The sequence below is a fragment of the Folsomia candida genome, unplaced genomic scaffold (assembly GCF_002217175.1).
Source record: "Folsomia candida strain VU population unplaced genomic scaffold, ASM221717v1 Fcan01_Sc012, whole genome shotgun sequence".
Taxonomy (NCBI): domain Eukaryota; kingdom Metazoa; phylum Arthropoda; class Collembola; order Entomobryomorpha; family Isotomidae; genus Folsomia; species Folsomia candida.
The window spans coordinates 448,226-520,314 of NW_019091204.1; the positions used below are offsets into that span (position 1 = coordinate 448,226).

General features: G+C 37.5%; 3 protein-coding genes and 1 long non-coding RNA gene across 6 annotated transcripts; 1 reads left to right on the plus strand and 3 right to left on the minus strand.

Moving 5' to 3' along the window:
* Window positions 1–8,125: 8,125 nt before the first annotated feature.
* On the minus strand, window positions 8,126–11,700 carry LOC110855443. The gene is made up of 3 exons (XM_022103854.2): window positions 11,573–11,700; window positions 8,975–9,190; window positions 8,126–8,410 (listed from the first exon to the last, which is right to left on the minus strand). Exons 1-3 carry the CDS (start codon window positions 11,670–11,672, stop codon window positions 8,190–8,192), a joined length of 537 nt encoding a protein of 178 aa, XP_021959546.1. The 5' UTR covers window positions 11,673–11,700; the 3' UTR covers window positions 8,126–8,189.
* An 8,217-nt stretch (window positions 11,701–19,917) lies between these two features.
* LOC110855342 lies at window positions 19,918–23,282 on the minus strand. Of its 2 annotated transcripts, none has more exons than XR_004835961.1 (4): window positions 23,113–23,282; window positions 22,528–22,726; window positions 21,769–21,876; window positions 19,918–20,956 (listed from the first exon to the last, which is right to left on the minus strand). XR_004835961.1 is itself a non-coding variant. In XM_022103773.2 (4 exons), the coding sequence occupies exons 1-4, from the start codon at window positions 23,182–23,184 to the stop codon at window positions 20,678–20,680; spliced, it is 618 nt and encodes a 205-aa protein (XP_021959465.1). In that variant the 5' UTR covers window positions 23,185–23,282; the 3' UTR covers window positions 19,918–20,677. The 2 variants fall into 2 exon arrangements, 1 of the variants encoding a protein (XP_021959465.1); XM_022103773.2 differs by having other exon boundaries at window positions 22,568–22,726.
* Window positions 23,283–24,068: 786 nt separating this feature from the next.
* Window positions 24,069–26,545, minus strand: LOC110855385. Of its 2 annotated transcripts, none has more exons than XM_022103815.2 (5): window positions 26,126–26,545; window positions 25,560–25,869; window positions 24,749–24,811; window positions 24,578–24,668; window positions 24,069–24,497 (listed from the first exon to the last, which is right to left on the minus strand). In XM_022103815.2, exons 1-4 carry the CDS (start codon window positions 26,182–26,184, stop codon window positions 24,594–24,596), a joined length of 507 nt encoding a protein of 168 aa, XP_021959507.1. In that variant the 5' UTR covers window positions 26,185–26,545; the 3' UTR covers window positions 24,069–24,497; window positions 24,578–24,593. The 2 variants fall into 2 exon arrangements, with proteins under 2 accessions (XP_021959507.1, XP_021959506.1); XM_022103814.2 differs by having other exon boundaries at window positions 24,069–24,500; window positions 26,126–26,541.
* A 9,110-nt stretch (window positions 26,546–35,655) lies between these two features.
* On the plus strand, window positions 35,656–36,051 carry LOC118437249. The gene is made up of 3 exons (XR_004835975.1): window positions 35,656–35,769; window positions 35,833–35,908; window positions 35,984–36,051. It is a non-coding gene; the product is annotated as an uncharacterized LOC118437249 (long non-coding RNA).
* The last annotated feature ends 36,038 nt before the right edge of the window (window positions 36,052–72,089 follow it).

Consider the following 72,089-nt stretch of genomic DNA (forward strand, 5'->3'; position numbering starts at 1 on the left):
TTCAGAAGTTTTCCTTGAAAGACAAATTTCCTACACCATTTTAAAGCGAGGAAGTCGGGAAACGAATTTTTTGTGAGTACCAAAATCTGAGCGACGAAGACTCTAAGAAGCTTTGACTAAATTTGAATGGAGAATGTGGTGGCCGTGAAAAAATTAAGACTTACATAAAAGAGTATGGAGAATTCGAAAATGTCTACCTCAAATACGCACCATGAGAAAAAACCTTCATAAGGACCCCTTGAAAGTTAAAAACGACTGAATTTATTTTCGGAAATTGTCGCTCCACGTCCATGCTCGATGCGGCCAAAAGGTCAAAGATAAATACAAACTACTTCCATCATGTTAAGGCCCATAAGTTCTGGGTCAAAGCGTGTGCAAACAAATCATATAGAAGATTGAGAAAAATGGTAAACGCAAGACATCCCAAGCTTTACAACAAAATCTCGCCAATAAAATTGGTCACTGACCACGAGTCCAACGTCCTTAAAAACATGCCAGAAACTCCGGGAATGGAATTTTTCATGTCAAATATATCTCTCAAGTGAAAACCGAAGAGAAATTAAAATGTTGTTAAAAATTTCTCACGAAATTTGTGATTTGGTTGCCGTCAAAATGCATGGTGATCAAATGGCAGTTTGATTTTGAAAACTGAAAACCCTCCAAATGTCCCTTATCTTTGTCCCATTGAAACATTTTGGACTTTATATAAGAAGTAATACTCCCTGCTCTGTGAAACAGTCGATATTTTAAGAAAATTTCGGTTACGGTAGGAAAAAAATAGTCAATGAAGTTGGAAAGTCTTCCGGAAAAGTATCATTGGCGGACGCGACTAAAATGACTAAATACGAAGTGGATAATGGATTAAAGTCTCCTTTGTTCGCGGATATATAACGCCAGATGTATGTAACATATTATATCAAAATTTGAGAATTGTGGAATCATTTTTTGACCATTTTGACGTCAAATTCCCCATCAACACTTCCCAGGGCGACCCCTCTAGGTCTGTCTTACGTCTTTTGTACAAGAAAATTTTCAATCTCACCCCCCTGGCTTTCTGGAAGAGGCTATTTTTAGATAAAAGTTTTCACTTCTTATCCTCAGCATATGTGTGGTTAATTTAGCTAATTAATAGTTAACACACAGCATTGTAATGTTGTGTAGCGTTAACAATAATTATAACAATAGTCTGCTTAGTATCTGCCAAGGTCTTATGAATCCAGAAGTGAAGTTTCTCATAAAAAACAAATTCACTTTCATTTATCTCTCACTTGAGTTCGCTCACTTTCCCCTCCGCATGATTGTAATTACTGTACCGTCTCATCCTCAGTACTTTACGAGCAGCTGTACAGGGTTTGGCACTTTGGTGGATACGAATTTGACCTTGAATAACCACGGAACGGTTTGTCGTAACGGTTCAAAATTTTGAACAGACGAGCATGTTATCCTCAAATAGTTGTGTGCAAAAATTCAACTCTCTACTTTCAAAAATGCCTCCCCCACAGCCCCCAGAAGCTGAGACAGTCATTTCAACTTGTTCCAGAAAAAATCTCGCCCGTGTTTGCAAAAAATGTTATTTAAATTTTCTGTTCAGGAATAAGAGTGCGTTATTGGTGACAATTGACGAAGAACTATTTTCCCTACAAGTTACTAATTGGGTTCGAAGAGCTTAGTACACGACAAATGCCGAAAAAAAATTCAAGAAATTTGGTGGTTTTCAGTGAGGAGAACTTTTTCAAACATTTTATGGTTGTGGGTGCAATGTCCGGTCGTGGTATCCTCCCACTTATCAAAGTCCCCCAAAAAGTGAACGTATCTGCAAAGTATGATGTGGACCGTGTTTTGAAATCACTTTTAGAATAACATTTTCCTAAATTACACGGTGAAAAAATAAATAAGGTGATTTTTCATAATGACTCAGCGACTTCGAAAACGACAACGTTGACTCAAGATAATGCAAACGACCTTGAACCTAGAATGGGGATAAAAATCATTTCGGATAGTGAAATACTTGTAAAATGCCCTGATATAAGTCAAATAGACTTTTTTGGGTTCGAAGACTTGAAAATAAATTTTTTTCTATGGAGACCAAATTTTTGAGACGGAGTTTGGAAAAAGTTAAAATGACTCTCTCAACTTCTGGGGGCTGTGGGGGAGGCATTTTTGAAAGTAGAGAGTTGAATTTTTGCACACAACTATTTGAGGATAACATGCTCGTCTGTTCAAAATTTTGACCCGCTACGACAAACTGTTCCGGGGTTATTCAAGGTCAAATTCGTATCCACCAAAATGCCAAACCCTTCTGTAGTGGGAAAGTGAGAGGGAAAAATCAACCCGTCAATCAACATAAAACTCAAAAGATATGCAAAAATTAAAAAATATATATATCTATGAGAATCCTTTAAGAGAGTTTATTTTCAAAGCGGATGGTCAAGCTAAAGCTCACTTAAATATTCCTTAAATGACATAAGTGTACATAGTTGAAGAAAAGTGTAACACAAATTAAACACTCAATTAATGCAAGAATATTTGTTAAATTGATATTTACGACGAAAATAAATTGACTACTTTAGAGTGAGACTAGTGTTCACAATAGAACTTTCACGTCAAAAAGAAGACAACACATGAAGCGTCTGAATTACATGATAAAATTACATTTATAACATACATTTATTAAATTTTTTCGGACCTCGACGTTACATGAAATTTACACCCTGCTTTGATGTTGACAGTAGATGGAAGTGTAGTAAGTAGACAACTTAACGTACAGGCTTCTTACCGAATCCTAAGCTTGCAGTACGGTAAGAACCCCGAAGAACTCTAGGGAGCGGGTACCGTAACTCTTCATAAGAGTGCAGAGGGGTAGACCTACCGAACCACCATCTCCACTGACTAAAACGATGGCGGCGAAGACGATGGTGATGCCCACGACTCGTTTGGACCGACGCCATGGTCTGAGGGAATGTCGTGGTCAGCGCCAGTGCCATCGCCGTGATCGCGGAAAGTAAAACCTCTATCACCACCACCGCCACCACCAAAATAAAAATAATAAAACGACGATAATGATAATAAATAAATATCTACATACTTACATACCTGATGAATTAGTCTCGAAATTATTATTAGTCTTTCTTTCCCCCAGTCGTCGTCACAAAAAATTATGAAATAAAAATATAAAACATTCACACTCATTCATTCACGAAAATCATATTTAAAAAAAAAAACATTCAGACACACAAACACAAAACAACAACATCACCATCACTAAAACAATATTTAGTGGCCTGCACCACGACCAGTCTCCAATCTGTTGGTGGCGATTGCTGTGTCGATAGCGAGGCTCGCGGGGGACAGGTTGATAATTTCAACCTCCTCCTCTGTCACCTCATTCATAAACCTACAAAATATGGTAGGTAGGTAGTTAGTTAATGAATGAGTACACAAATAGAAATATAGTCTTCAAAAAAACGAACCGAATGTACGGTACAGGTTGTGACGACGACGAACGAATGCTTTCATTTTCACGACCACCAGTCCTCCAACCGTCATGATAATGATGATCATAAATAAATATATACATAATTACATTGTCTGGCACAAATTATAATTTTAAGAAAATCACAATTCACAAATGTGGTGCGAATTGTATACGAAACTGACATTATACAACTAGGACGACGACGACGATGATTATTATTATGTATCTATGTACCTGTATAATAATTTTAAAAATTGTACCCACAGCCGTACCCAAATTGTTAGTGATGAAGACGATGGATGACGAAAAAATATATTCACATGGTGAAATCTTATTTCGTGAACTTATAAATTTCGCGCACGAGGTTACTTGCTTTGTTGAAAAATAAAAAAGAGAAAGATAACCGGTAAAGGCCACGTTTTTTCCTCACATTTTGTGACGCTTGGTTTTATAACGGAAGAATCGTAGAATATCTTGTGAAGCTTGCAAACTTGCGGTGTTATTTATTAACAACCGAGTTTGTTTGTAAAGCGGACTCCTGTCTTAATAAATTGGTGACTGTTAAATAGTTTTAATGAGGAAAAACTCGTGTAAAAAGCTGAATAAAGCTCGAAATACTTTCAAACGTGAAAGAACTGCTAGAAGAAAGTGCACTCAATATATTTTCAATACGTGAAAAAACGAATAGAAAAAGTGCCCAAAAACCTATATATTTTAAATGTGTGAACAAAATTGTATAAAAAGTGAACAATACTCGTTATGGTTGACACTAAACTTGAGCAAAAAGCAAAAAAGTGAATAAACCTCGAATTTTGTGCTACTTTGTCTAACAGTTAAACTCGAATTTTGTGCTAATCGTAGCAAACTGAATAGTTATTAAAGATGGACCTTTAATTTCGGTGGTGTGATTAGTCACTCCAACTATTTTTACAATAAAATCTAAATGCTCCACAAATGATGAATTTATAATGGAGACACTCGAACAACTATAGAGTAATACCGTGGCTTTTCGATTGTTTACTTGATCGTGTACCCTAGATAAAGCATAATGTGAGCTTGGCATGAGAAGGGCATATGGGCGACTTGGAGGGTTGTGCGAACGCGGTAATTGGGGGGTTGATATGCTAGTCGAGCGATTCCCCCCTTTGGAGTTTTCCTGATTCGGACACAGGTTTATGAAGTGATCAGGAAAAATGTATGACCGAGGATTCATAAATGATTGCTTAGTATTTGTGGTTATTTGCCGACTATAATTAATCTGTCGTCTGCTGGCCAGAAAGTTTACAATGGTTGCAAAAAGTAGATTGTGTTGACTGCCATGAATTATTATTTCTCTGCCTGCACTGATCAGCCACATGACCGATTTAATTGCAGAAAGGTGCAGATTATTATCGATTCGCTTGCATATCTAGGTATCTTGAATTGCCTTGAATTTACACCTTGATAAGGTGAAGATAAAATGGGATTGTTATTTTTCATTAGTCTTATTTCAATATTTTCCAACTTCTGATTTACAGTGTTGATTATGGAAGCCTGTGCTTCCTGACAGAGTTGTTTTATCGAATCTACCAAAGGAGATGCAGTGACGGAGTTAACTTCAGCATATTGCGTTAGCATAAATTGCGTCTCAGCAAACCGTCTAATTGCTCTACCGTCTTCGAGGCCAAAAAATAAATTTTCTCCAGGTATGCTATAATCGTTGATGAGGTCGAGCATTGAACACGGGTAATCCTAACGGGATTCGTCCACTCGATGCTTGCTGCTTGCGGGATAATAATTGTTGCTTAGCGACCTCTGTGGAGGCCACATTTTTGAAAGCGTCTTGTTGTGCCTCTGTAAATTCATCCTAAGTAATTAATTTACTACAGTGGGTGTCCCGGACGCGGCGGGCGTTGCTGCCTTGTTGCGTTCTCGAATATAGTTCGAATATTGTTTAAATTCCAGAGATGAGCTGTGTCTACTAAAAAGTTTGGAATTAATTTAATCTTAATCTCATCCGTCCAATTTTTGGACGTTGCAGCTAAATTGAATGATTGGAAATATTTAAAAGGGTCCTCGTTTATCTATTTTCCCCGAAAATTTCGTGGGTTGGATCGTTATTTTACCCGCTTTGGTGGACATCTTGAAGTTGATATTTTTCAGGTATTTTGTAAAACTAACAATAATTAATAGTTGTTGTCTGTCTTTTTGGGGTGATGTGTATGTATGTATATATACTATTTGTAGCCCGTTATCTCTTTCTCCCATTCTTACGGACTTGTTCTGCGATTTTCTGCAGTTTTTATAAGTTAGGGACCGTTTTTTGAGCGACTCCTGCGTAGTCAGTCTTTTGCGACACTTCTTGTGATTTTTTTTGTACAAAACCCTGCGAACACAGCTTATGCTCTGATCAATAAAATTGTGATTGTTAAACCTGAGATCATTAAATGCTCGGGTTTGAGATCTATGACAAGTATGGGCTTTATTGTCAAGGTGGTGCGTCCCTCAGATTATTACCCAATAGTAATTATTAACTGACATCTGGTTGTGTCAAAAGCCATAACCCGCTTGGGAGGTGGGGATTCGGGAATTATTTCTTTCTTTTTTGGGAAATGTTTTTTCCACTGTTTTTTGTTTATGATAAATATAGACCTGAGGCACCCCCTAAAAATATGATTGGTTAGATGTTGGTGTATTATCTAACTTGTCGAAGTAAGTGGCCACTTAATTTTAGATGATCATTTCATCCAATCCATGCCATTCTGGTGAAAAGATGCATTCCCCCGAGTAGCCAGTCTCCTCTCTTTGTGTTTATGCTATTCCAAAACTCGTTGAAATTCGTAGCGGATTATGACAATAAAAATTATGAAAAAAATTATTGCAATCGCGAGACGAGCGTCTAAATTGTGATGCATCTAGCTAATAATAATTCCCATTGTCTTCAAAAGGCTGCTATATTCACCGTTGTCCGTGTGCAAGAGGAAAGTATTTTGAGATGAAAAGCAGAAGGATGGACCATGTAAAGTAGCAATTTCTCTCCAACAGTTGGTCTTGGTGAGTAAAAATAGGTATTTATATGTGTTTGAAGGGTTTGGGGAAGAGTGGTACACAAGCTCCCGTCTTTCTAAGAAACATTACAAGAAGGAATTCAAGGAAGAATTGTGGCGTCAGGTCTCGTTGAAACACGGGAAATGCTTAAGAAATGGAAGAACATTTACGCAACATCATTGTCCCCAAGTTTGAAGCCTGGTTCATGGAAAACGCTTTCGCTATCAAACGCTTTCGCTATTGGATCCGCTCTAACTTTTATTGGTCCCCTAGCTGAACAAATCTTGCCGAAGATCTGACGGTATACTTATCAAAAACCGATACATGACCTTTATCGAGCAATGAACTTCAAGAATACTTGGTATATGCTCTGCTGTCAATCAAGCGAAGCCAGGGCTATGTGCGAGTTGACGATTTGGATTGCTCATTGTTTTTTGTTTAATCAGTACTCAGGAGGGGAGCTTGCGAGGTTGATAATAACAGATCTTGATGCCCTTTGGATATGTGGTAGGGACCCATGAGTGTACTAAAACCCTGAAGTGGTTTGAGTCCATGGCCACATTTACGCCCGGCACACCCACTCAAAAATGCCCAAAAAACGCTTTCACTCCAGTTTTCACTCACTCAAATCCACGCCAAAAATCCAATTTTACTCGGATTTTGAAATTTCTTTCACCAATATACTCCCCGATAGTTGCTTTCTTCAATCCAATATCAAACTCAATTTTGCTGATTATTATTTCGCAGGCATAATTTGCCTTGTTGATTGCTACAACAATGCTCATTCAGAAATTTAAATTTTAAAAATACTAAAAATTTCGAAAAAATTGAGTTTGATATTGGGTTGAAGAAAGAAACTATCTGGGAGTATATTGGTGAAAGAAATTTCAAAATCCGAGTAAAATTGGATTTTTGGCGTGGATTTGAGTGAGTGAAAACTGGAGTGAAAGCGTTTTTTGGGCATTTTTGAGTGGGTGTGCCGGGCGTAAATGTGGCCATGGAGTCAAACCAATTCAGGGTTTTAGTACACTCATGGGTCCCTACCACATATCCAAAGGGCATCAAGATCTGTTATTATCAACCTCGCAAGCTCCCCTCCTCAGTAATATTAAATGACCATGAGTCATGGTCCATGACCGTCTTAATAAAATAATATGCAGGACAAGATGCTTATATACAAATTAATTTGAATAGAAATTAAGTTCCACCTTAAATCCCTACATCCACATATCTATGTAATATTGATTTAACATGAAAATAAATTTTTTGCTTTGTTTCAAGTAAATTTTTATGAAATCAAACAGAATATATCTATGTATGTACTTATCACCTGCCAATCAGGCATACATTAAATTTTATAATAATGCTGGAAATATATTTTTTTTAATCATGTATTTACGGGGGGAGATCGGATAGTTGTTTTTCAAGTTTGACCACAAATATTTTGGCAAACTCTATCCATCGCACAAACTGTCTCAAGAAATACTTGTTCTATTGATCTGGACCACATAAAAATGTAAAAGTTCATCAGGGTTACATTTCACACCATCGCATTGTGAGTAAATACGTACTTTTGTACACAGGTAGTTGGGAACATAAATATGAACCAATTTAAGGTTTCTGATTTTCAGTAATTTATTTTCAATTTGTCTACCAAGTTATATCCATGCACATGACAAATTCAATTTTACGTTTGACAAATATAGTCAGAATCGAACGAGATACCATTCTGCACCCAGAGGTAACTATCGCTGTTATACGCTAGACCCAATGTTGTCGCTTCTGCTGAAGAATAAACAATTTGAATTTCGTCCTCAATTGGAGAATTATTCTCGTCATTCCATTTAAATATTGTGCGATCGCTGAGACTACTCTCTCCACCTTTCAGTATTCCTCCGGTCCAGGCAACTACAAACATAAAAGAACCACCGTTTTAATTTGAGAAGATAATAAAGATAACTCGTGAAATATGTATGGGTGCAACAAAATTATTTACTAATTTAGAAGATGGTTGTAACGATTTGCGTAAACAAAAAATCCCTGCAAATCTCATTGGTGCATGTTTGTCAACGCCTTCAAATTTCTTCATCAAGGTGGTGATGCAATAAAGTTTATGGCAATTTGAATAATTCTATTTTACAGATACATAAATCTGCAAAATAATTCAAAGAATTAAAAATAATGATTTTTACTTATACATAAGTCGAAAATGTGGACATTTCTGTAAATAAGGCAATGTTAAATTCTGAGGTCTTATTACAACCGACAATTCTGACGTCTGAGTTTTATTACAACCAGTAAATACCTCTTTCCGCACCATGACTACAACCAATGGCCGGGGAGGTGTGGGAACAATGTCCCTCAGGGTATTTGATAAAACACAATACCCACGCGAGTGCCGATTTGTCTCAAAATTATCTATTTAGAGTGTACACTCTTACATATGTATTTCTACTCTAATATCCTCCTTACCGTGAACATTAAGTTCTAGTAACCTGGACCTTATAAATTCAAACTCATTATAGGAACAGAAGGTGGCCAGAGATAGTCCAGCCGCCCGACATTCGCTGGATGCAAAGTACCAGTTTCTGGTTTGACTTGTATTTCCATAGAAAAAGAATGTCCCTTCAAACGACCCAATTAGTAGAAGATTCGCTTGTTTGTGTGTCCCAGGTTCAGGTCCAATAACTGCAATATGTATGTGCAAATCAAAAGATGTAAGTATGTACACTACGGGACAAAAAGGAATAGATTGGATGCATGAACTGATTGTTTCTTCGAAATCTCCGAAACTGCGTGGCCGAATCGATTAATTTTTTTTGCACATTATGCAGCATTTAATCCTCTAAAATTTCTGCATTTATCACAGATTTGAAACTAAGATGAATAACAAGAATTACATATTTCCGTCGTATGTATGAAACCGCTTGGACAAAATTGAGTAGATTTTTCAGTTTTTGATTTATTATTTAAAATAAAAAAATCAATTTCAAATATTTCGACATTTAATATCTAGTAGGGCCTCCTTTGGCTTCAAGCACGGCAGTGCATCGTCTGTTCATGGAGTCTACAAGATGTCCAGTGACTTCCGGAGATGTAGCATTCCACGCCTCGATTATCCGCTTTTGGAGTTCCGTTTTGTTGGGAATCGGCGTCTTTCGGATCTCCCTTTCAATGTGATCCCATAAGTGTTCAATTGGGTTGAGATCAGGACTCTGAGGAGGCCAATCCAATACAGTCATCTTGTTTTTTTGAAGAACGCCCACGTCGATTTCGCAGTATGCTTAGGATCGTTATCTTGCTGGAAGATGTATCGTCGTCCTAAGGCAAGTTTTGCTGCCGAACTTTTGACATTCCCATTCAATATATCCTGGTAAATATGCTGGTTCATTGTAGTTTCAACAAACTCCATATTCCCCGGACCTGCAGAGCTGAAACAACCCCACACCATGACGCTGCCGCCCCCGTGCTTTACGGTTGGGTTTAAATTCTTCATTTTCAGGGCTTCATTTGTCTTCCTCCATACTCTAATCCTACCATCAGACCCAAAGACATTAAATTTGCTCTCGTCGGACCACAAAACTTTGTTCCAGAACGATTGATCCTTGTGGATGTGTTCCTTTGCGAAGTCCATCCGCTTCTTGATGTTCCTCTTGGAAATGAAGGGCTTCTTCTTTGCCCGAAAGTTTTTCAATCCATCTTCATTTAATATTCTCCGGATGGTTTTAGGACTTGCCTTCTTGCCAAGATCAATTTCAGCGGAATTTGCAATATCCACCGCGCTGGCTCTAGGATTCACCTTAACGGTTTTGAGAATTGAGCGCTTCTCTCGGGTGTTGAAAATTGATTTTCGTCCTCGTCCAGGTGTATTGCAAATTGTTTTGGTTTTTCTGTAGCGGTCAATGATCCTCCAAACAGTTTTATAATTGAGTTTGAAAAAATCTGATATTTCCTTGGGAGTTTTGGACCCATTTTCATCTCCCTCCCATGCTTGGATAATGAGCGCCCTTTGCTGGATTGTGGTCTCGGTCCTGACCTTCGACATCCTAATTAATTGATGAATATTATGTAAATGACTTATCCAGACATGAAAATGTCGATTTTGAAACAAAAACATCTTACCTGGTCAAGTCCTGCTGGAATGTTTTAAAAATCTACTCAATTCTGTCCGTCTGAAATTTTACTTTTTTTAATTATGCGCATAATCAAAGCGCAGGTTTTAGACCCTTCGTATTTAAGTTGGCTGTTTAAGTAGCCTATTAAATTGTGCATAACATGCAAAAAGAATTAATCGATTCGGTCACGCAGTTTCGGAGATTTCGAAGACACAATCAGTTCATGCATCCAATCTATTCCTTTTTGTCCCGTAGTGTACATAAATACAGTACATTGTAAAAAATCTGGTAGTCAAATACATGTACACATATATACCGTAACTACTCTATTTATAGCCGGGGCTAAAATCCAAAACTGGGTGTCACAGACATAGCTACAATTAGAGACCCGGCTCAAATTTGTCCCGCCTTAATTTGAGACATTATAAAATCGCGAATAATTAATGATGACTTGATTTAAGTTATATTATTTAGCAAGATATTGCATCAGTGAAATATTCGCTTTAATTCTACTTGGTTGAACGAGGTTTTGCAGTTTTTAAAAATTTGTTTTCATGATAATATGCATTCTTTTTAACAAATTAACACATAATTCTGTAAATTTTGACCCTATTTGTTGATCAACCGAATGTTAAGTATTTTCTAGGATCTGGTATGAACGGGGATACATCGAAAAATACAGGCCATACTTAGATACCCGATAATTAGGGACCCAGCTATATTTAGAGACCCGGCTATAATTTTGATATCTTAATAGTTAGAGGATTTACGGTACTTCATACCGGTAGTAATTTTTTACCGAATAGGTAATAATTTGTTTCTGAGTGATTAATTACTCTTATTACCATGTAGACAGAGTCATATTTATATGTACATGTGCACTCTGGATACTAATTATTTCATACCAGGTCCATAGCAGCGTACTTTGTACTCCACTGATTTGAAAATGTCTTACCTGAAGGAACTTCATCTATCTTAATGGCGAACGACGCGGGAAAAAATGAAAGGATTGCGCACACGGCAACCAGTTTACTCAAAAATTGTATACTGGTCATATCGAAGAGTGTTGACGAATATGGAATCGAAATGAAATTTACGTTGAAACTGGACCCGAAATATCACTGCGCCCACTATTTATACTGAACCATTGACGTCAATACGTTCAAGGTGGGAATATGACAGCGAGTGTTATTTTTAAGCTACCCAGAATCCCATTCTCAATTGCAATAATTCGACAAGTGCATTCAGAACAAAGCTTACTTGTCAATCAGGAACAAACTTATGCATCTACATACATACATACATATATTGACACTTTGTAATCATTTACTGTCGAACGAAGCCAATTAATTGAGATTCTGATAATGTCAGGAGACCTAATCTGTTTTATTGGTAATTGCCAACCAGTTCTTGGAATCAATGTAGAACGACAAGGTGGGTATCTCGAGGGTGTATTTCAACGTGTCTGATTCGGATTTTAAAACCACTTGAAGGTCGTTGTTAGAGGAGTGCGAGGATATGAAACCATACCCGACCATAGGTTTCCTCCAGTTATAAACACCCCGCCTTACCCTAGGTTTCCTCGGATATATAGGGTCGAAGACTGGTAAACGACGGGGGAAAAATGAAAACCCGACGGTACGGTACGGTATGGAAATACCCTACCTTACCCTACCCTAGATTTCTCAAGCTTATCAATACCCTACCCTGCATTACACTTGTCTACCCATACAGGGCAGGTACGGGCAGGGTATGGATCCAGCAGGATAAATCCATACCCTCTCACACCTCTAGTCGTTGGTTTCTCAAGGGATGCTACATACATACAACCACGGTCTAGAAAATCTTAATATCGCGTATTACTGAGGCTGTGGTAACATTAGGTATTACCATCAGCGGTAGTAAACTTACTTACATTTCTTTTACCACTTTGCGGATCCAGTATTTCCGAGATGGAAATAAATATGCCAACCTTTGGCCAAATTGCGAATTAATCGTAATAAAATATGCTTACCAAATTCCCAGCAACTACGTAAATATCTCCTAAAAAAATTCAGGTTCCTGTACAACTGTGCAATGAGTTCTAATTCATGTGGGAGTACCTTGGTGTAATGTGGATAATCAAGTTGACCGTCGTAATACATAAATTGATTCACTAATTTAAAATATCCTGGTGACAAAAAAAAATCCGAGATTGAGGAGATGAAGTTACACTTTCCAATCTGCGAAATAAGTTCTTCGCCCCGTGCGCAAAACAAACATTCCGTGCGAAAAAACACCACTCATCGATAATGAAAATTTTCGTTGAATTTTCGCCAACCCGTCAATCAAAATTGGAAGGCTTGTAGGTCACATCGAACACATTTCGATGAAATTGACCAATATCTGTCAATAGAAAAGTATTTAAGTTGAGGAACTAGTCTACGCAAAATTCATTCTTGCTAATTCATTGTTACCTTCACAAAAAATTTGCATACTCAATTAAAATGATGTTTCCCCAACTTGTGAAAATTATATTTATCATGTATCTGCTTGGTATCTGCCAGGGTCTAATGAAGTCAGAAGGTTGATTTCATTATTATTTAGTTTTTTTTAATTCATCGTATTTCATCCGATGTAATTAATCGATTGGCTTTCTGTGTTATGGTCGAACTATGTATTAAAAGAAGCGGCTCGTTCTAAACTTCGTAATAATTAACCACTTCTTTCAATGATCAGACCATAGTGTTTCCAGTTCATTTAAATATTTTAAATTAATTAAGTTTTATTTTTTGCACTAGACCATTACGTACAACGTATCCCTGAAGCAAAGCAATCCGATCTCGTGTACCTGGGGCAATGGGAAAACAAGCTGTACTTTTTAGGCACGGTAAGATCTTTCGGAACTCTTTCTGTTTAATTAAATATTTACGATTTTATATTGTGCTTCGTAGCAAAACAGGACCACTTTTCATGCAGCGAAGGACCTTTGCATTTCTGCAAATATGAGGATGGCAATGCCATTAACGGTGCCTGAAAGGGCTGCATTGTATGATTTAATACCCAGTTCAGCTTGGTATGTGGGTAAGTATACTATATTCTAGAGATAGTACCTTGGGTTGACACATATGGTATGTAAATAAAGTGTACACATGTAGCTATTAAAAAAATTGACATGTTTTCTGAAAACCTGTTCGGTTTTTTATGACCCATATTTTTTTCAAAATTTCAAGACAAACTTAAGCTTTATGTGGCTTCACTTGTGTACATACAGAGTGGTCTAAATGTCAGGTTACAATGGAAAATTTTTCAATGGGAAAAATTCGTAAATCTCCATTAGTTACCGAAATTTTGCCTCTGAAATTAGTATTTTAAGAATTTTGTCATCAGTGTTCCATAAGTTTTGATAAAAATTAATAAAAATCTCAATCCCAAATCCGTAACCAATGGAAATTTACGAATTGTTATCATTAAAAAATTTTCTATTGTCACCTGATATTTAAACCACCCTGTACATAAACCTGTAACATTTAGGTCCTTGGGTTAACGCTGGATTGGTCGGGATTGGGGACCAGGCCCGTCCTAACTATTATTGGTACCCAAACAGAACAAATCTTGCCCAAGATCTGCAAGTATTTCAAGCTCCACAACATGAACTGTGCTTAGCAATGTACTTCAGGAGTACTTGGTATGCGATCCCGTGTATCTATGAAGCGGCCAGAACTTTGTGCGAACTAACGATTTAAATTGTTATTTGTATTATTTTATTTAAATTAGTAGCAACATTAATTAATACCTCTGTTTTGCGCCATTTTAAGAAATTCCTAAAAATACATTAATGTTAATAAGACTAATTGTATGATGGGCAAGTCCGTTTTGAATGCTGTGTATTTCTTTACTAAATATGGGAATTGTTACACAAATTAATTTATCATGTCCACTTTACTGAATATTCCACAAGTAACGATAATTATGTACAATATAAAGCATAATTAATGAAAAGTACCAAAAATAACTTGGGTTACCACAGTTTGGTAGTTTTAAAGAACAAGCTAAATTTTATTAAATACTAATTCTAACACATTCATCGAAATGCGACTAGTACATTTACAATTCTTTCAACAATAAAGGACCATATCCTCGCCTTACTTTCTTTCGTTAACCTCGTTAACCTAAACTGTCCCACGCCCACTGGCAAAATCAACCGTGGCAAACTATCCACCTCTTTTAAATACAACTTCTTCTCCTCCCGACTCATCCCACATAGCAATTCCACACTTTTGCAACATCGCAAAAAGTGTTTACACATCTCATCACATCGTCCAAACGTTCTCAAAATCACGTCCAAAAAGAGCAGAAACGCAATCCCGCTCAATCCATCGAGCACGACCATGCCCATCGAATACTTTTCATGAAACCGAATCGCAACAAAAGTCGTTAAACCCGTAACCATTCCCAACAATGTGATGAGCAGTAGCATTGTTATCTTTATTGCGTGATCCAAACTCTGCGAAATAATTCGAAGTCGGGAATAATACAGGAAATATTTCTTGTGCAAAAATATCCCGTTGTCTATTTGTTTTTGTAGTGACTGTAAAATTGATAAAGTTTTTCCGCCGACGTTAATCGCCGCGGAAAAGAAGATAAATCCAGTTCGAATCACTTCTTAAACGATGAAGTTGTAGATTGGCCACAAAATGAAGGGTATTGAAAGAAGTTGGAATAACTTGAAATACCCGGGTAGCCAAAGGTGGGTGAATAAAGAGAAGAATGTGTCGAATTGTAGGGAGTATTTTAGTAAGAATAGGAACGGTTCAGAGCCAACATTCATGACAGCGACGACCAGGATGGGTGGGGCGAAGTAAAAGATAATGGTAAGCCAGTGGAACAATTGCAATTGGGTTGATGAAGGTTTTCCCGGTTTTTGACAATTTGGTAATTCTGCAATAAATAATACACAAAGTCAAAGCGATAATAGATAATACAGGGTTTGGCACGTACGTGGATACGAATTTGACCTTGAATAACCCCGGAACGGTTTGTCGTATAGGGTCAACATTTTGAACAGACGAGCATGGTATCCTCAGATAGTTGTGTGCAAAATTTCAACTCTCTACTTTCAAAAATGCCTCCCCCACAGCCCTTAGACGTTAAGACAGCCATTTCAACTTTTTCCAACAAAAATCTTACCCGTGTTTGCAAAAAAATTTATTCACATTTACTGTTGAGGAACGAGAGTGCGTTTTTAGTGACATTTGACGAAGAACTATTTTCCCTACAAGTTACTAATTGGGTTCGAAGAGCTTACTACACGACAAATGCCGAAAAAAATTCAAGCAATTTGGTGCTTTTCAGTGAGGAGAACTTTTTTGAACAGTTTATGGTTGTTGGTGCAATGTCGGGTCGTGGTGTCCTCCCACTTATCAAAGTCCCCCGAAAAATGAAGTTATCTGCAAAGTATTATGTGGACGGTGCATTTAAACCGCTTTTAGTACAAAATTTTCCTAAATTGTGCGGTAAAAAAATAAATATGGTGATTTTTCATGATCACGCAACGTCTTCCCAGAAGGCAAAGTTCACCCAAGATAATGCAAAGGACCTTCAAGCTAGATTGGGGATAAAAATCATTTCGAATAGTGAAATACCTGTATAATCCGCCGATGTAAGTCAAATAGCCTTATTTGGGTTCGGATACTTGAAAATACAATTTTTCTGTGGACATAAAATTTTTTCGACCGAGTTTGAAAAGAATAAAAATGAGTGTTTAAAGTTCTGGGGGCTGTAGAAGAGGCATTTTTGAAAGTAGAGAGTTGAAATTTTGCACACAACTATCTGAGGATACCATGCTCGTCTGTTCAAAATTTTGACCCGGTGCGACAAACCGTTCCGGGGTTATTCAAGGTCAAATTCGTATCCATGTAAGTGCCAAACCCTTCTGTATTTTCAATAATTTTTAACCAACGTGAGGTCCGCCCACCCAAACATGTTGTTCATCGCAACTCATTTGGACCGCATTTGCGAAGATCAAAACTTCGCAAATCTTGCCAATCTCAAGTCTACTAAAAATACGAAACTCATTTAGCAAACTTGCGAAGATAAAAAAAATAGTGGTGAAATGAGTCGAAAATATTCTCAAAATCTCGCCAGTCGACTAAAAACGCATATTTTAATTTGGTTTCTTTCTTGTTATTGGCAGTATGAGTTTGCAAAATAATTTTGGGAACTAATCCTAATTGCTGGAAAAATTTGCCAGAAGAAATTCACGATTTTTCAACAAAATTTCGTAAATCTTCGACATTAAATATGTACATATGTACCGTACCATCCTGCAATTTCTGTTCGATCGTAATCATTTCATTCGCCATCTTAATAGTCACATCCATCCCGTCCGCAATCCAAACTTTGTACCCGATCGTGCCGCATAGTGCGCTAAGTAGCCCGACACTCCACGTCCAAACTTTGGGATTCAGCACAATTTCAGTAAAACACTTGCTCTCTATGACAACAATCGTAAGCGCAACTCCGCAGAAAAACCCAGTCGCTAGCAAACACAAGATGGGAACGCGGGAAAATACTTTTTCAAATTTGTATTTAGTTTTTCGAACGAAGACGAAGCCACTTTTCTTATCCGTCACTATTTCGACGCATGGTTTATAACAGAACGGATAATACGTGACGAAGAGAAGTTGGATAAGTGAGATTCGTCCAGTTTTGAGTTTGTCTTTCATTATGATTTTAAAGCTCATGATAACTTTGTTAAATTGGAAACGTTGATTTTCCCGAAAAGTTAATCAGGGTATACTTAATTGATGTGTATTCTGGTAAATATTTACCCGCAGAACTGCATTTCATGTTAACATTTCAAGGATTTTTGTAACTGCAAGTGACGTACTGCTCGGAAATTGTCTTTAACCTTGTAAATATTTCCAGCGTATAATATTGAACACATTTATCCTAAATAGATGCTATCTCGGCACTGCCCACTTAAACTACATATGTATTTCCCCGTTTGCTTGCCCGTGCAAACTCACGTTGCTAAAAATAAGAAATTTGTTTTAAGTTGTTTATATCAATCAGCTACTTATTATATTTCCCTAAATTGAAAGTAGATGCAATTTCAATCCCGTTTATCTCGATGAGAATGAGATAAAGATAGAAATCTAAAATGTTCCAGAGAGACAACTTCCAAATGTTGTGGTTAAGCAGCAATTCGATTTAGGAGAAATGAAATACAGTGTGTACCAAAATATTTTTGCCAAGGAAGCCCAAAATCAGTTAATCTTCCCTATATTTTTTTCTTTGTGTTTTTAGTTGACATAACTAATCTCGGGCAATGAATATTTAGTAGTGCAGTTTTGAGGTTTTAACATTGCAATTACTTAGTTTGCCAAATTTCACGAAATTGCTGTGTCTGTAAAAAAAATTGCACATTTTCATGTCCCATGCATGAAGGTTTTTGAAGTTCCAACTTCATGTAAATAAAAATACTAAGAAAACATTTTCTAATCCTTATCCTAAGAGTGATTTTGGGGTACGGTGATAAAAAAATTGTGACCTTTGACTTGCGTAACATTTCTTCAAACTCGAATCGACCACAACAGGTCTTAATTGTCAATTTGTCAATTACATATCGTATTTTGGATCTGTATCGTTCACTGTCCTGTCCTGAGGTAAACGAGGGTACATATTGATTGCATCAACAATTTTGTGAGATAGTGTATGTATGTATGTGCCTAATTGTTCAGCCATAAGTAGTTGAATTGGCGAAGATTAGTATAATTTTTGTATTGAGTACTTGGTTCTTGCAAGTATGATTGCAGGTTGTGGTTGCAGTGCAAGTTGCAGTTGACCTTTGCAAAAATTTGTTTGTCATAAATTACAGAGGAAAATTGAAACTTTTGTTTGCACCATATCTTAATTTTAGCTCGTATTCAAGTTTTGTAAAACGATATATACATTCGTATATGTTTTTTACTCTTTCTAAATGAAATATTTACTACCCGACGCGTAAAGAATTATATGAGATAAATAGATTTACGCAAGTATTCCGAAATATATATATTAGGCAGTTTGCGTAGTTACGTTTTTGAAATTTCCGTAACTTTTCCGTAACTTTCCCTATCTCGTGAACTTAGTCATAATTTACAGAGACAGTACGTACAATGTATAGAGGACTCCCAAGAATGATTTCAAGATGAGCTTCGTAAATTTTGACTAAATTGAAGGAAAAGCGAACGTTACGGAAAAGTTACGGAAATTTCAAAAACGTAACTATGCAAATCGCCTATTAATCCAGAAACATAAAATTTCTAGATATGCTGGATTTATCGGGATTTGTGCGGAAATTAATTAATCCCTGTAAAATAATTTAATCAGATTTCAAATTTCCGGTTAACCCACTTTCAAACACTAATAATTACGCAGTTCCATAAAAGGGCAACAATTTAAATATACGCTGGAAATATTATCTATTTAATACCACTTGTATTACATTAAGAGAAAAATATGATTAATTCCAGTACATATTTATGTATAGTCTTCGTGCTTAATTAATTCGATCCGAGTTACCATAGCAACACCTTAATGGCACTCGGAGCTTGTTTGTTCTCCCCCTTTTTGAATCCATAAGACGTAAAATCAGGAATGCAGACGATTCAAAGAGTTTGGGCTGGGTATATACTATCGATCGGTGAATTAAACTAGTGGCAGGATATAAATATGTATGTATGTAAGTCCAAAAAAGTAGCCCGATTGATTTTATATTAACCGTATTAGTAACTATATAACTTTAAGCTAATATGATTGACATTTTCTTGCCTGAGTTAAAAATATGGTATACAGGTTCAAGTTGCCCGAGCCGGATTAGAGCAGAAATCATGCTGAGCACATATGTATGTATTAGGTTTCATCCCTTTGTGCAAAATGGCGCACCTAAATACAAATACGTTGATAATTTTACACTCTTAAAAATAATGCTAATTTTTTTAAAAATGAATGCACTCTCAATTCTATATTAGGTAAACTGTATTAAATCCATAGCAGTGTTAATTTGATAAAGATTTTACTTAATTTTGAATTCAAAATGCATTAACATTTCAAAAGGGTTACGTTATTTTTAAGAGTGCAGCCAATCAACCATCTTCTGCTTTAACTTGCTATAAAAACTGTTAAAATATACAAGTTAGATTGAATAAATAAACCATTTTCTTCAGAACTGTCTCAGACAGAATGACAGACATGGCCAGCAAGTTTTAGAATGAGGTTTTCTTCTTGTCCCAACCAATCACCTACTTTCTGGGCAGATATGAATATCATTTTGAGTTATTGAATAAAATTTCTTTTTATTCTCAATCAATCAATCAGTCAATTTATGGAAATATGATATGGCCAGAGGCCATCATCATTAATAATTCGTGCTTATTTATGTAGCTTCAATTAACCTTTAGATATTTATGTATTAGGTTTATGTACGTATACAATACAATGTAACACAATATTATGCATGTAAATACATACATAGGTACCTAAGTTCGTAGTTTGGATATTCAAACATACATAAATTCGTATATAAATATTTTCTCTTACACAATGTCCCGACATTTGTTCACGCACGTGGAACTACTTACATATGAATGTATGTAAATACGGTTAGAAATAAAAAATAACTTTAAGTATTTTTCGTTGAGAGGAACCACAACGAAAAAATCGTTCAAAAATGAACACTCTAAATAATTCCTAGACAAATCATCACCTTAGGAGGTACTATTTATAGAGCTCTATTTTTGGGCGATGATTACTGAGACGTTTTGTCACCAATTAGTGGCTTAATCATTAGTAATGATTCATTACCAAAAAATAGCTAAAAGATAGTACATACCGCGGGTGAGGATGTGTCTCCAAATTATTTGGAGTGTAAGCACACTCAAGTTTAAATAATAACTTTGTTACTTGGTAAATACTACATATTTGCAAACAGTCTAATTTATGTAGCGTTGAGTTTAATACTGGATTTATAAATAACAATCACATCACAAATTCAATCACACATTTTCCGTAGTACAGATTCCTGATCCGCGTTTTTTCACACGAATTGGTTCGCCCCCACCGAATGGGACGCTGGCAGAGGGACGATCGGGCCACTGTCGTTATATTTTCCCCGGCTCGGAAACCCAGATTCGGAATACCTTGGCGGAGCCGGAGTAAGGACTTCATCCAAATCGTGATCTCCTGGATCGTCTCTACATCCGCAGTAGCAGTAGAAATTAGTGCCAGACCGTCGAAGCTGTTCCGTGCTATGATACCCAGCGGATTGCCAGCTAATCAAAAAGTTTAACGGGGCTGCCAAAACGAACCCGAGAATCTGAAAGACAATTAAAACGGAAACGGTGTTTTAAGAAAAAAACGTAAATTTATACATTCTTCAAGATCAAACGTGTAAGCGCCCTAAAAAATTATCTGCACATATGTATGTAAAGTCTTCAAAATAATGTTACCCCTTTGAACAGTAATTGCACCTTGGATTATATATAAAGTAAACTAAACCAGATCAAGAGTAACGTTAACTAGATAAAGACATAAAATTTCTGGATTTAGTATAGCTTTCTTAATAGACTGGAGGTTCATATGTTTCATAAGGGGAACATTATTTTTACGACTGTAATTATTTATGAATTGAAAAATTTAACAAATTTCGCCAACCATTGTGACTCACTATGCGATGACGCCAGCGGTCTCGCTCCGATTTTGATGAAACTTCGATAATTAGGTAGCCTTAGGTAAATAATTGGACACATGTTTCGGGATTTTTCATAATGCTCAGTTTAAACAAAGTTAGGATGGTATAAGTGGCCGAAAATTCGCATTTTTCTCGTGAAGTTTTTCTGTTTTTGTTTTTGAGGGAGAAAAATGAGAATTTTCGGCCACTCATACCATCCTAACTTTGTTTAAACTGAGCATTATGAAAAATCCCGAAACATGTGTCCAATTATTTACCTACGGCTACATAATGATCGAGGTTTCATCAAAATTGGAGCGAGACCGCTGGCGTCATCGCATAGTCAGTATTGATTAGATAAAATATATGTGATAATTTTAAATAATTGAGCCCTCCTTTAGGCTTTAATTGTCTTAGTTAGGGGCATCATTAACTGTGATTACAGCTTATGTACGTACATATGCACAAATTCGAAAATTTTCTCCCCAACGGTAGCTCGGGAATATGATACCAATAAATCCAGAAAAGATGAGAAGAACCGCGACAGCTTTGTGGAATCTGGCATCCTAAAATTATCACAAATTGTCAAATATTAATAAATTATTGATAAATTCCTGTTATGCTGGCAAAAGATTTAGTATCTAAATCATCAAAATCATCGCAGAACACGAATTGGATATAAGATTATCATAATTCTTGCTATGTATACTGGAACCGGAAGCGATGCTGATTATTTTATCTATTTTATCCTGCTTATAAATCAGGATTATCCATTAAATATCGAATAACGGCGTAATATGTAGGTACATATGGTCAGAACGTCAACCAGGAAATATGCACATCATAAACAGAGTTATGTACATATTTGCATATAAATAGATAATATCCGACACCTATGCGTTTTTCAATGAAATTTAGACTAATCTATCTAGTTACTAGCTTAATACACGACGAAACACATTTATATGTATGACCATTCGCTAACAGATTTACAACCCAACGCTATTGACGCAAATGCAACCATGGAAAGAAATTTTGTAATTTTATAAATCCTTAGAAATTAAATGAGTTAAATAAAATAATAAAATGTAAATGAAAAATAAAGTTTGACATGATAATGTCAAAAATTGCATAAAATTTGCAGTATTTTTATATTTGCATATGCACATACATGAATATGTAAATCTTATATATATATGTACTCCGTAATAACTTACACTTTTTTTCGAAGTGTGTAAAAATGTAAATACGACTCACAAATTGTCGCATATCCTCCTGAGTTTTAAGCAGGTCGAACGCACTGGCGATAAACAGCAATCCCGTTACTGAAAATGCCAAGCAGTTCACAATGAAGTAAGAGAGAAATCCGTCCTCCAATGCGAACGCCCCTGTCGTCACGATCACTGCTTCGATAACCTAAAATTAAAAAAATAGTTAATCCAACCCGACGAAGATTTAAAATTCGACAATTTTACGCTCTTAAAAATCCAGTTTCAACATAATACAAAGCAGTATTCATATATTTATGACTCGACCAAAATGGTATTGATAAGTAAGTAAACCATTTAGTAATATGTAGCTCGGTATTAAAGTTTTTCCATATCGATAGGAAATTTTTATTGACAGGTAGAACGAAGCGGTAGTAACTTTAACACTGAAAAATCAATACACATCAGATTTCTAAAAGCGTATTTGTACACAAACTCTAAATTAATTTCAACCGGTAAATTTTACACAAACGCCTTTGTCGTCTGAATTGTTAATCAAATTTATTTAGCATGTAATGCAGTATGTATACTTACGGTAACCAGAAATTTTAGCTGAACCGTGAAATTGGCTAGGTTTAGCAGGTTGAATTTCAGTTTGAGACCCATTTTGTATGCGGTTTATTTATGTATCTACACAAACTTCAACATAAAAAATAAATGAATCAGAAGCCGTCGTACTTGTATGTATGTATGCAGCTTTTGATGCGGCCACCAAGTAACTAAATTGCAATCTCACCTGTTTTGCAAATTTGGCCGCATGAGCTTGCCATATGTATGTACATATGTACATACATATTGCATATTAGTCTTTTTACCTGGAAATTGTAGCACCTTTGTTACGTTAGATTTACCTATGAATCGCTGTACATACCGCTCCACAATAACTTTTTTGACCATGCATAAAGCATGACAACCGTGCGACCTTTCTATATAAATTGTTATGCATTTAAGCTGTCCAGCTTTAATGTTCAGCACAAAAAAAAATTCTTAAGACCAAAATTTCAGCAATTTGGCACGTACCTAATGTACGGTACCTTACTATGAAACGGGTCTACTGCGTATGCCAAATCACGTACATAAATGCTCTGTGCTTCATTTTTTGTTGCGGAATAGGAAATGTATTTCCATGCTTATTAATCTACATGCATACATATGTACACACGCTCTATACACTTGAAATGGTACTGCATTTTGTGGTATCGTTGACGCCTGGAGTATATCCGACCAGTATTGAAAATTATGGTTATTTATTTTGTACAAAAAACATGTGAATTGCGTGCAATATTTATTAATCAGTAGAAAATCACAATTAATCCTATGGAAAAAACATTCAAAAATATATTTATTTATGTGTGTACTGTGTGTATTAATATCTATGTATGTCTGTGTGTAAACATGTACGTAGATATTTACATGCGTATTCACAATGACAGTGTCATAGATGTATGGAGTATGTCATCATTGAAAAAATTATCTAAATATTGCATCAATTTAATAATAAAATACAATTTATTACGAAGTAAAAAAGAAACATTTCTAATTAAGAAAATATGTACATAGATTACATAACTTACTTCTTCTTGGTTTAACAAATTTGTTTTTTTTTTCTCGGTACAAAATTACAAAAATTTATCAGAAGTTAATCCTTAATAGATAAATTACATATCTGCAAATTGTCTCCTCCAAATTAAAACTTGATGAATTTATGTACATATTCAAAAAATGAATTATTGGATTAATAATTCAATGAGGATTATTTTAATCCGGGTATTGCATAATTAATAATTTTCAGGTCTTCGGTACATTCATAATTAATTGTGTAAATATCCAGGTAATTATGTATGTAAGTAGTTTTAAATTTCCTGTGAGATTATGTATGGTCGTCCACTTCAATAATTTCTAACTATGGCCGTTACAGACTTCTGTGAATAAATTATAAAAATAAATTCCTCCATTTAAATGGATAAAAAATGGTGTTACAAATAATGTACCTACTTACCAAAAACAGTAGATTACTATACCAGCGAAATTTCATGTTCGTTGGGTGGCGGTATTTTTGAATTTAGGTGTTCGTCATCTTTCAAAGGATGCTAAGATATAAATGATTGATTACACCCAAGTCTGATTAATGTTTGCATGAGCGTCATCAATTCTGTGCATATTTATTTACCAATGTGTAGTCCATATTCTTCACTTCCGGCCTTATTCGTACCGATCTGGTGGGATTTCTTCCCTGCAAAATTTAAAATTTACAACGTATATATTTCAAAAGTTTGTACAAATTCAAATTTATGCATAGCTAACGAAGCAAAATCTAAATTAATTAATTTCTAATTCAATCTGAAATGATGGATAGATTTGAATGATAAAAAAGTATTTGGTCATTACGAAGAAAAACGGGAAAAATAATCATGACACATCATGCAAATCCTGACTTGTTATTATGTTTGTTAATTGATCAGGATGTAAATATGTAGGTAAACATCTACACCTAAGTTTCCCGAGAAACAAATCATGCAACAAATTTATGACAAGCCAATTTCTGCACAGGAAATGCAGTAACGCCCCTCTCCCAATATTACACTCTTAAAAGTGTTTAATGTTACGCTTTTGAAAAGTCAATGCACTCTGAATTCTAAATTAAGCAAACTAAACTAAACGCAGTGTAAGATTAACTTGATAAAGAGTAAAGTTTGCTCTGAATTTAGTATGGTTTACTTAATTTAGAATTCATAGTGCATTTATTTATCTACTTTACAAAATGACGATATTATTTTTAGCAGCGAAGTACACGCTGAAAAACATAACTATTTGCCACGCTGTTCATTCAAAAACTTGGGACCAAATCCTCACATTTTCTAAAAGGTTTTCTAAAAAGTCAACTAATATGTTAATCTGCCAGATAACCTCACAGACTTTGCTGCCTCTATTTTACACCAAACATGTCCCCTAATTACCCAATTTAAGAAAAAAAAACTCACAATACACCATCTCTTCATCTTTGAACAGCACGATCCACACGGGCCCCTCCCCCATCCTCGGCCACGCCTCTTATTCCCCGCGAAATAGGTCACTACTAGAATCGTTTTCTCCACCAGGGTCAACACCACCCACACAGCGAGAGCTATCGAAACGACGTAGAGTAAAATGGTTAAGGGCACGTTGAGCCCTTCCACGACCCGAGCAACGTCACGGAGTCCACCCGAAATTTCTTGGGCTCCTTCGAGCGCTAATTTTTCCAGATCTGACGAATTTAGGCGATTGTGCAGGGAAAAATTCCCAACCGCATCGCTAATTATGAGAAATGAATTGTAATGTTAATTATTAATTATAGTGGGGATATTCAGTAAGAGTTTGCATTTTTGGAAACGTTAGAAAAAAATGAAGGTCGCTAGTTCGTAAAAAAAATTGGATTAAGAATTCATTTGTTAACCTACATTTCTCGAAGTCTAACATTTAATTAGCAAATTAGCAATAAAAAAAATATGTTTTGTAATGCGAAGTAGTGAATACCCCGAATATTTATTAATTATCAATTCACAATTACCTTATTATTTGCGCTGCAGCGACGCCCACATCGTCCGGGACGATTTGAATGGACGACATATGCTTTGAAATAAGTACTTAATTTTTCGCAATGTTAGATTGATTAATTAATTAGTTTACTAATATATTCAATAATTAATTAATTATGTCAAGCTTCAAGTTTCAGGTAGCGCTTGGTGTGTATTTATAAAATTTTATTTTAATTATGTAAGTATTTGCAGAACTTACTTAATATTATGTAAATAAGCGGCCAATTAATTATTTATGTAGTTGGGAACTTAATATTAAACAATCAATTAATTCTATAGGAAATTAAGTATTTCTTCAAAAAATACAGTAAGTAATTACTTCGCAAAGTTAAGCATAAAATATTATTGCTGATTCAACCAGAGGATGAGAATTGAGCTTAAAACCTGCTGCAAAAGGAGGCATCACACATTACATTTTGTATCGATTTTGCCACTATCAAAAGAGGTTATGGACATATCTACTGATAAGATAAGCCACAATCAAATGGTCACTCTCCTCATTCTTTGTCACTGAATGGAATGAGTAACGAGGTACGCAAGTGTTCAGTTGAATTTGTAAATATGCATGTGTGACGAATTGTATGCAATGAAGCTCTAATGCAAATAATTAAGTGCATTTGTCATGTTTGCTGTATCATTTCCGCTTTATTTTGGCACTTTTACATAAAGTGCCGATATGCATTTGATTATGATTTCAAAAATAATTAGTTAAGACTTCATTTAGCCCGAGTGAGGATAAAGAGTAATATTTTAAAATTTTTCTGAATGACCCACCGACTCTTACAAACTGTTAGAAATCTAGTAAAGTCAGGCAGGTATTATTTTCTCCGTATCCTTAATATGTAAATAGTAGGTCTTGATAAGTCGGTGATGCGGTGTAGTATGTAATAACTCGATATTACCGTATTGGTAGCAGAATTTTACATACCAGTATAATGTTCATCCCAAAACGTAGTAGCATTATGACCGAGAAATCAATGCATGCATGTCGTTACAGGATTTACACCAGGAATGGAATGGATGCAATAAAGAATCTTTTTTTCTGAAAAGGCACTTTTTGGTTTATTGATTTACAACCAAGATTAAATAAATTGACGTAAATACGGGATAAACACATTTTTGCGATTCAAATTTCCGACAAAGGTGGTTGGGTGAATATAAAATGCGAAACAATCCTTGCTTACTACAGAATGCACTAATATAAAAATGCGCTTATTTTATGTAAAATTATTTATTTTACAACTTCTCTGAATTAGTTTTACATAATTGATAAAACCTTTAAGGAAAATATTCCGTCTCGTGCTTGTTATGTACATACTTGTTACATAATCAGAAAACTAATTTTCCCCTTCGAAGAATTATTATGGGCGGCGTTTCTATGAATTTTTTTACAACGTTCAAAAGGCGCAGTGTCTGACAAGCTCGGCTCGCAACTAATTCAACTAATTCTCTGATAATCAGAGGCAATAATATATAAAGGCAATTCAGACCTCCCCTCACCAGCCAGTATTGTATCAAGCTTTGTTACTGCACATATTCCTAATAAATAGAACTTTTGCACTATTCCCTGACACCTTCCACAAAATTATAATGGGTCATGCAGCTCAAAAGCTCCTAATCTTCGGAATGTTCACCCTCGTCACAACTATTTACCACCCCGTCTCCGCCGCCGATTGTTCCCAATTGTACGCCAAACCCTGCCTCGCCAAGCTCCCTTATCCCACCCAAGTCCCTGTCGTTTCCTATGATGGGGACGACTCCATCTACATATTCGGCGGGGCCCGCTGGTACCTCACTGGACCGGCCGTATATTCCAACGAAATCTTAAAATACACCATTTCCACCGATGCCATTCAACTCGTCGCCCTTCTCCCGATTGGTCTATACCTCGGCACCGTGACGGCTGACGGTCTCGGAAACTACTTCTACTTCGGGGGAGCTTACCCGGGGGGAAATTCGCACTATGTCTTCAAGTTTAACTCCTACACCAACCAGGTCACCCAAGTTACCAGGATCCCGTTCTATTTCCATTACAGTGCCTCCTTCGCTTACGACCAATCCACGGCGTTTATCATGTCTGGAAATTTATTCCAAAACGGGGTCGTCAAGTTCAGCATGGACAATTACGGTTGGAGCCAGATGGCCGACCTTCCGACACAATTTAGCCAAGCGGTTACATTTTGGGATAAGAAGACGGAACGAGCCTACCTCTTCGGGAAGGGAAATGCACTCGTGAACCCGCCCTACGATCACGTGGTGTACCAACCTGGGCCAGATTATAGTCAAATTCATCCTCTTGACCTTCCAGATAACTACCTGGACGTTGCCGCCGTATCGAATGACGAATATAATGGCTACATCGTGGGAGGATTTAAGGAGACAGGTAGCCTTTTTTGGTACCGATTGGATACCGGGGATGGTCAGTATTGTCCAGTGTGGGGACTCCCAGGTGGAGGAGATATCCTATTTTCGCGGACGGGAATAGCACTGGTGCCTAATTTGAAGCGGATCTACGTTTTTGGTGGGGCTACTCAAAGCTTGACTAGTCCTTGGTTACAAACGACATACGATGACATTTGGTTTATTGAGGTTTAACTTATTTACACATTTTTGTTGGTGCAAATTTTAATAAATTTAATCACCTTAATTAAGAACGTATTTGATTAATAAATAAATAATATATCTATATTATAATTTCGAAAAGTCCGTCCCGTGAAATTTTCCGTGACATTCCTGCATTCTGATTGGTTGTTGACTTTCCAGCTCCACCAATCAGGGAACAGATGCGAATTATGATTATGATTATGATTATGATTATGATTATGATTACCATTATGATTATTATTATAATTATGATTACCATTATGATTATGATTATGATTATGATTATAATTATGATTATAATTATGATTATGATTATGAATACCATTATGATTACCATTATGATTATGATTATGATTATGATTATAATTATGATTATGATTATGATTACCATTATGATTACCATAATGATTATGATTATAATTATGATTATGATTATGATTATGATTATGATTATGATTATAATTATGATTATGATTATGATTACCATTATGATTATGATTATGATTATAATTATGATTACCATTATGATTATGATTATGATTATAATTATGATTATGATTATGATTACCATTATGATTACCATAATGATTATGATTATGATTATAATTATGATTATGATTATGATTATGATTATGAGTATAATTATGATTATGATTATGATTATGATTTTTTTTAATTCCTTAGCAACGTAAAAAAAATTTCCTTAGCAACTAAACAAATTTTCTTAGCAACGTAGAAAAATTTCCTTAGCAACTAAAAAACTTTCCTTAGCAATGTAAAAAAATTTCCTTAGCAACGTAAAAAAATTTCCTTAACAACGTAAAAAAATTTCCTTAGCAACGTAAAAAATCCTTAGCAACGTAAAATAGTTCCTTAGCAACGTAAAAAAATATCCTTAGCAACGTAAAAAAATGTCTTTGCCAACGTAAAAAAATTTCCTTAGCAACGTAAAATAATTCCTTATCAACGTAAAAAAAATATCCTTGGCAACGTAAAAAAATCCTTCGCAACATAAAAAGAATTTCCGTAGACAAGGTAAAAAAATCCTTAGCAACGTAAAATAATTCCTTAGCAACGTAAAAAATATCCTTAGCAATGTAGAAAAATTCCTTAGCAACGTAAAAAAATTTCCTTAGAAAAGGTAAAAACTGAGTTGGAACGATCACAATGTACTTTTGCTACGTTCATCAGTTCTTAGCAATGTAATCAAAATTCCTAAATAAATTCCACAACAAGCCTAACATTGTAACAACATCTTTGAATTAGATTTTCTGCTCGATTACTCTGAAATTATAATTTCGATGGAGATTAGTACATTGCGACAGTTAGGTTTGTACCTGGCTTAATTAACCTGCCTCAGTAGGTACTTTAGATATGTTCGTGTAAAATTTGAAATGTGGCCCGTCTTTAAGACGGGCTTATAGGCTAGTAAATGAATAATACATAAATGTTAGTTTTACTAGGGGTACGCCATAAAATCATCAAGTTGAAATCGACTTTGAGAAGTTTGTACGATTTAAATACGATTTAAATAATAATACAAATTGACTTCACTCTAAAATTCGTTTACACTCATTTGTTGATATCCAGCATAAATTTATATTTTTGTGTCTATATACTCCGTGCAGGTATTGATTTGGTGACGTCGTGACGAATTCCTATCAGATTTGTATTATGAGAGGTTGTTGTTGGTAAATTTTTCGTTACCACAGCACAGCGATGCGGTAAAGCCGGTTATTACCAGTGCCGGTGAGTCATACATACATATATGCACTCTGTTCATTGTAAATAAAAATACCTAAGTAAAATTTAATCAAGGCCGAGTAAAAAAAAGAGGAAGACACAATCAGAAATGAAAGTTTATGATAAATTTGACTTTTGCTTTTATGTACCTACTACTGCCATAAGTTTTGACCACTAAACAAATTAATTTAGCGGACTCAGTTCAGTGAATTTTAAAAAACGAACGATATCATGAGAAAGCCTATTAAATTCCTTACAAAATATACCGGACACTTTTCAAAATTTCCTCCTTTCGAAGCTACAATAGCCCAAAGTCTAGATATCCACATCTCACTCGCGATACGCACTCAGTCCAAGGAATATTAGTCTCATTTCTAAGCGACAGATTTTTTCTCGGATTCCAAACTTATGTGGTGTTTAGCACATGTATCTAGCTTCAGTTTGGACCACATATCGTATTCCAGAAGGTTGAGGTTCGGCGACAGTGAATTTTATTCTTGATCCGAAATGGAGTAAGAAATTTTGGAATTTTACCCCATTTTTACTATTTTGGCCTTATCAGCAGGTCCTGAGCCCTGCTCGAATACTTGGCAGCTATTTTTTAATAGAGTGTGGTCCAGTGGTTCTTCCATTCGCTCGATAACTTCAAAAAATACTTAGAAATACTAAGAATACTAAAAAATACTAAGAAATTTCACCCCCAGAGGAAGACAATTCACTTTTTTGACCAAATCCAATCTACGCCGAATAAAAAAATCACAGAATCTGGATGGTGGGTCCGATTAATATTTTAAAAAATTTTATGAATAATATGGACTGGTGGGGTGTGGACAAAGTGCTCTTGCTAATTTTATATGGCCTTTATTGTAAAAGTTTACTTATCTTTGAAAAATACTTATTTCCATTTTTCAAGCGCGTACCGCATGATCAGTGCGCGGCTTTCAAGGGTACTATTTTTACTTGGCGTGAAGTTATCAAGTGTTTCTTTTCTCATCTTAAAGACATAAGTCCAAGGTCGAGCTTAGGGGCCAGGGACGTAGTTTTACTTGGACCGTTCATTTGTAGGGAAATTTTTTTAGGATCCGGCGTGAATTCAGCCGAGTTCAGGTTTTGTGCGCCTTCGTGAGTTTTTGTGACCTTTTTGACCGTTCCCTTCAACTCGGTTTTCGGTTATCAACACTGCCAATGTTAGTGGATCATTTTATGGTATGGTCGACCATCTTGCAATTAGTTCCGATTTTTAATGATCTATTGAAAAATGCCGAATTTTAATGTTTGCAAAAATGTTTCTGAAAAATTGCAACACGTCGATTTGTCCGATCTGTCATTTTAGCACCTTGTATCACAAAAAATTTCGGAAGATGGTTTCTGATAGACAATTGCATGGGGAATTCAATAAAAAATAGTACAACTGGCTAACGTAACTGCTACTGATGTTCTTTGCGCGCGGAATGCTTGAGACAGAATATATGGCAGTAGTAGGTATATTCCCCGCAGAGCGTCAGGATGTTCTGCACAACGTTTGGATAAATTATTTATTCAACCGTTATGTAAAATTTATCCAAATTTACATGTGTAAGATTTGCTAAATTTTGCAAATTGTTGGATAAACGTCTCAATTTTAATACGCGCCTTTTGGACATTTCTCAAATTAAATGGCCAAACCTCTATATATGTACAGCATGACAAATTTCAGTACTTGTATTTGTTGGGATATGCACATATTGTTAAGACCCTCATCTAAACTATATAAAGCAGGCGAGTGTATCGCTGCTGGGTCGGTGGCTTAGTTGAGAAGATAGCCTCTCCTTTTCTCTCTCCACTCTGCCGATAGAACAGGAGAGGCTAACTTCACTAATGTTGGAGTAACGGGCTTATCGACGGGCCTATTTTGCACGTCGATTGACGGGCTTCTACACTAGTATGGAATAAACCGTAGTAACGTTAGAAGTAGCTCACCCTGTCATATAACTTTCCACCAAAGGTACGGAATAAGGCGACAAAATAGGTTATAACTCTCATAGATTCTTGCACCAATGGCGCAATATCAACGGAAGAATATAAAAAAATCCGAAATTAGTTTGCACCACTAGTGCAACATTTGCGACCAACGGGGAACATAATTTTGAAAACTTTGAAAAAATTGTATGGTTCTTTCTCCCGACATTCTGCATCATTTGTGCATAGGGCATCCCTTCCACAATTATTTATTATAAAATTTATATATTTTTGCGTTAATGGTGCAGAATAATCGAACAAATAGAACAGAATTCTGACATGATTTTTGGGGGGAAACAGATGGCCCAATTGTTACGCATCATTTTTAACAACCAATTGCTCGGCACTAACGGTGCTACTTATTCCAAAATTATAGTCCTATCTCGATCTATTTGCTGAATTAACTTGCACCATTTGCGCTCGGATTGTTCTATACCAATGGTGGGGCTAAACAAGTCTATAATGGACAAGGGGATTTTTAATCAGCATCAATTAATGCAAAAAACTCGTCAACAGACGGACGGACGGACACGAGGAATTCAATAGCTCTCGTGCTACGCAGGGCGAGCTAATAATGATTTGGGTACAACTTGCCGCAAAGGTGCAGAAAAATGCAACAAAATAGATACATAATTTTTTGCAATTATGCACCAATGGTGCAGAAAAATCCAACAAAGTGGATCAATAATTTTTATGCAATGTTGCACCAATGGTGCAGAAAAATTAAACAAAATAGATCAATAATTATTATGCATCGAGAACAGTCCAAAAATTGTGCATCACTGGTGCAGAATTACCTACCAACGAGCAACGATAATTTTGAAAAATTTATGTCAAAATTGTATGATCATTTCTCCCGGATATTCTGCACTATTGGTGCGTTTTGCGTCCCTGCCTCCAATTACTTCGCATCATTTTGTGTTCCCGATTGTTGATATCAATGGTCCTATTAACTTGTTAAAAAAATTTGATTCGGTTTGTTTAGTACCAATGGTGCGCCTAGCGTATCCAATAATGGTCAAGGGGCTGTTTAATTAGCATCAATTGATGCAAAAAGGTCGTTAACATACAGACGGACGGACGGACAAGAGGAATTCAATAGCTCCCGTGCTACGCAAGGTGAGCTAATAATGAAAACCGGAATCTGTTCAGACAAAAAGAAATTTGAACTGGATAAACTTGTCATCGTTTATAGAGCTGATTTTTGTGAGTTCAACGGTATCAATAATTTGTATCTACTTCGCCTCCTCGCTGGGTGGGAGGAGCTCAAATTTGAAAAAAATCGCTCCGTCTGCGATTTTTAGCTTAAAGACGGGTCAATATTTTTGAAAGCGGTTTTCACCAAAAGTGTCCTAATTTTATTCCCTAGTACCCTTTTCGACCATTTATTGAAATTCCAAAAACAAATTTCACGATTTCAAGCATCCAGACCTTAACACAGGGGTAGATTGGGAGCTAACATAGCAATAGATGGGAAAAAACTCAAAAATATTTTTCTGTCCCTGGAACATCAGGGAGTGGTTATGCACGGGACAAAGTATGTATATTCTGAATCCTCCCGCCGAGACCTTTCCAACGATACCTCACTTATTGGGTTATGTGAGACTTGACCCTTCCCTACCCTTAGTCCCAAATCGCGTAATTCGTTTTCGAAATTTCAAAAAATGGTCGAAGAGGGTTGTAGGGAATAAAATTAGCAAGCTTCTGGTGAAAACCGCTTTCAAAAATATTGAACCCCCTTTGCGCTAAAAATCGCAGATGGGGCGATTTTTTTCAAATTTGAGCTCCTCCCACTCAGCGAGGAGTCGGAGTAGATCCAAATTATTGATACCGTTGAACTCACAAAAATCAGATCTATAAACGATGACAAGCTTATCCAGTTCAAATTTCTTTTTGTCCGAACAGATTCCGGTATTCATTATTGTTACTCTAGTTTAAAGGATTGAGCAACTATGCGTAGTCAGCGAAAAGGTAACACGCCACGCATAGATGGTCAATCTCTCAACCACTTGTAAATAAGCTTATTCAACAATTAAATCCATCAAACTTACTTTAATAATCATGTTTGAGTGAATGCGAAGGCAGTCGTGAGTTGACTGCGTGACGTATTAAGACATTCAATAAATCGTCCCCACTTCAATTTTAAAAATACTTGTGTTGCAAGGTTAGAATTATTTGACGAACCACCTTATAATTACCAACATCATTTCAGTGGTCTCGAGAACCGGATCCTCTATATTGCACGGTATTTTTACTTTTCACCACACTCGCGGTTGTTTTCTGAGTCTCAATTTGCCTCACTTTCTCCCCATCGCCTGTCTCAACTCAACTCTCGGCCCCGGCCGTTATTGTGGGGGAGCGGAAGGGACATATAAGCCTTGTTCGCTTTATTTGCTCGCGTATTTCTGGCATATCTCATCCAGATAGCCCAACTTTTTCCCATCTCCACTATTTTCCCCGTCACTTTTTCCATTTGGTACCTTTATTTCACCCCGTTACCTTTCCCCAGTCCCTCACTTTCTCCCAGGCCGTCATTTTTCCCCATCCTGTCACTTTCTCCCATCGCTCCACTTTTCCCAGCCAGTTACTTTCTCCCATCCCGCCACTTTCTCCCAGCCTGTTACTTTTTCCACATCCTGTTATTTTTTCTCAGCCCGTTACTTTCTCCACACTCGTCACTTTCTCCCATCGCCTTCCTATGAGTTATACATCATCAGCGTAGCCCTGGAGAAAGTTGCCACTTTCTCCCATCCTTCCTTTACCTTCTTTACCCAACCATCAGAGAAAGCTGTACCTTTCTCCCATCCTCAACGCGTTTAATCACTGCAGTCGCCATACCATCCCTGGAGAAATTCACCACAGTAGTTAGTTTCGGTGTGGGGTTTGACCATCCCCCCCGACCGTGGCGCAATGCTTATCAGCATTGGGAGTGGTTGCGTGGTCGAATTTTTCGACCACGGCGTGGTTTCGACCGCTCCCATCTCTCTTAAATGCATCTGTCTCTCTCTCTCTCTCGCGTGTGTACATATGTATGTATGTCTCTCCATACATATGAAATAAGTCTCTCTATCTCCCCCATTAAATTGGGTCGCGCTTCTTACCACCACCATTACCATGCCACATTTTTATCTTAAAAATGCGTCGCCATTTACGCATTTCTCATTACACATCGTGCACGCACATTGATAAATATATCTAAATCAGCAACAATTATTGTTAAAAAGTGAATTTGTGACTCCGAGAAGTTTAACCGGTTCGGCCAGTGAGAGCGGTGAGTGTTTATTTATTACGAGCTGTGATGAGGTGATAATTAAAATATCTGCATAAATTGCAGATCCTGCCGGATTTTTCTGGATTGCATAATTCAATTGGACCCGGATACATACATTTACCTTGATAATACGGATTTGGTAAGTTTATTACGTTTAATTGTGAATGAATTTGCACGCATATGTACATATACTTACTGCATATATATTTTGCAGTTCGGCCGAGATGGGACGGGATAAGCAGAGCAAGCAGGACAAGAAAAACCGAGAAAAACCGAAAAATCAAGCAAAAAAGTTAGTTTGATAATTGTTTATTTTTGTATGAACGGTTTAATTGAATTTCTAATGTCCCAAATTCCTCTGGCGCTTTATGTGCCGAGTATGAGAAGCGATATCTCCGGTTCGGGTATCAGCAAAGGCTGAAAAACGCCGTACAACGATACGGACGCGTAATTTTAGAACGGTGGAAGATAGAGAGAAGCTATCTTCACCGTATATATGGGATATGTATGTACAGATACCCGCTAGGTCAGACGGGCGCCACGGCGCCCAGATAACCCACGTCATTAAATGACGAGTGGGGTGTCAAATCGTAGTAGTTTTTCGCCACCAGGCTAGATAGGTGATCCGTTTTCTTGTCCGTTACCCCTGGGGATCGGGGGATAATTCATATTTAGGGGTTTTAGAATAGATTTCCAGAGTTTCTAAGGGCCTTTGTTTTGTTTCTAGGGGCAAAAAGAAGGAAAGTCGTCGTGCCAGGAAACGGCGAACAAATGAAAAATGGGAGAAGTTTCACATAAAACTTGAGCAGTGTTTCAGTAAAAAGGAGCAAGACCCGCGTCAGCCCATACAACTTACTAGGGAGGCGGCTATAAAAAATCAACGCACGGTCAGCTTAGGAAAGTATATCTTAATAAGGTTTATAAGGAGACGAACGCCAAACGTCGATATAAAGGTTGGCTTTATTCACATGAGAAAAGAGAGGAAAAGGCCAAACTTTATTATGATCAGGGAATGGATCAAATCGTCAACCAGCACAAATGAAGAGTAGCTAACAAAAGACTAGAAAATTTGCATAATGGTTATCAGCCGTCAGCGGCTGAACAAGCTCTACCTCTCCTCCTTCAGGCAGAGGAGGAATTTGCTCATCAGCGTCTGACGGCTGATGCCTACAAAAAAATTAAATTTAGACACAGTAATGCCGAAAAATATGATAAAAAAATAAAATATGAGGAGGCGATGATGATCGCCGAACGTAATGCTCAGAGAGCTAAAAGATTCTTATAAAAATTTATTATTTATCTTTATTTATTCAATACTAAAACTAAGAAATTCAATGTGTATAAAGCATGAAATAAAATATAGTTCATGATAGAAAAATTATTTGCAGAAATATTCTTAATTTACTTGCAATTGGCATAATGAAGGAGGATATGGATACATTCAATCTCCTTGCCATACATAGGGTTAGGGTACATAATGTAGGGAGAAGCGTATTTGCTTTGGATATGAAGCAATCTGCACCAACCTCTGATTTCCTGATTCATCTTACCTTTACTTTCATTGCATAAGAAACCAGGAGACATTTTAAATTTCTTGGGGAAGAACAGGGGACTCAAAGCATTAGAAGGTGGATGACGTGGTGGATGCATTTCTCGTGGATTGATGAGCTCGTCACGAGTGGAAGGAGAGAGTGTCTGGTCTGGTGGAGATGGCATGGTTGGTGTCTCATCATCTCATCATTTTTTGGTGTCGCAGCCGTTGGCTGGGGAGATTGAGATATCGGGATTTGAGATGATGGCTTGTTTGGAGGATGAGACGGGGTCTCACTATGGGTGGCAAGGAAGGCTTAACTGCTCTTGGAGTTGTTTCTGGAGTTTTAGTTGTAGTTGGTGTCGCATGGGGAGATTGAGACATTGGGATTTGGGATGATGTATCGTTCGGAGGATGAGACGGGATGAGACGGGGTCTCACAATGGGTGGCAAGGAAGGCTTGGCTGATGTTGGAGGAGGAGGACGAGTTGTGGTGGGTGTGGTTGTAGACGAGAGAGGAGTTGTAGTGGGAGGCAACCGTGGGGGTGCATACGGGGGCAATGATGAGACTATTTCTGGTCGAGGGACTTCCACGTTCTTCGGAGAAGATGGCTTTATTGTGGGACGTGGTGGCGGAGGTGGGGGCTTAGTTGCTGTCGGCTGAGGAGGTTCAAGTTGAGTTGGTGGAGTGGTGGTTGTGATTGAGACTGCAATTTTAAACGAATTTAAACCTAATGTCTTTTGTGGCATTTACTTAAGGGCGAATGCTTACCACATTCTGCGTAGTTCCTCGAAATCCGGATTTTTCGGATATCCTCCCGAGCCAGGCAGGCCGTCGCATTGTCCCTCGTCTTTGCGTATATGCACCCCTTCGTTGCGATGCACTGCTCACACGTTAGGTATGAGCAGCAGGTTGCCACACCCATAACCGAAAAGAGGAGAAATATTTTCATGCTGGATCTGGTTTACGTGACGAATCTTGGGAAGAGAATGATGGGAAGGATCTGGAGAGACGATCTGTGAGAAAGAGAGTTGGAACAATTAGATTTAATTGCTTTATATACAAATCTTTGTTTATATTTAACTTACTTTAGTCAAAGGTTTCATGATCGCCGACTCTAATGTGAAGCGGATACTGCTGGAGCATCTGGATGTTTATTCCCATAAGTTTGCACTCAGGCACGTAAAAATTAAATCCGTTGTGGGTACATTTGTACCAACGTTTACCCTTAATTATTTGTAATTCGACAACTTGAAGTATTTTGTTATCATTATGTCGAACTACGTACGAACCTATCTCAAATAGAAAAAAATTAAACCGGACACCCATCGTGCTCTCAGTGGAAATGGTAATGATGTGTTTATGCAAGTGTCAAGTTGAGTTTGCATGCAATGAATGGCTATGCGAGGAAGCGAATGAATAATGAACAAAGACATGGCGGGTCAAAGTTATTCAGTCTACTCATTTACTACCATGCAAAAAATATTATTAGGAATCATAATTCATATCAAATTATTGGTCATCTTCGACTGATGTGTCGTCGTCATTCTCGTCCTCCATGTCGTCGTCGTCGACGCGGAGAACCACTTCTTGCTGGAACTGGTCACATGTCTCCAGCATCGAAATTTCCATACGCATCCCCCATAGTTTGGCAGCAAGTAAGGCTGCTGCCATCCGGTTGGTGGAGAAGTACTCGAATTCCCTCTCCATGCGCTGGTGTCCCTCTGTCCTTCAGATTTGACGGAAGACCACCTGGAAGAGCCCGCGATCATTGACACATTGGCGGCAGGACAAGAGCCTGAAATAAAGATACATTATTGCAAATTCCTGCTAAACTCCGAAACTAACTACTACATCTACTAATCACTAAAAAATTACCCGGATTCCGAACGTTGTACAAGGCTAGAAGTCCAGAAACGCTTGGTGCGCTTGAGGTTATGGACCCTTTTGAGTTTCTTTTGTGCATTCAAAACTGTTGTAGGATCTTTGTTGATTTTGCGGATGGCAGCTCGGAGCATAAGTCTCAATTCCAACATTTCGTACGGGGTAATCTGCGCAAAATAAAATAGAATAGTGAGTTAAGAAGACTTATTAATAGAGAAGACCCACTTACTGTTATGATTGGGTAGCTCGGCTGGAAGACAAGATTCTGTCGCATCACCAGCATAAATTCATTGCTCCTGTTGGAGCGAGCAATCTTTAGTTCGAACTCCTTGACCCTCACCACCTCTCCCATAGTCCAAAAGTTTGGGTTTTTTGGATTCCGCACCAAGTGGGTGGGTTGCTCTGGGGGCCCTTGTGGCTGGGCCACGAAAACATCGTCCTCGTCCTCCAGCTCGTCGAAATGCTCTTCCCCCATCAGTTGTACTCCTGGTTGTTCTTCCCCCGCTTGTTGTTGACTTTCTTGCTCACCTCGGTGCATGAAAATTTGGTATTTATCCCTGAGGAGGTTTCTTGGCGCGAGTAACTCACGAGAAGGACCCGGTTGTGGTTCCAGTGGGATGATGGGCGTTGGTGGCCGATCCCCTTCGTCGTCAAAGTGATCCGGGCTCCTGGGCGTCATCGGGCTTTGTGGTGGGGTGATGGGCTCGATTTTGATGTCTTCCATTTTTGCGGAGTATTATTTCGGAAATATTCAGAGGTTCAGAGAGAGTAAAGTTGCCGATGGCTCTCTCCGACCCGGCTTTATATACCACCGATGGTGGTGTCACATGATCAAAAGGGAAATAAAATTGAATGAAGGGAAAGTGTGACAAAGTCCCCTCCAGGAGGAAGTTGCACTGGAGGGAAGAAAATGGGCGGTAAATAAGTGATATGTAGGTCGTAATACTTTGATAAGAGCCAATGCATGAATTAATACGTCTTAATTTCCGGGTTTTCATGAGTCGCATTTTTCAGTAGATCTTGTGTGAGAAGAAAGTGATCAATAAATATTATCTCAGTCAGGTTCACCAACGGACGCTCGCTCTGAATGCTTTGATAAGAAGGTGAATCAAGCATGTTTACTTTATTTCAGTACGAATGAAAGACTAATCAAAGTTTATGTATTGATTATCTTCCGGGTACCCGATTAAGCAGGTCAATTCATTTATAAAATATTTCCCCCGCTTGTGGGAGCATATTATGTGCCAAAATGAATGGTCTTCCGGTCATCCGATTAAGTAGGGCAAAACTACGTTAATAATACGTTATACCCGCGTATGTGCGCATGCGGGCATTTGTGGGAGGAGCCTATGAGTATAAAACCCCGTGTCTCGGAGCTTCCGCACGCGAGAGGATGAACGAGCGATTCGATAAACCGGAGAGTTTTTACAAAAATTTCCTGCGAGTTCAGAAAGCCACAATTTCAACTAAAAAAGTGCTAGAGTGGGTGTATACCGGAAAAGTGCGACCCTGGGAGCTTACATCTAGCCAGGCAAGTGCTTACAGCTCTATAAAACGGGTAATTTCTTCCTCTTCCATAATTTCTTGTTTAGCCCAGCCCGGTTTTGGAAAATCTTTTTTGGCCAGTAAAATTGTCAATTATTTAGATAGAAATAATAAGAAGTATGCAATCTTAGCTAGTAGTGGTATAGCTGCGAGTCATCTTAATGGTAGCACGATTAATGGTTTTTATGAATTAGGAAGATTTACTCCAAGTAATTTACTGCCATTTGTTACAGCCAAAGTATCAAACAATTTGAGAAATAGAGTTAGGGAAATTTCTGTGATTATCCTAGATGAGATCCAGACAATTAGTGCCGAACTGTTTTACTTTGTATATTTGAGGACAAAGTTTTGAGATTGGAGAAGAAGTATTGGGGAATTTGAGACCCATTTGTATAATTGCCTTCGGAGACTACATTCAGTTATCAAATAGGGGAACAATCCTTATTGAGGATCCAGATACCGTAGAGGACGAGTTTACTCGAGACGGATTGATTTTGTACCAGCGATCAAGCGTAGTTTTGTTGAGAGAAAATGTGAGACAAAGTTGTGACCCCATTTTCCAAAAGGTCTTGAATGAGATAAGAGAAAAGCGTGTTTCTGAAGAAGCATTTCAAGTTTTGCAGAGCAGGCACATTTCCAACTTGTCAAGGGAAGAGGTTGAATATTTTAAAAATAATTCGATTTACATTTTTCCAACAAATAAAGCCGTTGACGAATTTCGTTCAAAGAAGTTGAATCAACACACTGGCGATGTGATAAAAATAATTTTATCCTAAAATAACTACCAAACATTCAAGTCTCAAGCTAGATCCTCTTGTTGTATATATAGGTATAAAAATTTTGCTGCGTAGGAATCTGTGGCCAGAAAAGCGCCTAGTTTCAGGTTCTTTGGGAACCTTTGAAGGGTGTTATTATAAAAATGGAGCACCAGTTTTTCTAGTGTGTAAATTCAAATCGTACATCGGTCCAACCATTGATGGTCTTGTACCAATATTTCCTGAAAGAGACTCTTTGTGGGACCCAGTGTTAAAGAAAAAAGTCGGCGTCTCAACTTTCCCGATTAAAATTGCTGAGGCTATCACGTCTCACAAGAGTCTGGGGCTGACAATCGAGGAAGGAGTGACTTTGTTTATTGACCAGCGTGAAATATTTTATAGCTATTTACTTACAGCGCTTAGTAGGGTCAGGTGGTTAGATAAATTAATGTTGACAGGCTCATTTAATTATTCATACTTTATAAATCCGTCATTTTTTCGAGGTCACAGAGAATTGTTGGCAAAATTAGATAGATTTATCTCTCAAAATGAGATAAAGGATGAGGAATTGCAGAAAGTGTCAGGCAGTAGTCAAATGTGATCGTTGTAATCAGTGCGATTTTTGTCATGTTGATGGACATTATGACACAATTTTAGAATTAGCCCGTGATCAAATTAAATTAGCAGCTCAGGAACAGGAGAACGAGGGAACGAAATTTCGTTGGTATCGTTCTCCATTATTTGTCTCATATCTTGACAAGGCTCCACTAACTCATAAAGAGAAGCAGGTAATTTTTAGCTCACAAATTCTTTGCTATTCTGCGTTTGCAACCCACTTTAGGAAATTGATGAGCATACATAGGTGTGACTGCACACTTTGTGGAAAATAGGCTGCATAATGGATCCGATCTTATATCGTCCAAAGATAGAAGTGGATTTGAGTGGTCCCAGGAATTTGCCACCCAAACGGACCTACTGTTGTGTATACCCAAAATGTGGTTTCAAGTCAGGAAAATATACAGATATAAATAAGCATGTTTGTGAGGAGCATGAATGCAGTCTTTGTTGCCAGGGATTTGAGAAACTCTCGTCTCATCAGTGTCAGACTGGTCGAGGGTTGTACTCAACTAGGTTTAGATTGATAAAGGAAACGCATAACAAGCAAGTTCAAGTTTATGAGATTAGCTATGCAGGAGAGGATATTACCAGTGTAGAAAAGGCTTTCGAGGTCGCAAACTTGGAATTGTATAATATAATTTCAACGTCACAGACTGGAATGAATGTCTCCATTTCATTGGACACTGTTATGGAAAGGGTTAAAGACTTGTCTACGTTCGACAGGACATTTTTTGGTGCATATATCACTTTTCAGAGTTCAATGTTTATATCAACAAAGTTACGAGCGGCAATGGATTATCTTAATGCCGGTCTTGCTCTCTATGAAAACGTAGAAAGCGGTGCGGGGTTAAAATATGTAAAAAAGATGATTGTTAAAGCATTTCCTTTAACTCATGGGAAGATGGCAGGGACATATATAAAGCTACCGAAAGAGCTACGTCGAAAGCACGTAGTTTCAATTAAGGCAGGTTGAAACTGCTTTCAATTATCCGTTCTACTTTCCCTTCATGCGGATGAGATAAGGCTGCCAGGCAGAGAAGATGTTAAGTATCACAGTTTATCAAAAAATGAGAAGCGCAGGTTAAAAAGGATCTACGAAAATCCTAGTACATATGACAAATTCATTCGGAGGGGCGAATTGAATTTTTCCGGTTTCAACGACCATGTGTCGGTTGACATGATTCGGTTATTCGAGCAATTGAACAATACAATTGCAATTTCAGCATTTGAGTATAAAAATGGGGATACATTCTGTATTTACCATACAGTTTTCCCTAAAAGAAAGCACAGGATTTATTTGTTATTACTAACTGAAGGAGACGATGCACACTGGGTATATGTCAAAAAACCTGGTTCACTTTTCTCTGATAATGCACACTTGTTCGATCTGTGTCCATATTGTGTAATGAGAAGAAAGACTGGCACGACGAAACATTTGAATTTATGTCTAGAAGGGAATGAACAAAGACAAGTCTTTCCTGAACATACAGAATACAGCTTTTCAAAACTTAAGAGTTATTTGCCACCAATGTTCAAGATATTTTCCATTTAAAAGAACGAGAGAGAAAGCCAACAAGGGATGTTCCTGACTGTATTCTGCAGTTCTCGAATGGGCGAGTCGAAATTTCCACTTACAGCTTAATTGTTCTCGATTACAAAAACACTTTGGTAGACTTTGTTTCTGGTTGTCGATTCAATTCATTTGATAATTTTTTGTCAAATTTTACATCTCAAGTCCAAAAATGCAAACAGTATGTAAAAGAACACTACGTAGGATACCACGATTCTGGTGAACTTCGTGAAAAAGTTGAGAAAGCCACACACTGTCCCATATGCAAGGAAGCGTTTAATGCATTTGATAGAACCATGAAGATTCGAAAGAAAGTCATACATCACCACCACCTAGCGGATGATAATATAACTAACGATGGACCCGAATCCTTTAATTACCAAGTAATTTGTGCCCATTGTAACGTATTAATCGTTAAAACGAGCGTTGTTGCAATATCTGCTGACTTGAACCGAGACGGGCATTTAATTTTATCTGGTGCCCATAATTTTGTTGCGGAAAAATTTAAAGTTACGACTGGAGAGGGAACAAGGATCAGGTACATGAGCTACGATAATTGTTTAATCTTTGACGCAAAGAATTTCATAGACAAGCCCATGCATGAAATTGCCCCTTGGCTGAGTACCAAAAATTATCCCATTATGAGGCATTGTATGTACAAGGCAGCTTGGAAAATTGTAGCAAAGAAATTTCCACTACAAAGTCGTCACATTAACCCCGTAATTAAGTCATTTTTGGGTGGGGTCTTAGAGATTCCAAGCAATTTTACAGATAGGACAAAGTTCCATTTTCCAACATTCGGAGAAGAGTTCCCACAACGTCTTTATGAGAGAACTAGGGCAATTTTTTACGAGACAAGCTGGTTAGTGTATCTCAGCGAGTATGACAGGGCTTATACTACATTTATTACTTCAGCTTTGGCCGATACATTTACATTGCTAGACGGGATATTTTACAGAGAATTTGGGATCAGCATGTACCACTCTGTATCAATTCACTCGTATGCTATGGATGTGGCAATGTCATATACAAATGCTCGATTCGAGTTTATTAAAGACGAGGCACTGCTGCAAATGATAAAGGATGGTATTAAAGGTCCTATTGAGGTCAGCGTCAATAAGTACAGTGAAGCACGAAGTGAGAGGCTTGGTGACTCGGTTACGAACGAAGAGAGAAAGGAAATTGTAGGCCTAGATCTCAATCAGGTTTATCTAGGTGTGTTAGCAGAGCCTTTACCTGTGTCTGATTTCAAATTCGTGGAGGATCCTCAGATAGACAAGCTACCCGAAGGCATAGGCAGGATTTATGAATTAGATATGGGGTTTACGCCTGACCAGTCACATGACGCTTTACCACTCTGTCCTTATAAAAGGAAAATTTCAAAAGAAGAATTATCATCTGAACAACACTCCATGCTTAGCGAACAGAGCGGAAACCCGCTATTAAATTATAGAACTTGCTTGGATTTTTATGATCGCGAGAAGATTGTTCTTCATCACAAGGCCCTTGATTATTACATTGAGAGAGGTATGAAAGTCTCTACACAGGGCTATTCAATTTAAGGAAGAGCCTGTTCTTTCCCCGATTGTGGAACTACTGGCATCATTGAGGAAAAAGTTTAAAGATGACAAGCTCGTATCGCATTTGATAAAGACAATCGCAGTCTCAATTTATGGCTGCTGCCTGAGAAGTAAATCTCAGCATTCATTCACACATCTTTCGACTACTGCTGAGAGAACCAAACAGCTTGCACATAGACACAATTTTCTGGACTTTGAGATTATAAACCCCAATCTTGTCATGTTCCAACTCAAAACATGTAGTTATGTTGTGGACAACCCGTATGCTTGGGCTATGACAGTCCTAGACCTCAGTAAAATTCATCTTTATAAAGGATGGGAATTAGTTCAGTCTCATTTTGACCAGCCCAAACTAATAATGGTCCAAACAGATTCTATATATTTCAGTGCAAATCTCCCCAATAATGACTTGTATCAAAAACTCAGAGAAATGAAGCTAGATTTTTCTAATTTAGATAAAAGTCACCCTCTCTACAATGAGGACAATGCTATGGTTTCTTTATTTTGGAAACTTCAGAGCGAGGGGACCTGTTGCTCTCAGGGTTTGATCAAATCAATTTGTTCTTTACGACCAAAACTTTACTCAATTCTGTACCATTGTACCAATACAGAATGTGAGACTAGTAAAACTTTAATCAAAGGGTTGACAGTTAAACAGAGAAATAACACAACTCACGACGACTACATCCAAAAGTTGCGATTAAATGCAGAAGAGTGGCAAGCATTTCAGAAAGGAGAAGAACGATCATGGCATGCGTTGGACGTGACTAGATATCTCTGTCCTGATCATATTAACACTCATGCTTTTGGCTATGACAATCTAATGCGATGAATCAAATTCCTATAGAAATTCTAGAGCTCATTTTCTCATTTCTTGAGCAAAAACACGTTTTAAAAGCACGTCGTGTATGTAAAGTTTGGAACGACGAAATTTTAAGAGCATTTAGACTTGGAAAAAGGAAGAGGAGTTGAAGCATAACGAGAAAATTAAGCATTCAAAAATTACAAATTGTGCTTGCAAAGACAAATAATACTTTTTTATTCGAAACGTGTTCGGCAGACTCTGACAAGTTATTTTTTTTGCTCTCCAAGCACATTTTTCCTAATTTTGGTCTTATTTTAAAAGTTGTAAATCTCGATTTGTTAGAATATATACGATCCCGCCGCGGGCCTCGAGTGGCATACTGGACCTGGCCATGGCCAAGTAGAGAGATAGTTCTCCTTAGTTTTTCTCTTCGGCGAATGTTTGAACCTAATGGGTTTTGTCCTAATGTAACAGATTTAACATTAGGTGCTGGAGAAATAACTTATATTCCGGATTTTATATATTATGGGGTGGAAATAATCTTTAATGGAAACTGTAGAATACAGAGTTTGGTGATGACAGATTCATTTATACTACGATACATATACATATACGATACATACTACGATGTATACTACGATAAACGTTAAATATAGGTCTGCACTCCATTATCCATATAATTCACATGAATCCCAAGTGATTAGCAGTCATACTGACTCTTTCTGTCGGCACAGTAAAAATATGTAACATGGAGAAATTACTATTGGAGATGATCGAGCACATTTTTTCATTCCTCGAGTACAAAGAAATTTTAAAAGCACGTCGTGTATGTAAAATTTGGAACGACGAAATTTTAAGGTCAATTAGAATTGGAAAGAGGAAGAGGCTGATAAGTTGGAATGATGGAGGGTTCATAGCTTTGGGATCTGTACTTAAAAAAACACAAAATCGTTTTTTATTTGACACTTGTTCGATAGATACAGATTGTGTGATTGAGACATTCTATTATCATCTCTTCCCATATTTTGGTTTTATTTTAAAAACACTCGAACTTGACTTTGTAAACTATTCGCCACAGAAAATATGGCCACCCGAGTGGTGTCGTCCAACTGAGCGCGGAAGCATGGTTTCTGTGATGCTTCATCACATGTTTAAAAAAACGGTTCGTGTCCAAATGTCAGGAATCTGAGACTCTGTGCTGGGCAAATCAAATACATCGGGTGTCGTCACGAATATTACGTGTATCCATTAGTGTGTAATGTGGAAAAGTGTAACATAACCAATTTGATTCTCACTGACTCGTTCTTTAAGTACTATCGGGATATCTCTCAATGGTTGATGCAATCCACATATTTAAACAATGTGTCTCTTGTTCTTGGTGAAATCTATCAAGATGAATTCCATGGAAAGCAAATGGAAATTAAAGCACGTAAACTAATAGAGCTATTTAAAGTTTTCTCTGACCAATGCTAAACCAAGACATGTCCCGAATGTCAACCCGTATCCACAACAATTAAAGTTATGTATAGACTTACTCGTAGTTTTGAAAATCCAATAAAGGATGACACAGGGCTGATTTCGTATCACACTAACTCCTTTTGTAGACATCTCAAAGGAATTTCTCTTTAATAGGATGGATCTGCCAATCGAAATCATGGAGCAGGTCTTTATGAAAATGGGGTTTAATGATATTCTCACCTGCCGTTTAGTCTGTTCTACATGGAATTGCGAAGCAATTCGTTTGATCAGAATCAGGAAGCTTGAAAGGACAAGGCTTATAGATTGGAATCAAAGACCACAATCTTGGCCTATTGCGTAAAGATTGTACATAGGCCTGTCTCAGTGCAACTAATATATTATGATCCAGTTGTAAGCACAAAGTTAATTGAAACTCACGTAGACACCTTTTGTCGCCATGGACAAATTAATTGATTGCAAGCTAAGATTCGGGTCCAGTCTAATAATCTCTGGCCCCAGTGGTAATGGTAAGACCCAGCTTTGTCTCAGATGTCTGCACCCTGATCACCAAGAGGCCGTGTTTGGCCAGAAAATTGTACATATCTTTTTCATATATACGATCTGGCAGCCGGCATATGATACCCTAAAAATACAGAACCCAGAGGTCAAGTTTGTACAAAGTTTTTCTGAGGTTCCACAGGACTTGCGAGACCCTCACGTATGTGTACGGGACGACATGTTTTTAAAGTTCCAAACTGATAAGAAGGCGAAGCAAGAGATTTTGGATGTTTTCTTTCGCCTTAGTCATCACCGAAGTATGATTAGTATAGTTATATTTCAAGCATTACATAACCATGGGGTTCGAAACGCCGTTTTGAACGCACATTATCATGTTATATTTCCCGTTTAAGGAGACATGAACTCTATAAATTACGTCAGTAGGCAAATGTTTCCCGACGCGACACCTCATTTTTTACGAGACGCTCTCATTGATAGCGCAAAAGATAGGCACGGTTACTTATTTATCGACCGCAGTCCGTCTGCTGATCCCGATTTATGTGTGAGAAATTTTGTGTACCCCGAATTAAGAGGGAAGTTTTACATGGCTAAGCAAAATGGATAGATTGGCTAGAAACGAAGGGTTTTTAAAGAAGCTCGTAAAATCCAACAAGAGAGGAGCTCTAAAGTTGTTAAGAGGAGCCACACAAGATCAGTATAAAAGCGTGATCGAAGTCTTATTGAACGCAGAATCATATCTCAATAGTTCCGAGTTACGCAAAAACAAAGGCATATTCTCCAAGATCAAAAATCTCAAATTAGTTACAAAAGCCCAGTTGATTATCCTGTTTCTAAAGTGGTTTGATGTAATTATCGAGCTCATTGGTAGTATGATCTGTAGGCTCTTTGATCAGGGGTTGTGTGAGGTATATGCGAGTGTATAAAATGGCAAGGTTTGTAAGAATAATTCCAAACTCGCTCTGAGAAGAGTTGGAAGAGAAAGGTCTTTTAAGCAATAGTTTTCCAAATAACGTACAAACAGAGAAAGAAGCTTTATTGTCAAAGCTTCCTCATAGTTTGAAAGACTCAGTAGAGAAATTGCTAGCGAGTCATCCAAATATTAAATGGAACGAGGACTTGCAACTAGTGTATAATTCCACACCAGTGACTGGGTCAAACATTGTTGACCTTCTGACTAATTATATTGTAAAAAGTAATAGATTAATAAGTGGCAGTGCAGAACTTGGTAAAGTCTTAGGCCACCTCAAAAGTGTAAATAGTGTACAGAAAAGAGTGAAGAGACGTGCAAAGGGAAGTGAGAATTGGATACGAGCCGAAGACATACAACATGGACGCGGATCCAAAGTACGTAAAACGGCGTTATCTGTCAATAAAAACTCCGGGCGGATTAAGAGGAGCTTTTGGGTTCCTTAAAAATAGCAAGTATAAAGACTCAAAGAAAGTGATTTCTGCCCTTCGAGATTTAAAGACTCTACACAAACCATTTCGCCTGCGTTTTAAACGGAGACCAATAATATGCTCACATACAGACTTAATGTGGGGTGTGGACTTGATTGTATGTGAACAATTTAAACGTCAGAATGGGGGCTATGCATATATAATGTTGGCCGTAGACTGTTTTAACAAAATGGTTTTTGTGCAAAAACTAAAATCAAAAAATAGTGCACACGTAGAAAAAGCTCTTGAGTTAATGTTCAAGCAAAGCAAGCGTAAACCAGAAAAGATTTTTTCTGATAAGGAGGCTGCTTTCATGAGCAAACGACTCAAGGAATTTTTTATAAAGAACAATGTGCAGATCTATAACAGCGTCAGTTGGCTCCACTCATCCATTGGAGAAAGATACTTGGGAACCTATAGAAGAATTTTGGCGAGAATTTTTACACATAATGGAAATAATAAGTGGCTCGGGCTCGAGCAAGATGTAGCGAACCAGATGAACAATAGTTATAACAGTGCGATACGAATGAGACCTGCAGATGTTAATAAAAAGAACGAATCTATTGTGTGGGACCATTTATATTCAAAGTACATTACACAGAAACCTATAAAAGCCAGGTTCAAGGTTGGCGACAGTGTTAGAATTAGCACAAGAACACTGAAGGACGTTTTTAAAAAATCATACGACGTTTCATGGAGTCTAGAAGTGTTTAGAGTAGTAGTTCCTTATTACTCACTAGAAGATTCAAACGGTGAAGATATTGAGGGAAAATACTATAATGAAGATCTGCAGTTAGTGGGCGACGAAAATGGCGGCTGATACATTCACTATAACACTATTTTCTGATGTTCACTGTGACAAGTTCAACAATACTTTCACGAGCTTTACAAATTCACTTCCAATCCCCATTGACATTAGTAGTGGAAGATATGAAGTGGGCTTGGTTGAAATTGGGTTCCAAAGCGAGGTTGTTCCTAAAGTAAAAGAGATCACACCTATTGCACCTCCTCCTCCTACACCATCGAATGACACAATTAGTCCGCAAAATATTCAGATTTGGTGGAAAGAAACCATACAAAATCTTTTCACTTACGCAGACAGAAAAAGTCTAATTGGTCTAATCAGTTATATCAATGAAGCATTAGAAAAAGAAAAGAGGTTTAGTTTGACCATTTTTGAAGAATTGTTGGACCGCGAAATACTCAAATTTAAAGTGGTTTTTCGTTGGGACGGAGATCACTGGTTGGAGATCACTCCAGAATTTGCTCAATTAATTGGATTTACTGATACAAAAATACCAGAAGGAGAGCACATTGGTGCCCCTGTCGATGCCAGTATATATGATAAGCTTGGCAAGCCAGGAGGTGTTGAAATTAATGTCTGCCGGTATCATCCTACAACAGTGGTCACAAAACCAATTCAACCCGGCTTTGTGGATTTCATAGACAAATGGGAGGAAGCTATTAACATACCCCAAGTATCGTTTGTATTACTCTACGAGTACTCGGGTGATTTAGTGTTTCTAGAAGTAAATCTTAACGAGGGCTTTGAGAAAATGCAACTATCCCCGAAAATGAACCAGCTAATGAACTTGCCAGATGAATATGTTTTCGATCATACAATTTTACTTTCATTTCCCATAAGCAATTTCGTCCCAGTTCCACCTGTTCCTCCTCCAACACCAATTATTGTGGATCCAAACAAATTTGTATATATTTCATGTGACATTGTTGAGCAGCAAGTGTGTGGTGCATCTCTCTTACCAGTTTTAAAAGTCTTGCCCAGAAACAAAGATAAAACATTTGTACAGCAGCGATTTGAACCAGTCACATTTCTGCCGTCACTGCGACAACTTGTAAATTCTGTCACAGTCTGTATTTCTAGCCGAAATATGCAACCATTGCCTGTTACAAAAGAATCCACATATTGCATACTTTCGTTTAAGTTAGCAGTTTAAAATGGCTAGAAAAGTTAAGTGCGACCGTAAAAAGGGAGAGTGTTTTCTCCAGCAGTCACAATTTGGAAGAGGCGGTCTTGTACCAATAGCAGCAGATTATTTAATCCCCGTTAAAAAAGGTTCCAAACCTCAGAAAGGTTCAGGCTTTAAAAGGAGAAGGAGGTTAAAAAAGCGGACCAGTCGTAAAAAACGTTCATAACAGAATGGAGACTTTTAGAGGCGCAGTCGACCTGGGCACTGATTGCCCAGTCGATATTACTTACTCTCGAATCTGATTATGCAAAATTCTACCCTCTGAACCCGTTATCCGACCAATATTCCCCCCTTGTGTTTATTGTAAATTCTTCGAGTAATCATTACGTACAGTTTAATGACTCATTTCTCTATCTACGAATGCGCATCTTAGATGCCACAGGGAAGACTATAACGACAGGCACATTTGCTCCAAGTTTTGATTTAATGTCATCACTTTCCGGGATAGAAGTCGAACAAAATTCAAGTTTAATCTCTACTACAGCCACTCTATATCCGTACAGGGCTCATATAGTAAAACTGCTGACATATGGATTTGGTTACAAAGCATCAATTGCAAAGGAAGAGTTGTGGAATGAGGACACAAAACAAGACACATTTGATACTACAAATGACGGATTCAAAGACCGGTCTGCAGTTGCATCTCAGTCTGCAGCGTTTGAGATTGTCGGAAGGCTTTCTGAAAGTTTGTTCGAACAGGGCCGATTTACACCACCAAATGTAACGACGAAAATAGAGTAAGTAATTGAGGAAGACGGAGTCTTCCTCAATTCTGTCTAGAAGCCTGGACAGGAGCTCCAACAAGTCTTTCCTATGAGATTTCAACACTTCAACAACACTTCAGCGTTATCTGAAGTGTTGTTTCGGGGGCGCGTTCCTTCATACTTGGTGATAACGTTTGTTCGTACAGACGCCCTCCAAGGGTCCCTTACTAGACAGTGCTTCAATCTTCAACATTTTAACGTTTCGCAAATCTCTGCGAAAATAGACGGCAATTCTAGCTTGTATGAATCTTTACAATTTAATTTTACACAAAACGAGTACATTTTAGGATACAATAGTTTAAAATCGGCACTGAGTGCCGGTCAGAATCACGGAATTTTAATCGAGAGAGACAAAGCTGGACAATTTCTTGTCTGCCTTGGTATTAATCCAAATCAATCCCTGTATGGGAACGTACTAGAGAAAGAAGGCTCAATTCAGATTGACATTTCTTTCGAAAAGGCTCTGACTGATGCAATTACATGCATAGTGATTGGTAGATTCCAAGGAAAATTTGAAATTGATAAAAATTACAACGTAACAAACCAACCATGAACTCTGATCAGATAGCAGCCTACCTTTCTTCTCTTCTCTACCCTAAACCAAGCTTTGTTTTAGCTAGGGACGAACTCCCGACTGTCAGTCTTTCAAAACTCCCAGTAGCAATTGTAGTAAACACAGAAGACCGCAAGTTCAAGGGGAAACATTTGTGCGCTTTTTATGTACATATGCACAGAACAAAACGCGTAGGATACTTTTTCGATAGTTATAACAACCCTTATCAATATTATGGCTTTGAGCCATCCTTCCAAGTTATTGGCAGTAATTCAAAAGTTTTGCAAAGTCCAACATCCGACACATGTGGCAACTGGTCCATCTTATGGCTATATCACATGTCAAAAGCAAAATCTTTAAAATCTTTCGAGTCTAACTATTCAACAAATCTTGAAAAAAACGATATGAACCTCATGAGAGAGTTTTCGAGGCTTGGCACAAGGTCATATGACACCATAGATCACTGCCAAACCTGTTGTTGCCGAATATTAAACAAGTACTAACTCATAAAGTTCTCTCACAAAAAGTCCAACCAAAAAAGTCATTCGAAACGTCCTGCAAAAAGTCCTAAAAAGTCATAAACCCAGCACTTGATTCCTGACCGCCCTTCTTCCACATTCATCATTTCAAAAGTCATTCCCAAAGGATCAAGTGCTTAGTGGCTGAGGGGTCGCTGGAATTAATTGGCCACTGTCAATTTCACTGGTCAATTAACTCTGGCAATCTCAGAATGCCTAATTTCGTCGTTGGAATCATCTCAACGCGGAGGCAGCCAGCGTGTAAATTATCAGGTACGTTTTTTAAATAAGTTCGGTCCGAATTCGCATTGCCTCAGTGCATCCGTTTAACGTCTCGAGTTTATAGACGCAATTTATTCACCAAATTTAAAAATGAGGTAGTATCACTGACGGAAAAATAAATAAGAATCACATCCGCTTCGCTGTAAGATAAACTGGCCTGACGTGTCGCAGAGATGTATCTCAACCAAAAAATACAAAAATGTGGGAAGGGTCATAAACTAAGCTTATAAAATTTAAATGTGCCTCGAGCTCGTATTAAATAATTTTACAATTAAATTTGCGATTCTTACCTGTCGACAATCAATATTAGGCAAGTTCTGAACGTTCACATAACCCTGCATACATTTACAGTAACTATTCGTTTGATTTAACAAATTTAATGTCCTTTTAGCCTGCATTTAAGCAATAAAATAGTCGCAGTGTCGAAATTGATGATGATTTAAACGGGAAATCATAAATTTGTCGCCTCACGTTTATATTATTTGTATTCGAATAATGTAATGACTCATCCCTATTATTACCCACTTTTATAAATAAAACTCTTTTGACAAGCTACTGACCAAGTTGATTATAAATTACGTTCATTTGGTTACAAAAGCATCTCTAGAAAAATACGTAACTATAAACTCTTATTTATTGTTGAAGATAAATCACATCGAAATAAAGATAAAGAAATCTTTCTTCTTTGGCTGGGGACGGAGACCTTTTCTCGCACGACTCCCATTTCCTTCGCCATTTTCTTTCTCATCATCCTCAGAGGAAGAACGGTTGACGGATCTCGCGTTGTAAGAGGGATTGCTGGGCGGTCCCGGAGTCACCCTCGTTTCACAAGATTCGGTATCGTTATCATACTCTACGACATCCTCGTCGCCTTCTTCGTTTTCATCCCCCGCTCCGTCTTCCTCGACTAAGATTTGGACTAAAGAAAAGTTCATAAGTTTATGTGGTTACGAAAGTTGACATGAATTACATACTTTCGTGGAGTCGGCGGTTGGCCTCCTCGATCGCTTCACGGACTTCGACCCCTTCGTCATCACGATCAGCATCCTGGTCGGGAAGGGTTTGTCCACGAGTTACTATAAAATAAATATTTTTGAGTAATTATACTTTCGAACGGGCTCGAATTAGCCTTTTCAGTGTGTCTCCAACTTCCAGTGGATCAAGTCTTGTTACACTCGGTTTAAAGTATATTAAATGCATAATATCAATTTGAGAAGGCGAGCGAGCAGTTGCAGCGTCGGCTGGCGCAGATAAAATTTGTGGACGACTCACCTGCGGATCTGTATCGCTTCGCCAAGAAGAGGACCACACCTACCAAAACAAGTATGGCCATAATGGCCATGCCTGCAAATTTACACTGGATTTAGCATAGTTTTCTTATTTTAACTAAAATGTTATTTTTAAAAACTCACCCAAAAGAATAAAAACGACTTCTCCTCCTCCTCCTCTTTCAGGACGGGTCGTAGTGGGAACAGGTGGACACGCGTCCATTGCCAATGGGGGCACGATGGTACGCCATAAACTGCCGACAAAGTCTATTTTGTCGACGGCGCACAACGTTTCTCCCACGACATCGACGCCCCAGTAGCAGGACTGTGTCACGCAAGTTTTCTTTCCAGGAAATATAGGTATGTATGTTGCTTATGACGGTGGTATACTTACATATTTTCCAATATATTTTTTACAATAAATAAATTTAGCATACGAATTATTACACTAGCATGAGATATGTATGTACATAAGAAATAATTTTTCACAGAATATTAGAAATTGGATCTGGTCAAGAGAAAAGATAAGATGGAGACGAGATGAGGCTGACAAAATTATCTTTCCATTTCCATGAAACGAGTGCAATTCGAACTTATTAATCAGCAGAATTGACATGACTACACTCAAAATTTTCCGAGAAGTTATTATAAGTAGAAAATACTTGATTGCACATTAAATAAACTCAGCAAATAGCATTTAGGTAGATAGGGCAAAAGGTCAATATTCAAGAGACAACTCGTCATAACTTCAGCCAATATAAAAGATGTGACATCAACTCCTACACAGACATTCAGTTTTGATCGGACAAGGAGAATTCTGGTCAAACTTAATAGTAAATAAATCTTCGAATTTCGAATTATGGGGGCGCTCATAGGAAATTTCTTTCCTTTCGTGCTACTTTTAGCTACCTTTCGTGCAGTGTCCGTTAAGGGACAAATGACTGGGAAAGATACAATATTTGCGTACCCTTATCATGGCGATGAGGCAAGTAAACAAATACATGCATATTTGAGTTATACATATTTACAAGGGAACCTTTTTTCAAGTTACACCAGGATTTTACAACCAGTTACATATATATATAAAAATTAAGCTAAAAATTACGAATTATATGGCACTTATCTTTACGTGAAATGGACCTTTTGAGGATAAATTATGTAGGGACAAAGTTCAGAGGTCCGTAAATTTTCAAATAGGGGAGGGAAAACTGTCAACTTTGGCCCATCAATATTTTTCTTCAAAAGGGAATAAAAATAAAAGTATAACTGGCACAGGATTCCCAATTTTTGATTCCTGATTTTTCGGCATGTGTAAATATGAGGCTCGCTACAAAATCCGGGTGTAATTTGAAAAAAGTCGCCGTTATAAATTGGCGTGTTTATTTATTTAAATTGATAATTGCAGTGCATCTTTGATTGTGGCTCTAATGGAAGATGTTACACGATGAAGGACACTTACAACTATTGTTCTTCTCAAATTGGATACACCTACAACAATAAGAAGTGCGTGGGACCCTGCCAACCATACGGAGTATATTATTACTGTTACACCGAAGGTGGCAGCTGGGATTATTGTTCGCAGCATGTCAAACGACCACGTGTTACGCATTATTCAAAGTGGGGCTTTCCTTGTCTTTCATCGTGTCACAATTTTGGAGGGACGTCCTACAACTGGTGCAGGTAAACTAATTAATTACGTATTAAGATTTGTATTATAGTTTGTGTTTTACAAATTTTGACCAAGTTTTTCGTTAGAAATACGTACAAAACTGGGTCTACTTTTAATGCACCAACCATACTTGAATAGACTTAACATGTGTCCGTATACAATATAGCCCAGTGGTCAGACCACCTTTTATGAAAACAGGAGGTCGTGAGTTCGTATCCCACTAAGATCACCACTTTTGAACCTTTTGAACCTTTTTAACATTTTTCTGAACCTTTTTGACTTTTGACCTTTACATAATAAACTAAAAGTTGATACTTTAAAATTTCTACTTACTAAATTAATTTAAAGACATACTTTGTTTTCTGACCAGTACCCAACAGACCATGGAATGGGGGGAGTGTTCTAAATATGACGGCAACACAATAAATGACGAACAATGCTCGACCGCCTGTGCAAATCGTCGCGAAAACTATTTCTACTGTTACAAGGTAACCGGTGGGTGGGACTATTGTGGGAAGGTGGAAGAACAAGCAGTTAGTCCGATCGTCATCAAGATCTGGCAAAGACCATCAGGCGAATATGCGGCCGAGTTACCGGGACAGACTGATTCGTCGAGTAATCCTTCCCCGGATAAAGTTTCCGTACAATTTGGTTACAACCAAGCCTACAATGGTTGCGGGAGAACGTATCGTCGTCGTCGCGTAATTTCGCAAGAATGTATGTGGCGACCGTTGGATACGGAAAGGACTTTGGATGGAATGTTTGAAGCGTTCCGTGGCCAAGCTCAAAGTAAGTTTGATATTTTTTTAAGTTTGGTTCCATAAGTATTAGGGTTCCATTGTATGAGGGTTTTTAATGTGAATTTTTGTGTCTCAACTTATCTTTATTCCATGTGTTCAAATGCTATTTTGAAAAATATTCATCCCAGTGCGTTTTTTACAAAATGAAGATTTTATTGTAGCTTAAAATCAGTAATTTTTAGGTTTGAAAACCTTGGGGGCTAAAATTTTGACTTTTTCCTTCCGTGAGAAAATATCTATATTTGCTCATTATTTATCTATTTTGTTTTGATTTTCTCAAAGGAAAACATCAAAATTATGACCTCCAAACTCCATAAACCCAAAAATTATCTGTTTTAAAGTAGATAAAATAAAATTGCTATTTTGAAAAACACGCAAAACTATGATCATTGTTCAAAACTACCCTTTGCATAATTGGAGATGGGAAAGTTGAGACACACAAGTTTGAATTAAAAACCTGAAGACAAGGGAGCCTTAATCACCTATCTATTAACAAAAAGGAGGAGAAAATATGCGAGTCGAAAACTACGGCGGACAAAACCCCGTACAAACCGTGTACCGAAGAGTTTTCAATTCAGCCCAAAATCTCACCAGAACGGAAGGAATTGATGCCACCATTCAACGCAATCATTTCCGCCCCAATAATCGTGTCGATTTTCCCCAGTCCGCAATAACCTACATGAGACGAAATTTAAACAGCTTACGGAACGAGGAAGCCGGACATTTAGTCATGGCGGCGTTGGGGGGCCCACCAGAAACTTATAATTTGGTCCCGCAACATCCCACCGTTAACAGGAACGTTGGTGCTGGAAACAGGCCCGTGGAATTTTTTAGTAATGATTGGAGATCCGTGGAAAATCGGATGCTAACATTTTTTCGGGCCGGGCAACCTGGAGCGGACGGGGGTCATATCCGGTGGAGGGTGGTGATTTTTTATAGGGATGAAAATACCGGCAGGCCACACGTTTTTCAATATTTGGCACAGTTTTATGATGCAAATGGACAACTACTTCGGGATGGGATGTGGGCCGCAATTGCGGGAGTGATGTCAAATAGTGGCGTTCCGTAAAGGGACGTTTATGAATTATGAAACGCAAAAATTGCCAAGATCCTAACCTTACCCCCATACCAAAAGATATCACATATTTTGGTACGACACATGACATCATTGGAGCCTTAAATCGTCATCCATTTCGCATTGCATAATTTATCAACGTCTTCTCATATGTCTCCCAATACTTACTTTGCGGCATTGTATCCAAAACGAATTATGATTATAATTCATGTAAAATTATCCACAAGAATTGAGGATGTGAAATAATAAACTTTATTCATTCGTATTCTTAAATACTTTGACAGTATTTTGTTATGTTTAAAACAATCCATTCGCTGGAATAAGTATATTCATAAGACGGATGACACATCGGACGACGATAATTCATGTCATTAACTACATAATACAATACGCATATATGTTCATACATATTTACATAATGCATTGACAGTTCATAAGACATGCCACCCATTTGAGGGCGACGGAACTGGACGTCCAGGTAATTAATCCTTCTCGGTTTAATTCTGGTACGGGTCATTTCAGTGGTCGAGGATTAAACATTTTAAGTCAATCACAACCTTTATGTAGACCATTGTATGGAACCCCTGACCTCTTAATCTTTAAATACGATATGTATTTTACTTGTATTTTACTAGGGTACGATTCAAATTCAAGAACACGTTTAGGACTTATTAATCAATTTAACTAAACATTTGTAGTATACGTTAAATGAGGTGTTTTAATTCAAATCCGGGATTAAAATCGGACTAAATTAATCCTAATCCCCAATCCAACGGAACAACTCGAGAGATTTAATCCCCAATTAATATTTATCCCTAATCTCAATCTTCAATCCCGAAATTTTTAAAATCAATCCCTGATCCTGATCATTAATGCCGATTTGATTAATCCCAGGACTCTATTAACCAAGATTGTAAAAATATAAAAAAATATGATGATATGTATGTACCCTATGATAAACTATCTATGATGCAAAATACACAATGTGATAAAAAAACTGTTCTATGCTGCTAATAAACGATGGTGAATGATTATAGTTTCGAATTTATTCGTACATTATTTCCAAACCAGCCTAATAGCTCTAATTGTTAATATTTTTATAGTCGCACGCAAATTCTTTATGTGGGCATACCAACGGAACAACATTATGTGAAACCTTTCTAAAATATGCTTCCTCTTCCCGAAAACAACCTCAACAAAAAATACCATAACACTAAAACCTACGGCAACCCCAAGAATGAAAAATATCGTAAGAATATTCGAATTCAGTTGCTGTTGCAAAAACTTGTTTTCCCGACTTTTTCTGCTTCTTCCAATTACATGAAGATGGATGATTAAGTCTTGCCAAAATTGATAAAGCCCGCCTTCCATAATTTTTACAATGCGGTCCTTTAGTGTTTCACTCATTACGCCACGCTTTGTAATCTTGATATAAAGCCTTCTTGAACATACAGGCTCAATGCTTTTAACATACGGTTTTCTATTTATGTGAGAACTATCCCCGCCCAAAATACTTAGCAAATATCCTTTGGAACTAACATAATTCGCCGGTGCGACAAAAACTGTTTTATCACATTGCCCGACAATATCAGAAATCAAAGAGGAATCCAGGACTTGTGATACCTCCTCAATTCTTCCAGCCTTAATATTCTTAAATCCCCACTTAACTTGGCTGAAAAGACTGTGATTGTCCTTAAGCAATCTTGAATGAAAACGTGTACAATAATGTCGCATATCATCGCTACAATCCAGCATAACTTCATCCATCCTGTAACTCTGAACGAAAAGTTCATCAGCAACTTCTTGTAGTGGTGCAGGGAGTCCAATTTGCCATTTCGCAAACCGGGAATAAATTTCTGAATCGAACTCACCTTCTCTAACTCGCCACCGCGTCATAGTTTGCGGCGTCAAAAATTTCGGCCTAGATTCAGTGATCGGGCTACTATATATGCGAAACCTTCCGTTCATCAACTGGTCAAACGTTTTAGGGGGATTAGAAACCAGTGGCGCTGTGGTTTCTTCGGTAACGATACTCTTGTAAGTATTTACCAACACGAAGGTCACCATTGCCCATAGAGTGATAATTTTTTTGGAAGCGAGACTTTTGAACATTACCCCCAAGCTGGGACTCGTGCCTTCAAAAGCGATAAGGACTAAGTCCAGCATAGACTTAAACATTGCATCCGCTAATCCGTTCCAACTGAGCCCCAACCTATATTTCGCATAATTCTGACCAAACAGCAGGATGGCTAATAACAGACATGCACCCAGTAAAGCGTACCAAACTGGGACCTGGAATGGCTTCACATATCCCCAGTAGTCCAACTGACCTTGACTTAAGGATGAGCACGTAACAAAGGAGAAAGACAAATTTCCAATTAAAATTGGAGACGTATCCACAGCATCCGTGGCAGACTCTGCTGAGAACCCAAAGATTGGATCGGCATTATCTATGCTGTATGGTATTATTACGTGCTCATAAAGAGATAAATTGCCACCTATTTTAATCATGTGTGCGATAGCTAGGTGTAGCGCGATGTGAAGTGAGTGCTTTTTCACCAAGTTGACAACTTCATAAAAGTTATCTAATTCGTTTCCACTAATCCAACGGTACATCAATCCTGGTCTACAGAGGGTGTTTACAGATTTTGTGGAAAGATAATTTCATGGGTAAACTGCGAACCTATCTACCGCTTTGGCGCCAAATTTGGAACACGTAATCCTCAAGGTCACGGTCACATATGTACCAAATTTCAAATTTGTATCTTCAAAAATGAGCTCAAAAAGTGACCTCAAAGTAGTGGACTTGGTGAAATGGATTTCCAAACAGCAGACATTTTTTATCTCTGCCATTGAAAAGGCTTAGTTCTAGGCATCCAAGCCCCAAAAAATTCATCGGCCTGGTGTCAGGTTACTTAAGATGTACCCCTGAAAAGATGTCGAGGTCATTCCGGGCTTTTCCTTTAAAACTTGGCCGTCCGGTTGGATAATTTCGGCCGTATATGAAAATGTAGCGTCGTGATGGATGCAAACTTTGTCAGGCTCTTCAAAATGCTTCTTTGCAATTTTGACCTCGAACAACTTATGTAAAACATTGTCCATAAAGTGCTTCGAGTTTATTTTTGCATTAGACGCAACAGGTACCAACGTTAGCACTCCACGGTCCATCGTTGCATCTACCACCAGAAATCAGTCAGACAACTTTTCCTTCTTTTCAGACTCGTGGTTTAAAATCTGCTTTCGGTCCGTTTTGCAGCAAATTATTTTTGTCCTGTTATAGTTTTGAAGGTAGCCGAGTGCCCCGGTCAATGTGACGACAAATTCGGAATTTTTATTCCCAACATGACCTTCAAACAGCCTCCGACTGTTAGTTTTTTTGTTAACCATATGGGCAAATTTAAGTGCGCGGACTTTCGCCCTCCTCTGCACGGCTTTTTGAAATTGTGACATAAAATACGAATAACGTGTCCAGGAGACATCTGGGATTGCAATGTGACCTGTCTTTTGGTTTTAGGATTCTGATTGCCATCGTGGCGATCAATGTTCTTGAGGGTGGCAGAATTCATCGTTTTGAGGGGTATGCATTTCGTGGTATACGTTGGTCGGATGAAACTAATTACCGTCGTTTTATTACAAAATTAATACAATTATATGTGGGGGACACGATAAGATGGGTTCCAGATTTTTGGATTATCGTTTGGGCACTTTTCGCGGCCAAATTAGCTTCGGAAACCGCTTTTACGGTTCGTCCACTTTGGGCTAACTTTTGGGCGCCATCTTTGAAGATAGAAATTTGAAACTTTGGGCAGATGTGGTCGTGACCTTCGAGATCGTGTGTGCCAAATTTGGCACAAATTGGATCATGCGTTTACAAGAAATCCATGTAATTGTCTTTCCACAAAATCTGTAAACATCCTGTAACTAACTTCCTGCACTCTGCAATGAGGTGGTTAAATTCTGTGATTTTTTGCCAATACATAAGTCCGCAAAGGGTCCAAAATTTACGTTCTATGTGGTAGCAACGGAGGAGCTTTGTCCCCACCTTTCTCACAAGTTGAAATCCAAACATGATTATTTGCAGAAAAATGATATGAATACTCGGAGTGTTATTTCCCATTGTAGAAATATCGCCAAAAATTGTGAGAATAGTAGAAGAAAAGTATGAATAGTGTTTGGGTAGATGTTTCGCATACCAATTTAACTCGAGTGCCGGCGATCAGTGGAGGAGACCAGATTATGGTATTCATCAGCTAACTAGGGCGTGAAGATTATGACGTATATCATGCAGCCTGGTGCTTGATGGGAACGAAAAATAGGATCTATCGGTTGAACGAGTTGATTTGCTTGGGTGAGCTCGGGTCTGAAATGTACATATGCAGACAAATTACATGTAAAGGTTTTTCACCATTTAAGAGAAAATTCAATGTATTTTCTCACTCCTTCTGAGCCGAAACGCCGGGCATATGGTACTTGCTAATTTGGTACGGTCTTTGTATATTCGGTGGGACCAGAAAATCTCCAAAATAAGAAATGCTTAAATGACAAGAAGAAGGGAATGAGTTTATCTGGCCATCAAAATTATGAATTTCGTAAAGTTGTTCACGAGAAGAGAATGATGGAGATACTTCGATGATACAAAGGTGTACAATTATTCGGAGTAGAATCGCCATATCTGTAAATATGTGTACATGTTCCTCTACTAGTGAGTGAGAATTTAGTACAAATGCGTAGATATTTTCGGACTATGTTTGTGCTATGTCAAAGTTCCTTAATACAAATCACGGATCCACGGAGACTTTAAAATGTCCCCAAATTTGGAGTCTCTCAATAAATTTGATCTCTCCAGTCACTATGGCTATAGACTATACTGCCGGGTCTGAGTACATTAAAGAATTTGTGGTCAAAAATAGTGTCCAACGAAGTATTAAAATTTCATTGGTGAGGCTTAGTTATCAGAAGCGTGCTTAATGTATTCGCAGTGAATACACGCGATGTCATTTTAATTATTATAAAAGCTCTTTCAGTGTTGTAGTAATTAATTACGTAATTAATTACAAGAAAAATCGAAAAAGTAATTAGTAATTACAGTTTAATTAATTTGCGCAATGTAATTGTAATTAGTAATTGATTACTTGGCTTCAATTGAGTAACAAAGTAATTAATTACTTGATTACTAGAATGCATGTTGGCAAAATCGTGAGTTGCAAGATCATTTTTAGTCGATCGTGGTATTTCTACACAGGCCTAAGTGCAGTCAATACTTTATTTTACAAAGGCCTATGTGCAGTCCATATGAAATTTTACAAAGGCCCAAGTGCACAATAAAAACTATAAAAAGGCCTAACTGCAATTCTAAAATTATAAATAGTTAATTAATAATGTAAAAACATACTGGATGCTGAAGTATGAATATTATAGTCAGTTAAGGCTATTCCTGATATAATACTATAAATTTCACAACCACACCCTACCGGGGTGAGGTACTTGGGGCCTAAATTATATTAACAAAATCCTGGCATGTAATATTTCATTTTCCTCAGTCCAATAAGGCAGTCTCATATGATTATTATAAATTTAAAAACCACACCCTCAGGGGGTGTGGTTATCGGCGTCGGTTTTTAATTTATAATCCTTTAAGACTGCCTTATTTGACTGAAAAAAAGAAATATTGCACGCCAAGATTTTGTTTAATTAAACCTGACGCCGATAACCACACCCCCTGAGGGTGTGGTTTTTAAATTTATAATCCTTTGAGATTGCCTTGTTGGGCTGAGGAAAATGAAATATTACATGCCAGGATTTTGGTAACATAATTTAGGCCCCAAGTACCACACCCCTGCAGGGTGTGGTTTTGAAATTTAGAGTATTATATCAGGAATGGCTTCATCTGACTATAATATTCGTGCTTCAGGGTCCAGTATGATTTTACATGATTAATTGACTATTTATAATTTTGGAATTGCAGTTAGGCCTTTTTCATAGTTTTTATTGTGCACTTAGGCCTTTGTAAAATTAAACATTGACTGCACATAGGTCTTTGTAAAATTTCGTATTGACTGCACATAGTCTGTATCTATTCCCCTTGAATGTACATATATGCATACGTATATGTATCTATGTACTATCGATTTGCATGTTACACCCTCATCGAAACGCGATCAAAACATTTACTATCCTCTCCGCAACATAAAACAATATCCCAACCTTGCCTTCTTTTGTTACCTTTGTTAATCTAAACTTTCCTGTACCGGCATATAATATCCATCGTGGCAAACTATTCACCTCTTTCAAGTAAGCCTTTCTCTCCCAAGGAATCAACATTCCAAGCATCTTGGCATTTTTGCAACCCCACAAAAAATTTCGGCATATCTCGTCACAACGGCCAAACAGGGTCAGAAGCATATCTAGCAGAAGCAGAAACACAACCGCGCCAAAACCATTAATCAGGATCATACCCGTCGAATATTTTTTGTGTAGACGCACCGCAATAAAAGTCGCGGTACAAACCATCATTCCAACAGATGTGATTATAATTACAATCGAAATGCTAACCGCGGAATCGACACTTTGCGAAATAATTCGAAATCGGGAATAATACAGGAAAGAACATTTTTTTCGTAACGATACTCCATCTGTTACTTGTTTTTGCAAAGAGAGCAATATTGAGAAGGCTTTCGCACTCGCATTAATGGCAGAAGATGCGCAAAAGAGGAATGTTCTTATTAATTCGTACATGACGAAGTTGTACGAGGGCCATAATAGCAAGAGTGTGATGATAATTTGGACAATTCTTCCATAACCGGGTAACCAAATGTGCCTGAAGGTGGAAAAGAAAGTGTCGAACTTGAGAAAATATTTTAAACAGAAAAGAAACGGTTCACCGCCAACGTTCACGATGGCGACGACTATCATTGGTGCGGTCAAGTAAAGAAGAAGAGATACCCAGTCGAAGAACTGGAGGTGCTTTGGAGAATGTTCCCGGATGGGGGATAATTCTGAAATAAATTTGACAAATGTTTTTTAATGCTTTTCTTCGACGCGTAATTATAATGCTTAATGCATACATATCATAATAGTACAATACCCGTTAATAATTCCTGCTCCAGCGTTATAATTTCATTCGCCATTTTTATTGATGTTTCGACCCCGTTAAGAATCCAAACTTTGTACCAGATCGTCCCGCTGAAAGCGAGGAGAACGCCGATACCCCACGTCCACACTTTGGGATTCAGTACCAGTTCCAAATGCGTCTTACTTTCAATCGTGGCAATCAAAAGGGCAAAGCCACATAAAAACATGGCCATTAGCAAACAAAAGATTGGAATCCATGTAAATATTTTCTCAAATTTTCGCTTGGTCTTTCGGACAGAAACGAAACTACTTTTCTTGTCCGTCACTACTTCAACGCAAGGCTTATAACGGAACGGATAATATGTGACGAAGAGAAGTTGGAGAAGTAATGCGGTATGTCTTCCGTCCATTTTCGAGTGGTAGTTGAAAATTGGATACTTGAACTCTTACAAAATATGTAATTAGATATACCCTTTTGAAAATACAATATGCAATTGCACTACCCTACGAAATTTTGAAAATAGCTAGTAAATAAAAAGCGAAGTTTACTCTGGATTAAGTATACATAGTTTAATTAATGTAGAGTTCAGTTGCTTTTCAAAAGTGTATCTGTAACATTATTTTTAGAAATATTCCATGTAAGTAATGCAGATTGCGCTGTATGAAGAAGCATCCTCTTATAGTACTCCCTTTTTGTTGTCATGCTTTGGAAAAACTTTGACCTGAATCTTACAATGGAGGTGTCCCAACGTATGCTCACAGATTTGGACCAAGCTAGTGTCAATCGATCACAAGTATAATTAGTATGAAATTTGCAAATGGAACTATCTGCCATTGCGCAGGTTTGGCGGAGGTATGTTGTCGTATGTTGGGAGGACAAAAACTCATATTCGACTGTGTCGTTGAAAGATTTAGAGTTTAGTGAAGGTGATGAGCAAGAACCAATCGGCAAGTCAGTCAGAATCAAGTGGAAAAATGAAGTATGTATTGCAAAAATAATCGCAATTGGTGAGTAAAAAATTGAATTATTTGCACTAGTATTAGTCTCATATTAGCTACAACTCATTTTTAAAATACTCAAAATACGTTTGCAGGCAAGAAAAGGGCGATGAGAAAGGAGGAAAGCCGACTAGCTATTGTTGCTGCTAAAGAATCTTTTGCTGCAAAGGAAACACCACCGGAAACTATTACGGGATATAAAAGGTCGCATTTAATTTCACGTTCTCAAGATGATGAGATTTCCAACCCAGATCAGGTAATAGACATGAATGAAATGAAATAAATCACTTGATTAGATGCATTGTCATCGAGTGTCAAATTTATTGCTCGTCTATATTTATTTCCTAGTTGATACCAGTAAAAATCGACCGTGCTGATACTACAGTGGCTGTTTCCAATTCTATTCCAAAAACTTCAGATTTTGAATTTACATTGGGGCTGGTGCCGGTTGGAGCCGCGGAGTTACCCGACGGAGTCGACCGAATTGAAATTGATGGCGGGATTGAAGAACCTCAGGTGTCGTGACATTGTTTCACGTGAAATTATTTTTAGTTATTTCATGCAATTTACCTGTGCCTGGTCTGTAGAGTGTTCCAGCTACAAATGAAAACTTTGAGCTAAACAAGCACAACATCATCGCAAATTTACAAGCCGAATTGTACGAGGAAAAGAAAAAAATCGTAAACTTAGAAGTAAACTACTATAACATTTAGCTATTAATTTGGACATTATTATTTAACTTACAAAAGGCGTTAGGTGATGGTTTTGACGAATTCGCGGGTGAATATCTCTGGCAGGGAGTAGAATTTTGAAGTGATTTTTGGTAGACTGCAAGATAATACTCTCAAAAAGGTATTTCCAAAATTTTAAGGTGATAGCTTCAAAAATGACACCTCCAGTGTCCTCAGAGTTGGAGGGTGCCGTAAAAACACTTTCCAAACTTAAGTACTCGTATAGCATAATAACCTAAGAGGTCAGAGGTGAATTGTTCTTAATATTATAACCCTAGATAATCATTGCATGTAATAATAAAAGAATCCACAATGAATTACATAACGTTGGCCTTCCATTGTCAATGAAATTTTTCCATGAAAAGAGATAAATCGGACCGTGCACGGGAAAATTGACCTGCTGACCTTGAATGCAGACCCACTGGGTCAAATGAAGATTGAGGGTAAAGCTGGAAGTGTCCTGAGTAATATTAAACAAAATAGTTAAGATTTTGAGTAAACAGTCTTGGAGAAGGACCCAAGCTAATCAGCTGACGGGGAATCATAAAAAACTCGTAAACTAATTTGGAAAATTAATGGTCAAATTTTGTTGAAAATAAATTTTAATAACGTTTTTGTGTCCCCTGCTACAGAACTATTTTACCTACAAGGTACAAGTGACAAAATAATAAAATTACCAAGTTTTGGTTAGTTAAATTATTTTTGAAGTTCAACCTTGATGACGACGGAAACTTTTCCAAAAATTTTATTGGGTTTAATGAAAACTCATTTCGTGGGGTGTAACCACTTATCAAAATTTAATCAAAAATATTTACAGTGCAATATACTATATGTAGCTTGGATAAAAACAACGTTAGGGATTTTTAGAATCAAAGTCCTAAAATGTGGGGGCCTTAAAAGTCGAGGAGTTGCGTTAACGAGAGCATTCCATTAGGACAAGTATGAAGCTAGACTACAAAAGTGACTTAAAAGATAAGCATGAGACAAAAATGGTTTTATATAGTGAAAAGTATGCTAAGTCTCTTGATAATACTCGCAAAGACGATTTTTGCATCAGGACCTAAGAAAAAAATCTTTTGTTCAACGCTATTTTATAAGAACACTGGTTTGGAAAACTAAAAAAGGACACCTCTCTATATTTGACCTTCCCTCATTTCGCAGAGTACACAAAACCGGAAGCCAGACATGTTTACCTATAGTTTGAGACACGGGCTTTCACATAAAAAATGTTAGAAATCTCTACAACTAAAAACCATCCCGCAATTAAAATATGAATTCGTCAAAACCATGTCCTAACGCCTTTTGTATTATTTTAATTTTTAAAAATTATTATGCAGGGATGATGAGAAAAATCACTCCAGCGACAGACACACAATTTGAGGAAGCTGAGAAGACCGAAATCAAAGCGGGGATCTTTGTTAAAAAATCGTTTCTGGAATTGGCTAAACTTAGCTGTGTCTCCCGACCAAGTTTGTTCTTCCGAAAATTGATCTTCGAAGGTGAGATTTTCACTCTCGAAGAAATTGCCAACTCGTCCTTCACTGGAAAGACGTCTCCAGCTTTTCGGAACAACGTTCGAAGATGTATCGACCCTATCCGATTTAAAGCATTAAAGGGTGAGCTTGATATTCATCATATTATTGATCTTTATGGTTAATAAACGTGAAAAAAGCTAAAAGAAAATGTACTGTTTTTTATAGATTACACAACGGAAATTTTCGGCCTGAAGCCAAATACTGTTGAGTGGTTAACTTTTGAAAAGAAGCTTCACAATATTCCTGGGGATGCCAGAAAGAAGATGAATCGTCTCACAGGTCTGGCTGGAAATTCTGCGATCACGTCGCCGAATTCAGTCGTTCGAATTCCGATGATTCAGAAACGAGAGTTGAGGAGTATCTCAACTTGGTAGGGGAGAATTAAGAATAGTATAAAATTTATTAATTGGATTCTTGTATAAATAAATACATTGAATTTTTAATAGTCGATATTTTGTTTTTGTTCTGGGATTTATTTTAAGATATCCAAAGGGAATTTTGATGGTTTTCATATATTATAAAGGGTGTTAATAAAGTCCGATCCCATGCATTTTTTGGAGCGTGGTTGTTACAAATTCAGCTGGAACTTTTGAACCAGTGAAGTTATTTATTTCAAATTTTTACCATGGGAGGAACAACTAAACGTGTAAGTCATGAGCATCTTAGAGTTGAGATACAAACATTGCATCAGCAGGGGCTTAAACCTACAGAAATTGTGCAAAAATTGGGCTGCAGCCGCAGAACTGTTTGGAAATGGAAGAATAAAAATTTTGTCCACGACAAAAAGCGACCAGGGCGACCCAGAAAGGTGTCACCTACCACAAAAAGAATGATTAAAAACAGACTTTGCAAGAAAACCGGTAGTTCATTACGTAATTGAGCAAGGGAGTTAAATGACTCAAAACGCTATAAAGAGAAGAAGAAGCAAATTAACTGTGTGACCGTGCAAAAATTTGTGAAAACTACGAAGTGGGTCACACAGCTTACAAACTAACCAAAAAAACCTCTCATGTCACAAAAATATATCGATGACCGTCTGAAATTTGAAGAACTCCTTCAGAAAAGTGCCCATTTGAGTGAAAAAAGACTTGGTGAAGAATTGCGCAGTCACATCCTTTGGACTGACGAATCTATTATTGAACTATATCCAAAATTGAACCAACAAAATGTTCGTTACAGGACAGAAAACAAATCGGATGTACCATCAAGAGCGATCCCAAAATTCGGGCTTAAAGTTATGGTAGCGGGTGGATTTTGTGCACGTTGCGTGACCCCTCTACATATCATACCAAAAGGCAAATCAGTCAATGCAAAGCATTATATGGAAAAAATATTACCTATCTATTTCGATAGCATGGGGAACAAGGAAATATTTCCGAATGAAAGAAAAATAGTTTTCATGCAGGATGGTGCTATAGCCCATACAGCAAAAGCGAGTTTGAGTCTCATCAAGACGCAAGTTTCAACGGTCTGGAGCAAGGGGGTGTGGGCCGCTAACGGCCCAGATTTGAATCCCCTGAAGAACCAGTGGTCCATACTTAAGGAAAATGTATACAAAGAGCCACAACCCCGGACGAGGGAAGAGCTAGTAAAAAAAAGTTCAAGATGTATGGAATTCGATTTCCAGAGGCACATTGGAAAAATTAGCACAGAGCCTTAAACAAAGAGTTGAGGGCATGGTTAAAGTAAATGGTAACAAGACCAAATACTAAGGTAAATATGTCGAACATTTTTTGTAAGTATCACGGGTAGTTTTTTTTTATACTAGCCTTCACTTTTTTACAGGAAAAATGGGATCGGACTTTATTAACACCCTGTATTATCATACTGGATACTGTTCACCGATATCATATATGCCGAAGTGGAAATTTTCTGCTAAAATTTCGAATGGGAATCAATGGGTTCGTATTTGAGAAAAGTGATGGGGAATTTTTCCCATTTTCCCAACCCTGTTTCCCATTGGGCTCTCCCTAATGGAAACATTGGGAATGAACTGCACGGGATATTATTACTGTTACACCGAGGATGGAAGCTGGGATTATTGTTCGCAGCACATCAAACGACCACGTGTTACTCATTACTCCAAGTGGGGGTTCCCTTGCCTTTCATCGTGTCACAATTTTGGAGGGACATCCTACAACTGGTGCAGGTAAACTAATTGAATACTAGAATTTGTTTTATAGCAGGTGTTATACAATTCGACCTAATTTTTCTGTACAATTTTTTGTATAATTGTTCTGTACAATTCGACCTAATTTTTCATAAGTCACATACAAATACTGGGTTTAATTTTAATGCACAAACCATAGCTCACTAGATTTGCCAAAGGTCCATATAAATAGTCCAGTGGTTAGAGCACCTATCATTAAAACTAGAGGGCGTGGGTTCGTATCCCACTGCAATTATCACTTTTAAACCTATTAGAGTTTCGCCAATCAATTGAATAAATTAATGCTTCAAACCTTAAAATTTTTTCGTATTAGATTTCTATATGAACTTTATTTATTTATTGACTAGTACCCAGCAGACCATGAACTGGGGGGAGTGTTCTAAATACGACGGCTACACAATGAACGACGAACAATGCTCGACCGCCTGTGCAAATCGTCGCGAAAATTATTTCTACTGCTACAAGGTAACCGGTGGGTGGGACTATTGTGGGAAAGTGGAAGCACTAGCGGTAAGCCCGATCGTGATTAAAATATGGCAAAGACCATCTGGTGAATATGCGGCGGAGTTACCAGGACAAATTGATTCGTCGAGTAATCCTTCACCGGATAAAGTTACCGTGCAATTTGGACACAACCAAGCCTACGATGGTTGCGGGAGAACGTATCGCCGCCGTCGCGTAATTTCGCAGGATTGTATGTGGCGACCTATGTACACGGAAAGAACATTGGATGGAATGTTTCAAGCTTTCCGTGACCAAGCGGAAAGTAAGTTTATTTATTTTTTACTCTGGTTAATTGCATTAAGGTTTTATTGCATGCGGGACATTAATTTGAATTTGTGTGTCTCAATTTTCCTCTCTTCCATGTACTCAAATGTCGATTTTGAAACAGGCTCATCTTCGTGCGGTTTTTGTAAAATGTAGATTTTATTGCAGCTTAAAATCAATAAGATTTAGGTTTGCAAAGCTTAGAGACTAGGATTTCCAATTTTTCCTTCATACAAAAAATTAATAATTTTGCTCATTATTTTTCTATGTTGTTAAAATTACTGATTTTAATCTGCAATAAGATCTACATTTTGCAAAAAAATGTGCCGAAATGAACCAGTTTCAAAATCGCTATTCAAATGAATAGAAGGGGAAAAAGTTGAGACATAAAGTTTCAAATTTGAAACCAATGGAACCTTAATG

Coding starts and splice junctions, on each gene's coding strand:
- LOC110855385 (XM_022103815.2), bottom strand. CDS start 26,184: ATGTCGTCCATTCAAATCGTCCCGGACGATGTGGGCGTCGCTGCAGCG. Junction 24,812..25,559: donor AGATGAAGAGATGGTGTATT/GTGAGTTTTTTT, acceptor TAAATTTTGCAG/GGAAGAAATCCCACCAGATC. Junction 24,669..24,748: donor AGAATATGGACTACACATTG/GTAAATAAATAT, acceptor TTTATATCTTAG/CATCCTTTGAAAGATGACGA.
- LOC110855443 (XM_022103854.2), bottom strand. CDS start 11,672: ATGACCAGTATACAATTTTTGAGTAAACTGGTTGCCGTGTGCGCAATC. Junction 9,191..11,572: donor GATAGATGAAGTTCCTTCAG/GTAAGACATTTT, acceptor TACATATTGCAG/TTATTGGACCTGAACCTGGG. Junction 8,411..8,974: donor ACTAGAACTTAATGTTCACG/GTAAGGAGGATA, acceptor TTATGTTTGTAG/TTGCCTGGACCGGAGGAATA.
- LOC110855342 (XM_022103773.2), bottom strand. CDS start 23,184: ATGGGTCTCAAACTGAAATTCAACCTGCTAAACCTAGCCAATTTCACG. Junction 22,727..23,112: donor AGCTAAAATTTCTGGTTACC/GTAAGTATACAT, acceptor TTTTAATTTTAG/GTTATCGAAGCAGTGATCGT. Junction 21,877..22,567: donor AGGAGGATATGCGACAATTT/GTGAGTCGTATT, acceptor TGATAATTTTAG/GATGCCAGATTCCACAAAGC.